We start from the raw sequence: 62171 nt of genomic DNA on the forward strand, positions 1-62171 counted from the left end.
AGCCCCCGCCCAGGGGGGTGACGCTGGGGAGACTCGTCCCCGCCTGCCATTGGCTGCTAAACCCCCCCCCCCCCCCCCCCCCACCGGATGTTTTCATCAGTGCACGGGGAGAAGAAGTAGCGGCGGGCGGGGACCAGGAGCGGCCTGTGGAGCTGGGTAAGTACTGTATATTCAGCAAGGGGGGCCCAAAATATGGGGGGATATTGTATAGGATTGGATAACCCCTTTAACACTAACCGCACCTACTTTCCCAACCATATTTTAAAACTGGAGTGAGTGGTGTAAGAATGCAAAAAGTTGCACCCCCCCCATAGTGTTTATCTGTCGACAGAGAAGGCAACACACCATGGACTCTAAACCACTGCCGATATAACCGATTATACTTGTAGTGGAAGGGAAAGAAACAGCACACCAACATATAATGCAATGAGTCACTAGAGAAATGCTTTATGCCAAAAGTTCATTTGCAAAGTACAAACTGGGACTACAAAACAGAAAGGTTTATATTTCGCTCCAGAGTTGAGCCGCTGATCTGCAATAATCCCTAATAATGAAGAAGATGGCTTCCAGCGGGATATTTTTGATGTAACAGTTGTCACCTTGTGGTCCAGAGTTCACTGGTCCTAATGATTAGAATTTTCTTATCTTAACTTATGTGACTGGTTTATTTGGGAATGCAGTCATCCATAAAGTACTGAATTTATGGAGAAGTCTTTAGCTCCATGTTATGGCTCATCCGTTTTACCATTTTTCCTGAAAGTTGGAAGACTGCCACCCAGTGACAATTTACTGGAACTTTATTCCTTGCGCCAACGGCAAATCTTTGCTGTAGTTGATTGTGCTGAAAGTAAGATGGATAAAATTTAGGGAATGCACTCATGTATGTACAATGATTTATAAAGTTTGGTAGAAATACCCTCTTTCTAATGCTCCTACCCCTACAAAAGGGTACACACACACCTCCTAGCATACCAAGTACAACTGTCCTTGTGCTTTCCATTCTCGCCTATGTGTTCTTGTTTTTTTACATTAAACTATGCTAACATCTATTAGAATATAATCCCCTTACCACGTAGATCTTCGCATATAATGTTTCCAGGAATCGCTACCAGACTCTCTACCGCCTCCAGTGTGTTTTTCACCACCTGAGAATGAAAATAAGAAGAGTGATAGATTACATAGGCTAACATGCAGAAATGTGCCTGAACCTATTTACCCTTTGTAGGAAGGCGCAAGGGACCGTTGTTGACGGAAGGTATGTGTCACCGAGGTTCCTGGCCTCGGTGGAGTAAGAGCCAGTTTTCATGTGTCAGCAGCAGTTGCTATTTGACACCTTGCTATTTAGTATAGCTGTAATAGCTGATCCGGGACGGCTCCAACTGGGAGTAGTCAAAGTGCTGGGTGGGTGACCTCTTCCCATGTTCCAGGCCGGGTCTTGACTAGCCTATATAAAAAAAACCCAGCCAGCAGTGTCAGCTGGTGGTAATTACCTCTCTCTCTGACAGGAGAGGCCTGAGTTTGGGAGGTCTGCTCTGTCCTGAGCAATGCCAATCGGGTGTGAACTAACACCTAGGATAACAGGTGACTCTTTTGCTGTATGAGCTGTATAGGTGTGAATGAACACCAAAACTGCAAATGGACTGTCGTACTGTTTTGTTGCCATAAGTGTGAATAAAACAGTGACTTTTTGAGTTACAAACTGGTCTTTGCCTCTATACTGTGTCCGCTTGTCCTGTCTACCAGAGCGAATCCCCACACCTTCCAGTACAGCAATAGGACTGTGCAGAATATGAGCGCTGTCTTCAGAGCAGTATGTGTTGTGTGTGTGTGTCTTTGCATACATGGGCACTTTGAAACATGTTGTCACAATACAAACAATGGGAAATTAAACTCAATTTTTAAGTAGCTGCAATAGAGCAGTGCCACCCAGTGGACAGATTCTATGTTCAAAATTCACGCTGTACATTTTTCATCACTGTAAGGGCTCATTCATACGACCATATGAATGAGTCCGCATCCGTTCCGCAATTTTGTGGCTTGGATGTGGATCCATTCATTTAAAAAAATATAGAGCAATTGAGGACAAGAAAAGGCATTTCTATAAAGGGGCCGTCCGCTCCGTTCCGCAAATTGTGTTTTTCGGATCCGTAATTTGCAGACCGCAAAACATGGCGCGGTCATGTATTCAGACCAGGTTTAAAAAAATAAATAAATGTATACTTGGCCACCCTCCCACTGAAAGCAATGGAAAGCAGATTCAGCACTGCTGCTGGCCACCCTTACGGCATGCAACCTGCCAGCAAAAAACGCTGTGTGAATAGGGCCCAACTTAGTATGTGTGTGTGTATTAAACTGCCCTGTCAAAAGATTGTAAATCGCTTTCCCCATAACAGTGATTTGGTGCTGGACAAAAGAGTATATAGGGGAATTTATCATCAGAGTAACTTAAGTCAGATTTACTTGAGTCTACATTGACATAATTTTCACCAAATTTAGCAAATGTCGTGTAATTTTGAAAATTTGTCTTCTATTTAAACCTAACACTTATCTAGAAAAGGTGCTAGTTTTCCTATTCTACCCTGCTACTGGAGTGACATTGGAACTTTTTTGGGCAACTTTTTTTTAATTATTTTTAAAAGCCTCAATGATAAATCTGGAATGAAAGTCATTAAAGGGGTTGGCCAATCCTAAGAAAACCCCCCCCCCCCCCACGATAGGGAGACTCGTCCCCGCCTGCCATTGGCTGCTACAGCCCCCCCCTCCCCCCCCCCACACCGGATGTTTTCATCAGTGCACGGGGAGAAGAAGCAGCGGTGGTGCGGGGACCAGGAGCGGCCCGTGGAGCCGGGTAAGTACTATATATTCAGCAAGGGGGGCCCAAAATATGGGGGGATATTGTATAGGATTGGATAACCCCTTTAACACTAACCGCACCTACTTTCCCAACCACATTTTTCATCACTGTAAGGGCTCATTCATACGACCGTTTGAATGAGTCCGCATCTGTTCCGCAATTTTGTGGCTTGGATGTGGATCCATTCATTTTAAAAAATATAGAGCAATTGCGGACAAGAATAGGCATTTCTATAAAGGGTCCATCCGCTCCGTTCCGCAAATTGTGGAATGCACACGGGCGGGATCCGTAATTTGCAGACCGCAAAACATGGCGCGGTCGTATTCAGACCAGGTTTAAAAAATGTAAAAAAATGTACACTTGGCCACAGTGGAAAAAATACATAGTATGCCAACAGTTGGACACTACAAAATATACTTTATCATTTATTATCATTAATTTATAATATTTAATGTCTTGTATTTCAATATAGTATGTAAATAATTATTGTATAAAGCACTGTAGTAATGTAAGAAAATAGCAAATTGTAAAATAAAATAGAATGCTTTGACATATATTTGTCCCATAGAAAAAAGGGGGATACTAAAGCATATAGATTACCTAGGATAAGGTTTTCAGATGCATATTGACTTTAAAAGGCTATGTACACCTTTGGGGACAATTTTTAAAAAAATTATTATTGCATTGCTTATTTTGAGCTAAAAATCCTTTTTTAAATTGGTCTTTATTACAAATATGGAGTCCTTTTCCGTACATGACTGAGATGCTCTAATAGAGTTATCTGAATTCAGCCAGCTAATCTGAGGGCTCCTTATCTCTGCTCTCTGACATTATAAACACTTATAGCTCAGTTCTTATCTTACTGATTAAGAATGTGGCTTAAATAAGTGTTTATGACCTCTTAGTAATTTAGAGATAAGGGTTATTAGAGGACTGGCACAAAGTAAAAGTAAAAAGTACAATTCACACAGCAAGACAATTAACCTTCTGTGACAGAACAGCTCAATATTTTTGAAAGACCAATTGAAAAAATGATTTTTATCCCAAAAGGAGTAAAATGCAATGAAAAAAAATTGCCTCCAAAAGGTGTACATGGCCTTTAAGTTTTTAGGACAATTTTAAGTTTGCAGAATTAAGATGTTATATACCAAAGGCTCCGCCAATCTCCGCTCCGCTAGTTGGAATATTGACATTCACCACACCACAGTCAGATCCTTTGGGACTTTAAGAAAAACATTGTATTAAATTAAATGTATACATAGGCAATATGTGATCAATGCTGTACATCACAAGGAAAACTTTTAAAAACAAGAAAAACTATCCTTCACAATTATTAGCAATTTAAAAAAAGACTGAACAGGGTCAATAATTTTCATGTGTTATTTATAGAAATAAAAAAGTACCCAAGCCAACGGAAAATTCTTCCCAGGTCTTTGGTAAAGATGCTACTTGAAAGTCCCTGCTTCACCTCATTATTCCATGCAAAGGCTTCCTCCTCAGTCTGCCAGAGATAAAATATGTTCCTTCATTACTGTTAGCCTTATGACACAACACATTAAAAAAATAGTATTTTTTAGATTTTACTGTTCTGTTTTTAGAAGATAAAATAAAAAATCACGTCCAAGTTTCTTCTTTTTGATGTATTTAAAGGGGTTTTCCCGAGACCAGAAACTTTTTTTCATATGGCCAGGGGAAAAAAAAATAAAAATTATCACCTGCTCTGGTTCTGAGCTCTAGTGAACTGGAAATGTTACAGGCCGTCCGTTACAGGCCACTGCTGCCAGCCAAACAATTGCCTCAGCAGTAACATGTGCAGGCACGTCACATCACACTCCCAATCCAGCGGGGACTCAGAGCACCAGTGATCAGGTGAGTTTTAGGGTTTTTTTGCACCCTGCTTGGCCATATGAATAAGAGGAACCTGGCTTCTGAGAACCCCTTTAGCTATTGAGCTAAACCCAAAGGTTTATAATCAGTTCAGAAAAAAAATGTTATGTGTAAGCTACTCTAAGCAATTATCAGACTCTAGGAATGATGCTTAAAGGGGTATTCCCACCTGAGACAATGGGGTCATATTTCTAGGATATGTCCCCATTGTCTAATAGGCGCAGGTCCCACGGACCGGGAAGGTGGTGGCTGGAGGATCCCGGGTTTCCCTGGGTCTAGCCACCACCAAGCTCTCTCCCCATAGAAGCCGGCGGCCCCAAAGAAATGAATGGAGGGCGGCTGCGCACGCGCAGTACACCCTCCACCACTTTTAGGGCTCCGTTCTAGGTGTTGGTCCCAGAGGTGGGTCTCACACCCATCAGATAATGGGGGCATATCCTAGCAATATGTTCCCATTGTCCGAGATGTGAAAACCCCTTTAAGTTAACCACACGCACCAGTATCTCCATCATCATGGGCGTCTGTGAATACAGTATCTATGTAGCCCATAAACTATAATAGAATTACTTCCAAACCATGTATCAGGAAATGACCCACACTTATTAATGGTTTATGATGGACTGAAGAATTCTGTGAGCACAGTTTCCTAAAATTTATTAAAAGGCACATATTGATAAATGGGGGCGTTCTGAATGGTGTCTTTTTACAGATCTCCATTTGCACCGCTATCTTGCTCAGTTTTTGACAAATTAATCTAAAACTATGTTTACTTGCGCAGTATACTTACCTTTTCAATTCAGGAGCGAGAAGACATAAGACAAATGCTGCACACTTTAAAAAAAAACACTACACTTTTTGACTTGTGCAATTTCTGCCAACATCAGGCACTAAAACTAAAAAATAAAATGTGGGCCAATGTGTCCCTTGATTATATAATTATTAAAATGTGAATTCCATAGAAAAGTACTTTAAGTAAAAAACTGTCTGAGCAATGAATATAACCCCATATCCCATCACTCTATGTAACAGACATGACTATTCTATAGTCTATTCCCAAATGCCAAATCTTATTAAAAAAAAATATAAAATGTACCTTAAATTTGAGGATGTAAAGTATTGGAGCAAATGTTTCTTTATGAACAATGGGGGAATCGTGAGCAAGGCCAGTCATGATTGTTGGTTCCACAAAATTCCCTGGACGATCAATAACCTTCAAAAGAGATATATCGTGACCCAAACTGATTTCATACTTTGATGCGCTCTCTGTCTGCTTACACTTACCTTACCACCACAAACAACTCTGCCGCCTTCACATTTGGCTTGTTCAACGGCGGACAGAAACATTTCCACTGCTTGCTTTGTGTGTAAAGGTCCACATAGGGTGTCGGCTGCAGAAAAAGAGGAAAGCAATGTTGTGAGTTCTATTTCTGCTGCTAGAGGGAGAGTGACTTGTGCAGATGGAGGTGGCCGAGAAGAGGCAGCAGCAAGACCGGTGTCGGGGCCCACAGCACAGCTGCCAGAAGAAATGAGCGCTTCCATCAATACAGATGGAAGCTCTCATTGCTGGAGCGCTGGGAGCTGTGGTCCTGTCACTCACTGCTCAGCTCCCCGCGCTCCTCACCTTCTTCAGGCCAGCCGCGCTATGAATGGTGAAGCAGGAAGACTTCTCCCTGCTCTACCATTAAGCCTGCAGGCACGGATCGCACTGCCGGCCGGTGTGGGCGAAGCCTGTAGTCTGGTAATCTGCATATGCTCAGCCCACACAGTGCTGCAGAGCGATCTGTGCCTGCAGGGAAGAGAGGACTGTGAGCTTCAGGAATGGGACAAGGTGAGTAGGTACTGTTTTTTTTTGTTTTTAATACAGAGGATTTTATTACTAAGGAGGGGGCATAGAGGACTTCATTACTATGGACGGGGCATTTCTACTATGAAAGGGGCAAAATGGGGATTATTACTGTGAAGGGGGCACAAGGGGGATAATTACTGTGAAGGGGCACAGATAGGGCATGACAACTGTGAAAGGGGCACAGAGAGAGCATAACTACTGTGAGAGGGCACAATGTGGGCATAACTACTGTGAGAGGGCACACATCTGTACAAAACTTCTGTAAAGGTTGTACAATGAGGGCAATACTACTGTGAGGGGGTACAATTTTTTTTTGGAGGGGGGTGCCAAACACTATAGGCACGTCACTAAAGCAGGGAACTATTTGCTCCCAGCTCCACCATTGAGCTGCCAGTGCTCCACAGCAGCAGCACGATGTCCTCACACATGGTCCGGCTGATCTGTGTAGGAGGAGGAGCGAGGCAGGCTGTGAATCAGCCTCTGCTCCTCCTACACAGCAGCGAGATGTGTCACAGTATCCTGCTGCTGCTGATGGGGAGCGCAGATCATGGGAGGAGCCAGGTGACTGAGGCAAGGAGTATTTATTGTTTTTTTTTCCCCCACTTCCTGTGAAGGGGGCACATATCTTGGCATATGTCCTGTGGAGGGGGCACATATCTTGGCATATGTCCTGTGGAGGGGGCACATATCTTGGCATATGTCCTGTGGAGGGGGCACATATCTTGGCATATGTCCTGTGGAGGGGGCACATATCTTGGCATATGTCCTGTGGAGGGGGCACATATCTTGGCATATGTCCTGTGGAGGGGGCACATATCTTGGCATATGTCCTGTGGAGGGGGCACATATCTTGGCATATGTCCTGTGGAGGGGGCACATATCTTGGCATATGTCCTGTGGAGGGGGCACATATCTTGGCATATGTCCTGTGGAGGGGGCACATATCTTGGCATATGTCCTGTGGAGGGGGCACATATCTTGGCATATGTCCTGTAGAGGGGGCACATATCTTGGCATATGTCCTGTAGAGGGGGCACATATCTTGGCATATGTCCTGTGGAGGGGGCACATATCTTGGCATATGTCCTGTAGAGGGGGCACATATCTTGGCATATGTCCTGTGGAGGGGGCACATATCTTGGCATATGTCCTGTGAAGGGGGCACATATCTTGGCATATGTCCTGTGAAGGGGGCACATATCTTGGCATATTTACTGTGAGGGGGCACATATCTTGGCATATCTACTATGAAGGAAGCATATCTACTGTGAAGGGGCATATATCTGTGAGTAGACCTGAGGGTCTGAAACACAGGGTAGAAAATAAAAGTAGGCACATAAGGACTGATTCACATATATCCGCTCTGTAGCATGCTCTGTGTAAGGTATTTAATCTACAATACATGCAGTTTCATTGCTGTAAGCGCCGTGCAAAATGCCACAAGGGGGCCCACTGAGACTTTATTGCCCAAGGGCCCACATGAACCTGGAGCCGGCCCTGGGCAGCAGCATAGTGCTGAAATTCACAGGAACAATCAGGGCTGGGGAGTATGAATAAAGGTACCGACTCGAGTGGGAAAAAAAATAAAATCTTATTAAGATTGTATAATTAATTCAACTTTCTTAGGAAGTTTAGAAATGCTCCAATAAAATATTTATGTTCTATCAATCTAAGGCTCTTATTTTACTGCCAGAGATGTTGCCCCAGTGGTCACTGCTTTGCCACCAACAGACAGTAGTAGAGAGGTTGATCGCATACACTTAACCCACTCAGATGCCATGATCAAATGTGACCCCAAGCATCTGGGAGGTTTAAGACCAGGAGAGCACGATCCTGACCATGTACCAGCTCCCCACGGCGAGGTTCAGGGGAGCCGGATGTAGTGTGCGGCAGCCTCTGTACTCAGGAGTGGTACAGAGTTGCTGCACATCAGTTCCTATGGAGAGCCTGCCAATCTAATGATTGCTTGTTAAAGACTGCCTGTCCAAAAAAGAAAGTTGCCACCTGGATTTAACTAAGCAAGTAGGTATGAGCCTCCTATTGGATAATTACTGCATGGGCGATTATCTTTCAGCTGGCAAGAAGTTATTTAACCCCAACTGGTGCAATGAGTTGCTGCTCATTTATTAAACAACCATGTCGACAACCATGTCAGCAGCAGGCACTCACCCATAATTTTTTCAATGGTTAGCTAAGCAGCAGGCCCTCGCCCACAATTTTTTCGATGCTCAGATCAGCAGCAGGCACTCGCCCATAATATTTCAGAGAGTCAGCTCAGCAGCAGGCCCTCGCCCGTAATTTTTTAGAGGGTCACCAGCAGGCCCTTGCCGGTCTCTCTGGTGGCTGGTAACATGGGAATGCACATACAGTAGGACAATGCTTTTTCCTATAGTGTGCAAGCACGTCCACCGCTGCAGGATTATAGGGTGGTCATAACCCCTGGATACAAGCGGTGTGTAATGTGATGGAAAAAGGAGTCCAGCCAGCAAAGGAGGCAATATGGATAATTACAATTTCTCTACATGATAAATGCCATTTAATTACTCATCACACTACTTGCATTCTAAATGGGTAACAGGTAAAAGACACAGCAAGTAAGTATCCAGCATATGAACTGCCACTGGAAAAAGGGTGTATTTTACTCACGTTCACATGGGTCTCCAATGCGTACTTGAGCATAAGCTTTGGAGAGTTTTTCCACAATGTCATCATGAATGCTCTCTTGTAAAAACTATAAAAAGAACAGCAACACAGTTAAGCCATAAAAAAACAAATAAGAGTGCAGCCCATGGGAGTCATAAAAGACAACTAATCATCTCACCAGCCGCCTGGCCGTGGTGCACCTTTGACCCGCAGTGCCCACAGCAGCAAACAGGACAGATGGGGTAACCAGATTAAGATCAGCATCTTCAAACACTGTAGGATGAAATCACATACATTAATGCTTAGTAAAGCCACATTTTATAAATCAATATTGCAGAGGACATCTGAGGAAAGGTCAGTGACCTGCACTTCAACATCTCAACTGTACAAGGAAGACTTCCAAAACAGTAACGTAATAATCTTCCCTCTTCAATCCATGTAGTATACATACATTCATACATTATATCACACAACAATTCCACATATAGACTTTACCGAGTACAGACATTTGTAGGCGGATGTACAAATGACATACTATGGATAGATTTTATAAAAAAAATATATCTATATAAAGAAAAAAATTTGGGGATTAATACAGTAATCTTTAACTTTGCTTTGAATTATAGTGTTATATGCGGCAAAAAAAAAAACTCTTTATGTACAATAAATAGGGAAGAGTGAGCACAGTGATAGGTTTACTGTCTACAAGCACTATAGGTTCTCACTGTATATAGCCAACACTGAGAAAAGATACTGGAGGTAGGCGGAAGCTTAAAGAGGTGTTCCTGGACTAGAATATTGATGACCTATCCTCAGGCCATCCACAACTGCCATCAATCAACTGTTTGAAGAGGCTGCAGCACTTTGGCGAGTGCTGTGACTTCCACACAGAATACCAAGCACAGCGCCAGCGCTTGTATAGCAGCTGCTTTTGGTATTGCATCCTAGGTCCATTCACTTGAATGGGATTGAGCTGCACATAGGATATGTGACTGGCCTAGGAAGAGGCCGCAGCACTCACCAGAGAGGTCAGGCCTCTTAGTGCTGGCAGTCAGACCCTCATCAATCAGGTATTGATCACCTAACCTGAGGCTAGGCCATCAATAGTCTAGTCTCCTTTACATATAATTTTTTATAGACCAAAGGAGCTGGAATTCAGTTGCCTACATGTGTCACTTTGCACACTCACCAACAATGGCATTGTTTCCTCCAAGTTCAAGTAACTTTCGTCCTTAAAAAAAAATAGAACATCCGTAAAATGCAATCATTTACGAGCAAACAGCTAGATATGGGTATCTTGTACTGTGTGTAAGTATCAGCTATGGGGCACCACTCAAAATATAGAATATGTATTTATTGTACAGAAATAGAAGGTAATTCAGATAACTCAGAATGGATCCTGCTTATTGGTTTCCTTAGCAGACCGGACTGCACTGGGGCCTCTTAAAGAGAAACTGTTGTGAAAATGCTATTCTTTCAATTGTATTATTTTCTTCTAATACACAATGACATACAAATACAGTGGCCTTTAATTTAAATGTGAATACTGTTATTAATATCTGACTTCTAGTATTATATATCCTATAATACTCTATATAACATACCTCAATTGATGCTGCATGCCCAAACCTTGAGTGATACAGATTTTTGTCTCGCAGTGTGGTCAGATACAGAGGCGCGGATCGGAAGTCCACTGAAGCACTACAAAGCACTTCCGTGGGATTTCGGTCCGTGCATCCACACCGCAAAAAAAATTGAACATATTTTGTGCGGTGCGGACTGTCTCTTGTATATTCAAGTCAATATGCAAACGACATGCACATGGACGGTGCCCGTGCATTGAGGACTGCTATTTGTGGTACGCAGCACGGGGATGGGACACACACCCTCATGTGCATGAGCCCTTAAACTACAGCCAATCTGTGTATTGATCCACTGGTCAATCTACTGCACAAATCCCAGTTTCAGATGCATAGTCCTGTTGTGCATTATCAACAAAATCCATACCAGACTTTCTCATGGCAAATCCTTACTGTGTGAACATAGCCTTACAAGGTCTCAAAATCCAAACACGTCTTTCTCGTTGACTTACCAAACCTTTCTTGAACCTTCAGAGCCACTTGTTTTCCCACATTTGTACTGCCGGTGAAAGACACTAGGTCAACACGCTCATCTTTGGCAATGGCATTTCTAAAATTCAGGAAATAAAAATTTATTTAATAAGATAGGGCATCAATTTAAAGAACCGGTAATCTCCTTAGATCCTATACATAGACGTTAACTAGATCAGTGTACCTTCTCCTAAGCAAAGTACCCATACTGAAAAAATGAGGGCCATGACCATACACTGTACTGCCTTTTTCTGGTTCTGAGATCCTCTGCCGGATCTCAATACTGGAAAACACAACTCAAGTGTGAAACAGGCCTAGGGCAAAATTTTCACCCGATTCATGTTTTTCTCCCAGGAGATAAGTCACCACTGGAAGTGTCTGGCATCGGCTTTCTTGGCCATTGAAAACACATACATATTCGGCCAAGCCGAACGTGTATGTGTATAGGGTAGGAAAAAAGAAAAACAACAACACTTACGCCAGCACCATCTGTATTGCTCTCCGTGCATGGACTCACTCCAGCTTGTGTGGTTGTAATCCAAGAAACAAAAAGGTAAATGTCCAGCACAGGAAAATAAAATATTGATGCTTTATTGGAAATGATTAAAAATCCATCTCCACAAATCCAGTGTACATTTAAGGTCGATGCGTTTCAAACACGTCGGCCTTAAATGTACACTGGATTTGTGGAGATGTTTTTTTTATCATTTTTTCAATAAAAGCATCATGGTGTATTGGGGAAGCCTGGAGAGAGACAGGAGAGACAGCTGGCAGCTAAATGGTCGTTTGGCCGACAGCAATTGAATGTGTCTGACTGGAGGAAAGTGAAAAAACACCAGGCGAACCAACAACGCAGGATCATTCAGATAAGAGGCGTGCTGCAAGGGCACACAGGGAGAGAGGTGCTAACCTTCTGGGGTTATGTTTACCAGCCACAACACTGGGAGTAGTACATCTAGCAAATTGTGGTAGTAGATATCAAGTACCTCTGAAGAAGTCAGGAGAGCAGATAAAATAAAAGGCTGGAGAGTATCACTTGCCAGATAGGTGGTAAGTATAGCAGCCCACAACAATGTGAGATTTTAAACCTGAAAATGAACATATGAGTAGAGGAAAGATAAGTGATTGTCAGGGGCATTGCTAGGCTAAAGCATTCGGGGCCTGGGCCCCTGACGTTTTGTCCCAGGCCCCGAATGTACTGCCTGCTAGATACAACTGTATTGCCATCCTCAGGACAGCAATACAATTAGATCTAATGCACTGCAAGATCTGAAGGACCTGTGATGACATCACAGGTCATATGATCAGTACAGAAGGCACGGGCTGAGAAGGACCTGCAATGATGTCACCATCATGTGACCAGTGTAGGAGAGGAGGGCCTTCAGCAGTGAGGAGGAAAAGTCCTGGAGAAGAAGCTGTAGCGAGGTCTGCTACATGAGGAGAGGTAAGTGAAGGGAGAGGCAGAGCAATGCTGGGAGCTGTGGTTATTTAACTGGGACTGTATGTTCGGGCTGAGGGGAGTGATATCATGGGACTAAATGTTCAAGGGTGATGTTATTTACAGGAGGCTGCATGTTGATGGTGGCTGGGGGAGGGAGTGATGTTATTTACATGGGACTGTCTGTTGAAGAAGGCTGTGGGAGGGGGTGATGTTATTTACATGGGACTGTATATTGATGGTGGCTAGGGGAGGGAGTGATGTTATTTACATGGGACTTTATGACGGAGGGAGAGAAATAGTGTTATTTACATGGGACTGTATGGTGGATGGTCTGAGGAATTATAGTTTGTGAGGAAACTAAAGGGAGGAATTTAACTACAGGGGGCACTGCAGGGGAGAGCATTATAACAGTAGGGGGCAATATAAATACTGGGGGCATTTTAAATCCAGGCGACATTAGGCGTTCATATTACTACTAAGGGCTCTATAGGAGGGACTTCTAGATCTGCCTTATTTCTACTAAGAGCACTATGAAGGGGGGGGGGGGGGTCTTATTACTACTAGGGTTCTTCTACTAATGGGAGCACTTTTGGGGACAGTATTACTAATGAGGGCATTCTAGAAGGGAATTGCTATTGGTGGTACTTGGAGGAGCACTATTACTATGGGGGGGGCTATCTGTATGGCACTTATTTTTCTTCAGGATAGTATTTGGGGGTATTAGGGAGCACAGCAAGCAGCAGGATAACACTGTGGGGACTCCAGTTTGGGGGATGATGATAGAAATGTGAGGAACCTAAGATGTCTGTGTGTCACACTCTGCAGAGACAAGGCACGGCTGAAAGAAGTTGTCTGGACAGTACAGCATGCTGCAGTGTTATTCCAGCCGCCTCTTGGCATGTTTTCTGTGCTGTGGCGGGACTTCCGGCCTGCCCCCATTATAGTGAATGGGCCTGGAGTGGACTTGCAGCGGCACAGTGCAATAGTGGTAACACGATTCTGACAGGCTGTTCCCCCGCCGGAACAGCCTGCCAGAGAAGGCTACTGCTAGTGTAAAAGTAGCCTTAGAGAACTGGACCATATTCATTGGGGCTTGGGCTCCAGATCTTTTTAAACCCTAGCAAAGCCCCTGGTGATAGTTTCTTTGGCTCAGTAAGACTTGAACAATCTTGGTTAGCTACCACCCCTTTGCTGAAACTCTGTAGACCAGTTCCGGCACGGCAGCACAGTTCTATGAGTCAGTTGTAACATAGTAGGTCCTGTATGTGCTCAGTCAGCATAGACGCTACTAACCCCAAACTACTGTGGCACTGTATTTGCCGGAACTGGTCCACTGAGTTTGAGCCAGGGATGGCAGCCGACCAAGTTTATGTGAAGTTAGTTTCTTCGGCTCTTCAGTAAGACTTGAACAATCAATATCGTGATTGCTTATCTTTTCTCTACTGATATGTTCCCATGTTTCTACAAGCGGATGTACTATCGACAAATAATTTTTAGTTTCAAAATCTCACATTGTTGTGTCTTCTGTATGTAACCTAATGAAATCAACAATGCAGTGACTAAATGCGTTGCCAAATGAACTTTTCAAGAATACCTTGATTTGCATGGGCGGTAAAACCTGCCAAAATTAAAATTAAATTGAAAAACCTAAAATTATAATTAAAATAACGTTTTAATATTTCAATTTCATCTAGTGTCTGCAAAATGCATGCCAAAATTAAAAAGAAAATTCAATTCCTCCATTTGAATTTTCTTTTCCAACTCCAGTGTGGGTCATAAGTGTAAAAAATAAATAGCCTTTTTCATTTTAAATTTCCACTTTACCAATTAATTCTCCTCTTTCTACAGTGGATTTTTCATGTCAAAATCATAAATCAAATGAAAACACCAAGTAGAAACTGAAAATGGTAGATTGAGATTTCAATTTCATCTCTTGCAGGCATTTCCCTGCCAAAAGTCAAATGAAAAAGTAAGCCTATTTGAAATTTCATTTTAACATTGTACTAACATTCAGATTCATTTAAATGAGCAGTATTCTTCGTATACCGACTTCTATAGAGAATATCAGACCGACTATTAGATCGAATACGGCGCTCCTCTGAGTGAAAGTTTAAACCCCGAGCTGATACAAATGCGTGATCTAAATTAGCTTCTGTTGTAAGATGCCTAACCTTAGTGACCCTGTATAAGATCTAAAAGGGACAGACAGAGCAGACAAGCACAAACTTTAAGGAATAAGAATTGTAAAATGTATAATATATATATATATATATATATATATATATATATATATATATATATATATTTTGCTGTTATTAATAAAATGTAAGCGATCGTGTTTTTAAAAATATACAGAAACTGTTAAAACTCAAATAGTGAATTAAGAACCAATCCCAGATTCCCCAGACGAAGCAGGTAGCAAAATCCGGATCGGGCAGGAATACAATTTTTTATGTGTGATGTTAAAAGAACAGACTTTGTAAGTATAATAAAACCCAGAGAATGTTTTTTTCCTTTTGAAGCGATAACTGTTTCTGCTGCCGGTTCGTTCAGAGATCGAGGGGGCTGAAACCAGAGACTGAGAATAAGTGCTCTGGAACAGGGATTGTGTGCGAACTGACCTCTACTTAAAGCACCTTCAGCATGGACCCAAACTTTATTTTTATGTGCTATTATTACAGGGAGAACGGACCTACTCCCCGATTCTGGGACTGCAGCTTTTCATTATTTTTAGAAACCGCACACAAAACGCTCTGTTTAGTAGTTATTTAATTCCTGACTGACCAGACAGTGATTCTGTATGTCCACTAGAGGGCGCTGTGCTTCTCCACATTTCCAACAGCTAAGGCTACTTTCACACCTGCGTTAGGTGCGGATCCGTCTGGTATCTGCACAGACAGATCCGCACCTATAATGCAAACACTTCTATCCGTTCAGAACGGATCCGTTTGCATTATTCTGTCAAAAAAAAGTCTAAGTTAAAACGGATCAGTCCTGACTTACATTGAAAGTCAATGGGGGACGGATCCGTTTTCAATTGCACCATATTGGGTCAGTGAAAACGGATCCGTCCCCCATTGACTTACATTGTAAGTATCACACAGGATCAAGTTTATCATTCCAATAGACGGCGCTGTGACACTGAAATTTTAGTATTGTGCCGAATGCATAGGATAAGATTATGAATCAAATAGATGGTGCCCTCTTTTTGAGGAGTGAATTATACTAGGTTTATGATTATATCATCAACTCTGCTGCCCTGTTAACCCCCTATATGCCGTAGAGCTTAATCACCTACAGCATCTATGGGTTTAATCCGCTCTGCCATACTTGAGCGAGGATGTGGTGGACGTTGCTCCAGAAAAGTGCCAAGAACATTAAAAAGTCACAAATTATGGTACACATATGTCATGCGCCATAATCGGTGACTTTTTTACATCACTATAGTGGCATAAAACGATTAGTAAATGTCCTCCATTGTGTCTGTGTGAGCAAAAATCAGGGTGCATGACTTGCAGAAACGCGGAGCATCCTTGGCATCACTGTGCTGATTGGGAGAGTTCAGACCCCATGATCAGTATTGATGGCCTACAATAGAGCTTAGCAACCTGCGGCCAGGAACGCAGCTATAGCGTAGCTATGTCCTATTCTTGTCCATGTTGCAGACAAGGAGAGGCAGTTACAATAGATCTGCATCCGTGTTTTGCGGACAGTAAAATACTGTACATACATTTGTGTCCATGAGCCCTTAGGGTACACACGACTGTATGTATTTTGTGGTCCGCAAAAACCGGAAGACTGCACCACACAGACCTGTATTGTGCACTGCCATATATCAATATCGTAGGCTGGGGATAAGCAACCTCCGGCACTCCAACTGTTCTGAAACTACAACTCCCAGAATCCTCCTTTCACATCTATGGGAGTTACAAGAACAGCTAAGTAAATGTGCATGTTGGGAGTTGTAGTTTCACAGTAGCTGGAGTGCCGAAGTCAGTGGTGTAGCTAAAGGCTCATGGGCCCTGGTGCAAGAGTTCAGCTTGGGCTCCCTGTCCCTCAGTGCTTTGTGGCCAGGGAAGTAGCCTAAAAGACATGCTGGTGCACAGCCACTACACCCCGGCCACTCAAGCAGCTACATGGTTGGATCGTAAGATCAATGGCTGTTACAGGTGTAGTGGCTGTGTGGCCTGCAAGATTTTACAAAGTAGCAAGACTTTCTTCAGCTCAAACCTACAGTAGTCCTTTAACATCAAGGATTTTATCAATTGTCGCACACGCGGTGTGATCTATAAGATCACGTGCGTGTGCGGACTTGAATACATTGGAAAGACCAAGAGAGCTGCGCAGGCGCCTCGGCGAGCATCTGGGTGATATCACAAATGAACGTGATACACCAGTGGCCCGACATGTAAATGACAATCATGGTGGAGACTCGAATTGTATTCGAGCTATAGGCATTGATAAAATCCCACCGCCGAAACGTGGTGGTGATTGGGACCGCCTTCTATTGCAGCGGAAAGCACGCTGGACCTTCAAATTAGATAAGGTATCCCCTAAAGGCCTGAATGAACATCTCCACTTTGGCTGCTTCCTATAATGTTCCAATTTGGGTTTTCGTTCTCCTTGAAAACCTAATAAAATAAACCTCTAATGTTACCTCAATCTGCCCTTTTCCATCTGGCAGAATGGGCTATATTTTATATAGTGCCCATTAATTGCCTGGCGTCAATTTTTTTAAGCCACAGGCGGGAAATTGAAATATCAAAACCGTAAAAAATACCACCAAATAACTAATATATCTCCACATCAGGGTTGTTATGTGCATCTGTTGGACATATGTCCCGTTGCCCACAGATGCACCATTATACGGTGCTTATACATCAATATGCCTGTATGTACGGACTAAACGTATATCTATGTCATGCCCGCATGTCTGCTCTATATAGACCGATGGTGTGCATCTGATACAATATGTATATATTTAGGAGATGTGCACTGCGGATCCTTTTTCCCCTTCCCCCCCCCCCCCCCCCTTTTTTGTATGCCATCTCTGGCAGCATAAAAGCAACGATGCATAGTAAGGTAACGGCACATCCTAGGATGCAGCACAAACAGTGGAGGCAAGGCGCTAGCGCAGTTAACAGAAATAAATATTGCCCAACGAAAGCTGCATTCTGGATCCTGGCAATTATCTACGCATGCGCGCCTTAGACGTCTTGCACCCGCTCACGTGATCATGGCACGTCATTACATCATGTGATGCGCTTATGCTAGTGCGCATGCGTCGCATTGTATGTGGTGCGTGGGCATGATGCGTAGCGTGAGGGCAGACGTCATCACTGGCCGCCGCCTCGTTGGGTGACGGCCGACGTCATTGGGACGCGCACTGTGTGGATGTACCGACGCGATCCTTTAAAAGAGAAGGCGCGCCGGTAGAGACCAGGTAACATCTATGCCTGCGGTCGCAACTTACGTACCGTGAGAAGGGAGGGGGGTCTTTTCATCTGCTCCCCTTTCCTTTTTTCCTGTCTGTTGTGCACTTACCTGTGCACTTCATTCCATCTGAGAGCCATTGCTCTCGGTGGCCTTTTTTCGTATTTGCTGTCGACCACCTTATCCCCAGCGAACGACTAATTTTTTGGCCCATTCTAGATATATTCCCCTGATGAGAGGAGGGTTTCTTTTTCCCGTTGCCTCAGAAACGTGCATGTAGGGATCCTTTCAGGGCCATACAGGGACCACAATTCCAGGGTTAGGTTCCGGACGGGGGCCCAACTAGTGGGACACCCCGTGGTTAGATCTAAGGGCTACTGTAGGGCTGTGAGGGCCAACTAGGGACATTAAGGAACATCTCCGTGTGATCCCTTTACAGTGCGCTGACCACCGACCTACCGAAGAGGACCACCCTGACCAGAAACACCGAAACAGGAGGTGTCCGGACTATCCATCATCTGTAGGGTAGGACACCTGGTTTCCCAAACGGTGCCGCCGTGCACCTTATGTTGTGGATGTAATTGTGCACACCGTGTTACACGGTCTGCCACTACATCCATACCATTTTGTGTTTTCTGTCGTTTCGTTGTGTATTGTAGTGCATTTTGTCTGTGTTGTGAAATACCTGCTTGTATATTGTTTGCCATCGGTATTTAAGGTGTTGGCATATATCAATGCGGTCACCTTAACCTTTGTGTGGCTTAGGTACTAGCACATATTTGTTCTTGATGCCTAGAGTGTCGCACTTTTCCGATTAAGTGTGGACACAGCTGATACCTTTTCTTATAGTCCCTCTTTTTGAGGAAATTGGAAAACGGTATTGATAAATCAGCCTTTATTGATGCCCACATGGTGTCGGCATATATCGATTGTTGCCGTCACACATTTTTGATTGGGTATCAGTGTATATCTACACCCGTTACCCTCTGTGTCCGACACTATTTGCATTAGTGAGGACACAGCACTACAGCTTTCAAATAAGTAATTTTCCCCCAGTTGTGGGACTTTGAAAGCGGTCTTGTATATTGAGTATTTCCATTTTGAGGGATATATCCCATTTATTTTATTAAAAAGAAGTAAAAGTTAAGTATTAAATAATCCAGATCACTTAAAATTCAGATTCTATGATTTATGTGAGTGATTACATATGATAATCTATTTCTTCCTGATTCAGGGAAGCACATAGCCTTTGCGGTGCCTGAGGCAAAAACTGAAACGGCAACACCTACCCCTCATGCCAAATTTTTGACCTAACCCCTTCTCTTCGGCCAGAGGAGTGACTTGACCAGCATGCACTTTCTATAATACTGGTGTCTTCTTAAGCAGCAAGGGGGTCGCAGGTTGCTGAGCACTATTGTAGGCCATCAATACTGATCATGGGGGTCTGAACTCTCCCAATCACCACAGTGATGCCAAGGATGCTCCGTGTTTCTGCAAGTCATGCACCCTGATTTTTGGTCACAGACACAATGGAGGACATTTACTAATCGTTTTATGCCACTATAGTGATGTAAAAAAGTCACGATTATGGCGCATGACATATGTGTACCATAATTTGCGACTTTTTAAGCTTCTTGGCACTTTTCTGGAAAAACGTCCACCACTCAAGTATGTCAGAGCATATTAACCCCATAGATGCTGCAAGTGATTAGGCACCACGGCATCTAGGGGGTTAACAGGGCAGAAGAGTTGATGATATAATCATAAACCTAGTAATAATTCACTCCTCAAAAAGAGGGCACCATCTATTCGATTCATAATCTTATCCTATGCATTCTGCACAATACTAAGATTTCACCGTCACAGCGCCGTCTATTGGAATGATAAAATTGATCCTGTGTTAGGCTACTTTCACACTTGCGGCAGAGGATCCCGGCAGGCAGTTCAGTCGGCAATACAGACGCAAACTGATGCATTTGTGAGACGGATCCGGTTGTCATCCGGAAAAAAGGATCTGATATTTCTTTTCCTCATTTTTAAAGGTCTGCGCATGCACAGATCGGGAAACTGGATTTGGTTTTCTGGAACACTTAGTACCGGATCCACTTAGTACCTGAATGTTAGAACAACCTTAAAATAAAAATTCTAATGGGTTTTCTTTTTCATTTGACTTTTGGCAGGGAAAATGCCTGCAAGAGATGAAATTGAAATCTCAATCTACCATTTTCAGTTTCTACTTGGTGTTTTCATTTGATTTATGATTTTGACATGAAAAATCCACTACAGAAAGAGGAGAATTAATTGGAAGTGGAATAAAGTGGAAATTTAAAAATGAAATAGGCTATTTATCTTTACCTTTCTTTTTGACACTTGTGACCCACACTGGAGTTGGAAAAGAAAATTCAAATGGAGTAATTGAATTTTCTTTTTAATTTTGGCATGCATTTTGCAGGCACTAGATGAAAGTAAAATGTTAAAACGTTATTTTAAATTATAATTTTAGGTTTTTCAATTTCATTTTAATTTTGGCAGGTTTTACCTCCCATAGATTTGGGCTTCTATACTTACTGACCATCTGGCAAGCGCCCTCTCCAGACTTATTTTACCTGCGCTTTAGTGAATGTGTATGGCTACCCTTTAGGCTACTTTCACACTAGCGTTTGGTGCGGATCAGTCATGGATCTGCAAAAACGCTTCCGTTACAATAATACAACCGCATGCATCCGTCATGAACTGATCCGGTTGCATTAGGTCTTTTATAGCCATGACAGATCCGTCTTGAACACCACTGAAAGTCAATGGAGGACGGATCAGTTTTCTGTTGTGCCAGATTGTGTCAGAGAAAACGGATCCGTCCCTATTGACTTACATTGTGTGCCAGGATGGATACGTTAGTCTCCGCTTCGTCAGGCAGAAATCAAAACACTGCAGGCAACGTTTTGGTGTCCGCCTCCAGAACGGAATGGAGACTGAACGGAGGCAAACTGATGTATTCTGAGCGGATCCTTTTCCATTCAGATTGCATTAGGGCAAAACTGATCCGTTTTGGACCGCTTGTGAGAGCCCTGAACGGATCTCACAAACAGAAAGCCAAAACACCAGTGTGAAAGTAGCCTTACTTCCAAAGGTGCCACAAAATTGTTAATCCAGAGAGAGAAAGAACCAAACCACAGTGTCCTTGCATTTAATATATGTGCTTTCAGTTACATCATTAGGGTTCCACAAGATAAACGACATTTAGGACATGGTCCCTTAGGTTTCCTCATTATAAATGTCACTTTATCCTATGAAACCATAAGGCCATGGTCAGACCATGACACATCCACATAAGTGCTCATTCAGATGGCCATATGTTCCTTGCTGTCCACAAAAATGTGGATCAATTTTTTTGCGGTCAGTTAACGAAAAAAAAGTATTGCATTCCGCATTTTTGCAGAGCCATAGACTTCAATGGGACCACGTCCCAATTTTTACTGACAAGTATGGACCTGTTTTAAATGTTTTGCGGTGCCATGGAGTGCTGTCCGCCTCTTTTGGGGCCCCACAAAAGTCAATAGTTCCGTATCTAATCTGCAAAATTACAGATAAGATGCAGAAAGCAACATACTGCCATCTGAATAAGCCCCAATACGGACTTACAATGCATCTGCGACACTTGTGAATCACTACTCCTCTATCTTGTGAAACCCCAATGACATATATGAAAGCACTCAAGGCAAGTCAGACTGTGGTGCGGTTCCTACTCTCTCTGCTCTGACTGCTCCATGGTTTCCACCCATTGTTGTATGGTAGACAGATGACACACCGTACAGGGTGCTTTTAAAGGGCAAGTGTGGGACATGATGTGCAGGTTATACTGAGGAATTAGAAATTTTCTGTGAACCCTTTAAGTAGTATATCACTATAGCCGCTTTGATTATCAGGGTCAGAAAGTGGCAAAGCAGCAGAGGAGGGGCTGGCCACAGAAAGGAGTGGAACTTGGGTGCAACAAGAGTAACAATCATGTCCTCATTGCACCAAAGGCTTAATTTGAATATTAAGAAAAAGTATCATAACTCCAGAATGGAGCCTTGGGGCAACAAAAGAAAAACTGCATTTTAAATCAGATGAACCACAGCTATGTATCAATGCAAACCGTTTGATAGGGAGGCCGCTGGTGATTCCCTTTAAACATCTTTTACTCACCCAATGTCAGCGCCACCGCAGGTTAAGGAGCAGATTGCACCTGGCAAGTTATTGTCTTCTAGCACCTGAGCAACAATTCTGAAATATGGAAATGTAATGTTAATGCAATACACTTATCAGAACCGGAAACACAGACTGTCAGGAACAATGGTGTGGCAGTGCTTGCACAGCAGGGAAATGAGCAGGTGAGCAAGGTTTATTCTTTCACTTTATAACATTCCTGGCCTTCACCACAATTTTTGGGAGGCCTCGAAAACTCTTCTGAAGGGGTTTCCAGGTTACATTAAAAAGGGGTTATCCAAGATTAATACATACCACCCAGAGTAGCCGATCCGCGGTGGTGATCATACTTACCTGGTCCCCGCCGCTGGCTTCAGTGTCTGTCACTCCCGAGCCGGCTCTTCCTCTCCCTGCAGCGCTGAAATCAGCATTCGCCGATGGGGGGGGGACAAATGACCACTACAGCCAATCATAAGCAGCAAGGGGAGCAGGTCACCGCCGCGGCCTGCGATTGGCTACAGCAGTCACATTTCCCCCCCATCAATGGATAATGATTTCAGAGCTGCATGGAAACGAAGTGCTGGCCTGTTATTAACAGAGACCGAATCCACTAGTGGGGACCAGGTAAGGCCCCTTTCAGTCGAGCGAGTTCCATGCATCAGACTCGCAGCATGAGTATGCAGCAGCTCCCGCCCTGACCTCCCAGCACTGATGGGGTCGCATAGCATTATACTGATTTATGATTCTATGTAACCCTTACAGTTCTGGAGTATATTATATAACAAGATCAATGTTCTACAATAAATTATAGAACTCTAAGGCCCCTTTAACACGGGCGAATTTTTCACGGGGGTGCAATGTGTGAGTTAAACGCATTGCACCTGCACTGAATCCGGACTCATTCATTTCTATGGGGCTGTGCACATGAGCGGTGATTTTCACGCATCACTTGTGCGTTGCGTTAAAATCGCAGCAAGCTCTATATTGTGCGTTTTTCAAGCAACGCAGGCCCCCATGGAAGTGAATGGGGCTGCGTGAAAAATCGCAATCATCCGCAAGCAAGTGCGGATGCGGTGCGATTTTCACGCATGGTTGCTAGGAGACGATCGGGATGGAGACCCGATCATTATTATTTTCCCTTACAACATGGTTATAAGGGAAAATAATAGCATTCTTAATACAGAATGCTAAGTAAATTAGGGATATAGGGGTTGAAAAAAAATATAAAAAAAAAATTAAACTCACCTTATCCACTTGTTCGTGCTGCCCGGCTTCTCTTCTTTCTTCTTCTTTAATAAGCTGGGAGAAAAGGACCTTTGGTGACGTCACTGTGCACATCACATGGTCCATCACTATGGTGATAGACCATGTGATGAGCGCAGTGACGTCACGACAGGTCCTTTTCTCCCAACTCATCAAAGAAGAAAGAAGAGAAGTCGGGCAGCACGAACAAGTGGATAAGGTGAGTTTAATATTTTTTTAATTATTTTTTTTTTTAACCCCTATATCCCTAATTTACTTAGCATTCTGTATTAAGAATGCTATTATTTTCCCTTATAACCACATTATAAAGGGAAAATAATAAAATCTACACAACACCTAACCCAAACCCGAACTTCTGTGAAGAAGTCCGGGAACACCTAACCCAAACTTCTGTGAAGAAGTCCGGGTTCGGGTACCAAACATGCCAATTTTTCTCACGCGCGTGCAAGACGCACTAAAATGCTTTGCACTTGCGCGGGAAAATGCACCCGCTTCCTATCCGGCCCTCACACGCAATGCCCGTGTCAAAGAGGCCTAAGGGTTACATAGCATTATAAATCAATATAATGCTATGGGATCTCCGTCAGTGCTGGGAGGTCAGTGCAGGAGCTGCTGCATATTCACGCTGCGAGTCCGATGCGTGAAACTCGCTCGTCTGAAAAGGGCCTAAGTGTTATTGCCACTGCAGGTCGGCCCACTCTAGGCAGTCTGTAGTAGTCTTGGCTAACCCCTTTAAGTCATTAGCTTTAAGCCTTATTTACACGTCTGAGTTCCATCAGTGACTGAGCCAAAATCAGGATTGGAGCCTCCACAGAGATAAGGTATAAGGGAAAGATCTGCACCTGTTCTGTGTTTAGAGCCGCACCTGGTTTTGGCTCACAGTCACTGGTGGAAATCACTGACCGAACAGACGTGTAAATGAGGCATTAATGTGTATAGAATTGTCAGTTTGTATTATACTTTACTCACTAAAGGCGTTGAGTAGGCAGTGCCAGAATCCTTCCCCCATTCCTGGTGCATATGTCCTTTACAGATGGTCCATAGCCATAACTGGGGTAAGGATTCTAGCACTGGTTAAAGAACGCCCATGGTGGTGGTGGTGCACTCTGGAAGACAGCACTGCTTAGTGGACAGGGTCATGTGACCAGACTGCCAATCTCAAGATACAGTCAACACAGGTAAGTAAAGAACTGTATTACAAACTGACAGCTCTAGACACATAAAAATTACCTAAACTTATCATAGCTCGGAAAACCCCTTTAAAGGGGTTGTCTCATTTCAGCAACTAGCATTTATCCTGCAGACAATGTTAATACAAGGCACTTACTAATGTACTGTGATTGTCCATGTTGACTCCTTTGCTGGAATGATTCATTTTGCCGTCACATTATACACTACTCAAATCCAGGGGTTACGACCACCCTGCAATCCAGCAGCGGTGGACGTGCTTGCACACTATAGGAAAAGGCGCTGATCTTTCTGGTGGCTGGGAATGTGGGAGCGGGCATAGGCATGCATGCACAGAAGCTCCACTCCCAGCAACCTCATATCTGCCCTGCAGCGGTGGCCATAACCCCTGCGAACGAGCAGTGTATAATAAGATGGAAAAACTAATCAAGCCAGCATATAAGGCAATATGGAGACTCTCAATACATTAGTAAGTGCCTTGTATGAACTTTCTCAGGATGGCAGAGAGCAGGAGACATGGCAGCAGGAAGGAAATCTACAGACCTCACTCAGTAAAGGGATGTCTACCCTGCCTGCCTGCGTAGCTTAGCCATTAGAGTCGAGATATGACTTTTATAAATACAGCAAAAATGTACATGTATATGTCTTAATTATGAATTATATCGTTTATTTTATGCCATGGATCACCAATTATGACCTTTGTTTCCCATGGAGAGCAAAAATGACTAACACAGAATTAAAAGCTAGTTTCTTTTTCTGGAGGAATGTCTTAAGGCAAAGCAGTGGGGAGCCCGATTACCGGAGCCTCACCTTCTTTCCCCCGATAGGACACTATATGTGGGGCGACACCGTTCTGTTCTATAGTATATAAAGCTTAACCAACAGAAGTCAAAAAGGATTTTCAATCCTCTTATGTGCAGTCTTATTTGCAATTGAAGTAGAAAACACACACCACCAAAACCTCTTACCCTTTTGATATGAATAAACCTAGCGAGTAGATTTGGGTGGAAAGGATTAAACGGCGTAAACAGCGGTACTGGAAAAAAAAAAAAAAAAGGCTTCACGAAATATGAATCAGTCAGCGTAATAATGATAACACTTACTTGGTCACTGCCACACTGGTCAGAGATGTGGTGGGAGCACCCTTCCTAAACGACACAAATACATAAGAATATTTTAATAAGGAGATCAGAGAGTCCAAACATCTAATAAATAAATATAACTAAATCTAACAAAAGGGATATAAAATGAGGCGATCTAGCATCGAGAAAAAATAAAAAATAAATAAAAAGGGCTAAAGGGAGACTTTTGCCTAAGAAGCTATTCACAGTTGGATGTAGGGCTTCAATACACAGCTTACAACATACTGTAGTTTGATATGCAGATCTGTGGCTGCTTTAAGCTGAAAACGTACTTTTTAAAATTATGTAAATTAGGTGTTCAGAGCAGAGAGGGCAAGCGGTAACCCCTCAGTGCGCCAACCTTCTGTCCCTCTTCTCACTACATGCCTCCGTCCTCTTGCTGATTGACCGAGCCAGGCGCATGCACAGTACAGCTTTTTGTTCCCGAGCAGGAATGAGATGCTGTACTGCACGTGCACCAGATTCTGTCCATAGGAGTCAAAGGTTCAGACCGTCCGTGGTTCCATTACGCGGCTCCGGAGGTTCCATGTCCGCGGCTGCGGACAAGACTAGGCATATTCTATTAGGGTTGCAGCCTTGTGCGATTCGCACACAGCCTGTATCCGTGTTTTGCAGATCCGCAAAACACTACGGTCATCTGAATGCACCCTCACTCTGACTGGAAGACTAGAAAGTATGGGGGAGATTTCTCAAGCCGATATAAAGAAAGACTGGCTTAGGTGCCCATAGCAACCAATCAGATTTCACCTTTCATTTTCCAAAGGAGCTCTGACAAATGAAAGGTGGAATCTGATTGGTTGCTATGGGAACTAAGCCAGTTTTCCTTTTTATCACTCTTGATAAAGCTCCCCCTATGTGCCCAGTTTTAGGTTTATGCACACCCGCACAGGTTCACTCTATGAACACAGATAATTTTCCATGGAACCAATGGAACATGCCACAATTTTCAAGGACTCCAACAGAGGAACCTCCATGAACCTATGAATTCATACAAAGCAGAGCTGTAAGGCTAAATGCACACGATCAGGATTGCGTGCAGATTTTCCGCACCGTAGGTCGTGTACATTGTACTCTATGGAGAATTTCAAATTCTCAATGCACACGATGCAGATTTTTCCCCCGCGGATTTTGACCTGTGGTGCAGATTTTAAAATCCGCAGCATGTCAATTTATTTTATTTTTCCTGACTGGATTTTCTTCATTCACTTAGGAAAATCCGCACCAATTGATGCAGATTGACCGCACGGATTTGTCTGCGAACACCTGCAGATTTCAGTGTGGATTCTCCGCACATGAATCCTGAACGTGTGCATGTACCCTAATATGGCTCTGGGAATATGCTGAAGCTTTCATAAACTCACAGGTTTAGGATGGGTCGACATGACCATACACGTCACATAGCGAGTGACGCCTACGTCGCAAGCAATCACAACTAATGCAATTCAAAGGGGTCAGGCTGCAACCTGCAAGATGCTGAACTTCTGAGAGAAAGGCGTCACATGTCCAGTTCACAGTCTGCAGTCGGTTGCTTTTTAGGCCAATAAAAAGTGTCAAAAGTAAAGTTTACATTTGGAGCCATTTCATGCGTTGTATCCAGAGGTCTTGTTTTTCACACAAGCTTCATTCACTTCTATGGAACAGAACATGATGCGATTTCTCCTGAACGCAGGAAATGAAATGATGCGTGAAAAAAGACGGTCATGTGCACACAGACCCATCGAAATTAATGGGTCAGGATGCTGTGCGTTTGCTTCACCCATCGCACTCGGACGGAAAACTTCAGTCATTTGGTCAGTTATTTCCATGGTTTATTGTGAGCAAAAACCAGTAGTGAGGCCTACTCCGAGATCGGGTGTAATGGAAGGATCTTGGCTTTGGCTCACAATAAGGGCTCGTTCACATGAACGTGTGCTGCCCGTTGCCGTATTGCGGACCGCATTTGCGGATCCGCAATACACGGGCACCGTTCCGTGGCCATTCCGCATCACGGATGCGGACCCATTCATTTCAACGGGTCCGCAAATACGGAGATGTAGAACGGTGCGGAATGGAAGAACGGAACACTACGGAATGCTTTCTGGGGTTCCGTTCCGTGCTTCCGCAACACAAAAAGATAGAACTTGCTCTATCTTTTTGCGGAACGGAAGGATCGTGGACCCATTCAAGTGAATGGGTCTGCGATCCCCACGGACAGTGTCCGTGCATTGTGGACCGCAATTTGCGGTCCACAGCACGGGCTTCACATGAGCCCTAACTGATAGAAATAATTGACCAAATAACCGAAGTGTGAACTTGAGCAAATTTTCTGTCCAGGTGCAATGGGTGAAGCAAACGCACAGCATCCGGACTGAATCCTGACCCATTCATTTCAATGGGTCTGTGCACATGAGCGTCTTTGTCACGCATCATTTCATTTCCTGTGTTCCGAAAAAAAAATTGCAGTCTATATTGAACATAACTGCCAAATAACTGACGTGTGAAGGCAGCAGGCTTGGGAGATGAGGCCGCAGCACGGCAAACATGCCTCTCGGTATGTTTGCCGTCCTGTGGCCGGACCTCCGTCCTGTCCCCATTATAGTGAATGGGGCCGGAGCGGATTTCCAGCGGCACACATGGGCAAGCATTAGTATGGATTCGGCAGGCTTGAAAACCCGTTCCGGTCATCTAAATGGGGTTGTGTCTGTAGCAAGCATATGAATTTCTTCAAGCCCCATTTACATGAAATTTCTGCAACAAATCTGCTACGTGTGAGTTCACCCTATATAGTTATTTCTTACCATAGACAGACATCGCCACAGACGAGAGCAAGAGCATTGTTCCAACCATACACAGCAACTGGAAAATTGAAGGCAGTGATAATTCCCACCAGTCCTACAGGATTCCACTGTTCTATCAGCGCATGCCCGGGTCCTAAATTACAATATAAGAGAGTCCATCAGTTCATCCAGATAACTTAACGGTAGAATACTACTTCAAATCTAGTCAAAACTTTTATTCCAGACACATTAATGGATGAAAACTTCCATTACTTTAGGACAGGGGTCAGCAACCTCTGGCACTCCAGCCGTTGTGAAACTACAACTCCCAACATGTATACTTGCTCTGCTTAGAACTCCCATAGGAATGAATGGAGCATGCCGGGAATTGTAGTTTCACAACATCTTGAGTGCCAAAGGTTGCTGACCCCTGTTTTAGGAGGTCACACACCCTGCTCTTCACATGAGCTCCAGCGCTGAAACATCCGATGCATAGTGGACAGAGCTGGAGATTTTTCATCTATGTACGGTAGTTGAATGAGTGCTTGTTCTTTGCGATGCAAGTCATAGTTGATTAACTTTCCTTAACTCTTTATTGGGGTTTGGGGGGGGGGGGGGAACAGCAATTCCGTCTTTTTACATTTTCAATTTTGCAGTGGTCACTGTGTGGCATAAATAACACGATAACTTGATTCTTTAGGCCCTTAAAGGGGTTGTGCGGTGCAAAGATATTGAAGACCTATCATCAGGATAAGTCATCGATATCAAATCGGAAGGGGTCCAACTCTAGGTCAGCTGTTTGAAGAGGTAGGAGCCCTTGTGCAAGTGCAGCTTCTGCTTTAAAATAACTTGTGCGCTGTCTCCTTTACAATTGTAATTACAATGAACGCCACTACCTCTTCAAACATCTGATCGGCTTTTGTATCCCAGGATCCATCAGTTTTTTATTTTTCTTTCTACAGTGCTGTGCAAGAGCTTGATTTTTGGGGGAAGAATTGTAGCTTTCATTGGAACCAATTTGGGGTACATGAGACTTTTTGATTCCTTTTTTCCTTCTCTTGTTTTCTCTTTTTTTACGCTGTTCACCACCATGTGTAAATAACAGTTGTGGGGACATCAATTATGTGGAGGGAGGTTTTATTTTTCCCATAAAAAAAAAATCTTTTGTAGGGAAAAATGTGTATCTTTTTAAACTTGTGGATCTTTTCATAAAACTTTATTGAATTCTCATTTACAACTTTTATTAGGAACTTTGACATGTGATTGATTGCATTATTTTGAAGGTTGAAAAAACAAAAGCCAGGCAAACTATTAGGCCGTGCCTCTGCCATGGCCTAATAGACCACACACAGGAGGCAGACCCGGGGACCTTCGTTAGACCCCCAGCTGCCATGTAAAGGCATCAGTACCCTGTGATGGTATTCGCAGGGGTGCTGATGGGTGACAGAGGAAGCCCTCTCCCTCTGAAATCACAGATGACACTATTGACCTCGGGGCTAAACAGCTGGAATTGGAGGTTAGAGGCAGGAGCGGCTGTCACTGACGAAGAAAACATTGAAGGGATTCCTGAAGAGATCTAGAGGACTATTGCTACAGGCGGGGGAAAAAGGCTGCTTTTGAAAGTCACATAGCAAAAGTCTGTGTGCAACCCCAGTCAAAGTGCACCGCAAGGTCTTATGAACAATGGCCACCTCCTCAGACAACATAAAGAATTTGTAAAGCTTGAGAGAAATATGCAGCTACGTGCAAACATTGGACAGACTACCCAGGGCTAACTGCTCAGCATTAACAAGCATTGTAAGTGCAGTAATTACATGGAATAAACTACATTTCAATTTCTTGTGGGTCTGATATTTTAGAACATAGGAGTAAACCACCAGTTTTATTTCAAACCCGGAGAACGTGTTCAAGCGACAAAACTCAGAAGTAACACTTATCAACAGGATCACAGGGCAGAACATCATGCAGGAGGCTGTATGCCAGAACAGGGAGTCCTGGTGGCTCAGATATGATCCCCTAAAAGAACTTACTTTCTGATGGCAATATGGGTCCACCAATGATACGGGAAAGGCCTACGGCATAGTCACATATATCAATGTATTCTTGGACTTCACCAACACCTTCCACCAGAATCTTTCCCATTTCCAAAGATTCCTGGAAAAATATATAAAATGTATTACATCCGAAACTTCAGAGATAAGAGATACCACTGAATTAAAGGGGTTTCTGGGACTAAAACATCAATGCCCTATCTGGAAGCACAACACTACACATGGTTTTGCTGCTCAGTCCTGGAATTGGGTGGAGTTGCAATACCGGGCATAGCTGCTACAAGATGTGCCTGGTAAACATGGGGACAGCGTCTGCTGCAACACCGCAGCCCCTTCGGCGAGATGATTAGCAGGGTTGGATTATTGCCGATCTGATATTAATAGCCTAGTTTAAAGGGGTTGTCCACGTTATTTCTAATTGATGACCTATCCTCAGGACAGGTCATCAATAGGGATGAGCGAATCGACTTCGGATGACACATCCAAAGTCGATTCGCATAATACTTCGTTTGAATACTGTACGGAGCGAGCGCTCCATACAGTATTAAAATGTATTGGCTCAGATGAGCCGAAGTTATAACTTCACGAAGTCTTGCAGGACTTCGCATAATACATTTCATAAATTAATTTCTACTGTAAAAAAACATTTCCAGAACTCTGGTTCAGTTCCAAGGTACCACTTAGAACCGAACCAGAGTTCAGGAAATGGTTTTTTGCAGTAGTAATTATTTTATGAAGTTATTATGCGAAGTCCTGCAAGACTTCGTGAAGTAATAACTTCGGCTCATCTGAGCCAATACATTCTAATACTGTACGGATTGCTCGCTCTGTACAATATTCAAACAAAGTATTATGCAAATCGACTTTGGATGTTTCATCCGAAGGCGATTCGCTCATCCCTAGTCATCCATATCAGATCGGCGGGGGTCTGACCCCCAGCATCCCCATCAATCAGCTGGTTGAAGATAAGGCCGCACGCCATGCCAGCACAGCCTTTTCTTCATTGTTTACCTGCTCGCTGTTGCAACAGCAGCGGTGAGCAGGAGTAAAACCAAAGCCGTCCCAATCATTTCAATGGGACTGCTCATTCCTATACACTTGAATAGAAACGAGCCGCCTCTTAATAAAGTAAGCGCATCTCACTCTAGCGCACAGGGGATCAAGACTCAAGTATGGGAACACCAGTCTTGATAAATCTCCCCCACGGACTGGTAGACTGGTATTAGGGGCCAGCCCTTCCGTTCCGCAAAATCTGGAATGCACACAGCCAGTGTCCGTGTTTTGCAGATCAGCGATTTGCGGACCGCAAAACATCCAACAGTCGTGTGCATGAGCCCTTAGGCCCTATTCACACAACCATATTTCTAGTCTGCATCTGATCTGCATTTTTCGCGGATTGGATGCAGACCCATTCATTTCAATGAATCCGCAAAAAATGCAGACAGCACACCGCGTGGTGTCCACATCCGCATATCCATTCCATAGTCCCGCAAAAAAGATAGAACATGTCCTATTCTTGTCCGTTTTGCAGACAAGAATATGCTTGATTACAAAGGATCCACAGAAAAACAAACAAACAAAAAAAAAAAATGATGCAACATGGACATCACCCGTTTTCTTTGCAGATAAGCATTTTGCGGACCGCAAGATACTTACGGTCGTGTGAGTGCACCCTTAACATAAGGGCTCATGCACATGACCGTATTTTTGCTCCGCATCTAATCCGCATATTTTGCAGAATGGATGCGGACCTATTTATTTCAATGGGTCCACAAAAAATGAGGACAGCACCCCTATGTGCATTCTCATAACCGTAGTTTTGGTCCACATTAGATCCGCATTCTTTGCGGATAGGATACAGACCCATTCATTTCAATGGAGCAGCAAAAAATGCGGACAGCACACCGTGTGCTGTCCACATTCGTATGTTCATTCCGTAGCCCCACAAAAAAAAGACAGAACATGTCCTATTCCTGTGTGTTTTGCAGACAAGGATAGGCATTGTTACCATGGATCGGCAAAAAATTTAAATAAAATGGATGTAACACAGACGTCATCCGTATTTTTTGCGGATCAGCATTTTGCGAACCGCAAAATACATACAGTTGTGTGAATGCACCCTAAGAAGAAGGATATAAAGCATGATCCCTTTATACAAATAACAGATTGTACCTGATGCAAGCAGCATTCTGATATTTTGCACTATTGGGGATGCATCAGATTTCTGCATGAATCAACTAGAATCTGTAAAACCCGTAACCCACTATTCTACTGATTGTCAAGTCATTGTTTATTTAGTTTAGATCCACTTTGTGTACCAGATGTCCTAAAATTTTGATCTTTTTTCGGAGAGCATCACCAATTTGGCGCACTATTTCTCCACGTTTAGGAGCGGGAATCTGTGAGAAAAATAAAATAGAATGAAAGAATGAGTAAAGAAGTATTATTTTATTAGTTACCAACACAACAGAATCAATATAAAAAAAATAAAAAAAAATATATTAGATATATATATATATATATATATATATATATATATATATATATATCTATCTATCTCTATATATATCTCTATCTATCTATATATATATATATATATATATATATATATATATATATATATATATATATATATATATACACACACACACATACACTGCTCAAAAAAATAAAGGGAACACTTAAACAACACAATGTAACTCCAAGTCAATCACACTTCTGTGAAATCAAACTGTCCACTTAGGAAGCAACACTGAGTGACAATCAATTTCACATGCTGTTGTGAAAATGGGATAGACAACAGGTGGAAATTATAGGCAATTAGCAAGACACCCCCAATAAAGAAGTGGTTCTGCAGGTGGTGATCACAGACCACTTCTCAGTTCCTATGCTTCCTGGCTGATGTTTTGGTCACTTTTGAATGCTGGCGGTGCTTTCACTCTAGTGGTACCATGAGACGGAGTCTACAACCCACACAAGTGGCTCAGGTAGTGCAGCTTATCCAGGATGGCACATCAATGCGAGCTGTGGCAAGAAGGTTTGCTGTGTCTGTCAGAGTAGTGTCCAGAGCATGGAGGCGCTACCAGGAGACAGGCCAGTACATCAGGAGACGTGGCGGAGGCCGTAGGAGGGCAACAACCCAGCAGGACCGCTACCTCCGCCCTTGTGCAAGGAGGAACAGGAGGAGCACTGCCAGAGCCCTGCAAAATGACCTCCAGCAGGCCACAAATGTGCATGTGTCTGCTCAAACGGTCAGAAACAGACTCCATGAGGGTGATATGAGGGCCCGACGTCCACAGGTGGGAGTTGTGCTTACAGCCCAACACCGTGCAGGACGTTTGGCATTTGCCAGAGAACACCAAGATTGGCAAATTCGCCACTGGCGCCCTGTGCTCTTCACAGATGAAAGCAGGTTCACACTGAGCACATGTGACAGACGTGACAGAGTCTGGAGACGCCGTGGAGAACGTTCTGCTGCCTGCAACATCCTCCAGCATGACCGGTTTGGCATTGGGTCAGTAATGGTGTGGGATGGCATTTCTTTGGAGGCCCGCACAGCCCTCCATGTGCTCGCCAGAGGTAGCCTGACTGCCATTAGGTACCGAGATGAGATCCTCAGACCCCTTGTGAGACCATATGCTGGTGCGGTTGGCCCTGGGTTCCTCCTAATGCAAGACAATGCTAGACCTTATGTGGCTGAAGTGTGTCAGCAGTTCCTGCAAGACGAAGGCATTGATGCTATGGACTGGCCCGCCCGTTCCCCAGACCTGAATCCAATTGAGCACATCTGGGACATCATGTCTCGCTCTATCCACCAACGTCACGTTGCACCGCAGACTGTCCAGGAGTTGGCAGATGCTTTAGTCCAGGTCTGGGAGGAGATCCCTCAGGAGACCATCTGCCACCTCATCAGGAGCATGCACAGGCGTTGTAGGGAGGTCATACAGGCAAGTGGAGGCCACACACACTACTGAGCCTCATTTTGACTTGTTTTAAGGACATTACATCAAAGTTGGATCAGCCTGTAGTGTGTTTTTCCACTTTAATTTTGAGTGTGACTTCAAATCCAGACCTCCATGGGTTGAAAAATTTTATTTCCATTTTAAATTTTTATGTGATTTTGTTGTCAGCACATTCAACTGTAAAGAACAAAGTATTTCAGAAGAATATTTAATTAATTCAGATCTATTGTGTTATTTTTGTGTTCCCTTTATTTTTTTGAGCAGTATATATATATATATATATATATTTTTTTTTTTTTTTACACTAAGAACAGAAGATTTTAAAGGGACATTAAACCTGTATATTTGCTGCACAGTTATTAAAAGTCGATATGGCTTTTCACAATTTCCTTGTAACAATAGTTGCTTAAAAGGGAATGTGTCACCTATAATTAGAACCTGATCGTCACACATATTCATTTTTCCTAACCTGTTTTTTACTTTCCGATTGCATATTTTTAAAGGGATTCTGTCATCAGAATATAGTCCTATAACCTAAACATATGGCGAGGTCCCTAGTAATACACAGAATCCTAAAGTGACCTTATCAAATGCGCCTGTGGCTCTATAATCATATAAAACAGGTTTATATAACCTGTCACTCAGGTCAAAATGTGTCCAAGGGGATGTCTCACGATGCAGGGTGCCGAACTGCAGCCATCTCCTTTCGGTGCCCAGCGCCGCCTTCTGAATTGAAATCTCCGCCCTCCCTTCCATTAGAGCCGCCTACCTCAGTTCATCGTTCACTCCTGGCAGCGGCCTCGTTATGCGAAGTGCGCATGCACCGGCCGGCGCACTTCGCTAGAACCTGCCTTGGCCGCCCGATTACAGTCTGTAATCGGGTGGCCAAGGCAGGTTCTAGCGAAGTGCAATTCAGAAGGCGGCGCTGGGCACCGAAAGGAGGTGGCTGCAGCCGGGCACCCTGCATCGTGAGACGTCCCCTTGGACACATTTTGACGTGAGTGACAGGTTATATAAACCTGTTTTATATGATTATAGAGCCACAGGGGCATTTGATAAGGTCACTTTAGGATTCTGTATATTAGTAGGGACCTCGCCATATGTTTAGGTTATAGGCCTAAATTCTGATGACAGAATCCCTTTAATTCTATTTCCTGAACATGATTATAGGACAGCCATCTTGCCTGGGCTGCTGTTAACAGCATTAAGGCCTCTTCCACACGGGCGTTGCGGGAAAATGTGCGGGTGCGTTGCGGGAACACGCGCGAGTGCAAAGCATTGTAATGTGTTTTGCACTCGCGTGAGAAAAATCGCGCATGTTTGGTACAGGGTGGTCGTAACCATGGAAACGAGCAGTGCATAATGTGATGGAAAAATGAATCCAGCCAGCAAAAAAGGCAATATGGACAATCACAATAAATTAGTAAGTGCCTTGTATTAACTTCCTCTACATGATAAATGCTATTTGCTGAAGTGAGACAACCCCTTTAAAAGTATAATTTACATATAGAATTATTTTACACAGAAACTTGATTTGGGATACTGTTACATTATTCACATTTGCTCAGTATTTTGAAAAAAAAAAAAAAAAAAAAGCAGAGAGGATCCCAAACACAGAAAAAGTATCATGAAAACCTATGTATATGCTTTTGGTTTTGGTTTAAAAAAAAAAAAAAAGGCTCAAATGGCCAAATGTTACACATTTGAAAGTTGCCTAACTTTCCATCAATAAAATATAATAAAAAAGTTATTCTGACTAACAAAATTATCCGCTCCATTCAATGTATGAGACAGACGCTTGCACTGCTGCTCTATTAATCACAGCGGAGCTGGCTGAGTATTTCCAGTAGGTCCCTCGGAAATATCCAGCAGATCTCACAGAGATGAATGAAGCGGCAATGTGCACCCCCCCCCCCCCCCCCAATTGAATGGACCTGTAAAAGGGAAACTTACTTACCTGCTTTCAGCGTCTGCTCCCCGATCCTTCTCCTCCCGGCCTGCAATGCTCCACTGTGCTCCCTCGCTGTAAGCATCCGAGTTGACGCTACTTGTAGCCAATCACTGGCAACAGCGATAACCAGATCTCCTTGCATCATGTGACCATTCGTCATGATGTAAGGGGAACCAGTCACTGCCGTGGCCAGTGATTGGCTGGTGGTGGCATCAAATCTGATGTTTAGAGCGACGCAGCACAGCGGGGCATCGCAGGCCGGGAGGAGAAGGAGCGGGGAGCCAGCGCCAGGTAAGCTTCCCTTTACAGGTCTAGCCAATAGCACTACCCCAACATTCTTACACAACCCCTTTAAAAGGCTGAAATATTCTTCTTCTTGTTTCGATGTCTGCACAGAGTTTGGTGACGTGTAGACATTAGACCTGCCAAGCAATTTACAATGTTACAGAAATCGGAGACTGACTGCCCCACTGCTTTGTAGGAGAGTTAGGAGTCTGTCAGAGAGCAGATTCCAAAAGCCATGAGTAGAAGTGCAAATACAGCTTAGGACCCTAATATTTTAGTCCTTTTTTATCTACTCACGTCTGCCCAAATCTTCCAGGCTTCTTTTGCCTTAGTGACGGTTTCATTATATTCTTCAAGTGTAGCCTGAAAAAGAGAAGTATACAATAATTATAAATTAGGTGGACATAGCGCTAACATACAGGTACATGTACATCTATCCAGGCATCGCAGGTAAAGCAGTCACATAGAAGTACCTGCTTTGTTGCCTTTCTAGGTTCAGACCGTCCCTATACTAGCCCCTTAAGGACCTCCGCCGTATATGTATGGCAGAAGTCCAGTCCCCAAACATGGCGCCCGCTCGCACGTGCATCAGGCACCATAGCCACCGGGTTTCTACTATTTTAAATAGCAGAGACCCGCTGCTATGGTGCCCGCTGCACGTCGTCAAATGTGACCACAGCATCTGATCAGTCCGGAAGCGAAAGTCGCTCGCTTCCACTCCGGTAACAGCGTTCCCCGACTGAGATCGGGGAACCCGTTACATCTCTGAAATAGCCCGAAGCCTCAAACAGGCTTCGGAGCTTATTTCAAGAATATACCAATACAGGCCACTAGGTGGCAGCATTGTATTGTTAGATTGTAAATGAAGTCTTCAATGATGGCTTTATAACCATCAATGAACACAATGGGCAATCTAATGATTGCCAGTTATTGCCACCCAAGGGGACTTAAAAAAAAAAAAAATATAACCCCTGGATACATTTTTCACAAAGTCCCCCTCATTCATGGAAGTTCAGCCCGGCGGCTTCCCTTGGAGCTAGGAGGCTGAGACTTGCAGGGATGGTAGAAGGGGACTTGGACTCCAATATATATATATATATATATATATATATATATATATATATATATATATATATATATATATATATATATATATATATATATATATATATATATATATATATATATATATATATATATATATATATATATATACACACACACACACACACACACACAGACCAAAAGTTTGGACACACCTTCTCATTCAAAGAGTTTTCTTTATTTTCATGACTATGAAGGCATCAAAACTATGAATTAACACATGTGGAATTATATACAAAACAAACAAGTGTGAAACAACTGAAAATATGTAATATTCTAGGTTCTTCAAAGTAGCCACCTTTTGCTTTGATTACTGCTTTGCACACTCTTGGCATTCTCTTGATGAGCTTCAAGAGGTAGTCCCCTGAAATGGTCTTACAACAGTCTTGAAGGAGTTCCCAGAGATGCTTAGCACTTGTTGGCCCTTTTGCCTTCACTCTGCGGTCCAGCTCACCCCAAACCATCTCAATTGGGTTCAGGTCCGGTGACTGTGGAGGCCAGGTCATCTGGCGCAGCACCCCATCACTCTCCTTCATGGTCAAATAGCCCTTACTTTCAAAGTTTTCCCAATTTTTCGGCTGACTGACTGACCTTCATTTCTTAAAGTAATGATGGCCACTCGTTTTTTTTTTTACTTAGAATTTGTATTATGGCAAGAAAAATGCAGCTAACAGTCTATTCAGTAGGACTATCAGCTGTGTATCCACCTGAATTCTCCTCAACGCAACTGATGGTCCCAACCCCATTTATAAGGCAAGAAATCCCACTTATTAAACCTGACAGGGCACACCTGTGAAGTGAAAACCATTTCAGGGGACTACCTCTTGAAGCTCATCAAGAGAATGCCAAGAGTGTGCAAAGCAGTGATCAAAGCAAAAGGTGGCTACTTTGAAGAACCGAGAATATGACATATTTTCAGTTGTTTCACACTTGTTTGTTTTGTATATAATTCCACATGTGTTAATTCATAGTTTTGATGCCTTCAGCGTGAATCTACAATTTTCGCTAATGTCTGCCAGCTTAATACCCATTTTCAGTTGACAGAAACCCTTTAAAAAGTAAGAACCCGAGAATTGACTTGTCCAGTATAAACTCTGCAAGCGGTAATTTCAGAAGTTAAAATTCAGCATTTAAAATTTTATATTCTTTCAAACTTTCACTTACCTGGAAACACCTCTGGTGCAGGACACCCATTACCAATATCATGGTGGAAAGGTATACATTTACAAAACAATAACCACTAGTAAGGACCCTTTCCTCTACATTACCTGTCTGACTCTGGCGATCGGTAAATTGCTAGCCGGACAATAGGACGTCACAACCTGGAAAAAATATATATACACATACTTATTCTAAGAAAATAATAAACACCTTCTATACATTGTCATATATAACGCCCCCCCCCCCCCCCCCTTCATTTATCATCACATACAGAGCAGCAATTCTTAGTACATGTGGGCTCATAGTCGCCCAGTTTCAGGTGGGATCTACCTGCAATAAAAAGGTGATCATTACTTACCGGTCATATCCCACGCAGACGCTCAGGATCTCCCGGCCGGGATCTGTTTACCCGGCTGCAGTGGTGACGTCAGGTCATCATATTTCATGATAACTAGATTTTCATACCATTTTTACTTATTTAGAGCTGCTTGCAGTTGGGGGACATTGCATATTACATGGTCGCTGCGGCTTAGTAAAGGGTCAAACCACAGAATTTACAGTTTTAGTCTAGAGTTGCACTATAACATTATTACTGAAATGGTGAGTATAAGAAATCAATTATTAACCTTTTATGTCAAATATTAGCAAGGTAACTACAGAAGGATAACCTTTTAGCTCCAAAGGGCAAGACATTACAACTAATGCAGTGATGTAGAAAACGAGAGAAACACCTCAATTTACGACAAAAGCATGCCAATCAGGGTTTTAACAAAATATAACACCTAGTCTGGGTTCATTTTGGCTATTTTGGTAGTATTTTTATTGCATTTTAAGGTGTCTAAGTCCTTGGAGCCTCCATTGCACTGGCCTATAGAAGGATCCTATGATGGGTCCAGTTTTAGACCGAAAAAGGCTCTGTTCACATTTGTGTTGGGGTTTATATTACTTTAAGAACAATAGAAACGAAATATACCCCCCTAAGGGCTCATGCACACGACCATATGTATTTTGTGGTCCGCAAAACACGGATCACGTCCGTGTGCATTCCGTATTTTGCGGAACGGAACAGCTGGCCCCTAATATAACATTATTATCCTTGTCCGCTGTTTTTTGGCTGAACGGACATACAGAAATGGAATGCACACCGAGTAACTTCCGTTTTTTGGGGGGGACCTTTTGAAATTAATGGTTCCGCATACGGTCTGAATAAAAAACAGGGAACGGACATAGAAAGAAAATACATTCGTGTGCATGAGCCCTAAGGCCTTATTCACAAGGCAGTGATTTCCATCAGTGATTTTCAGGCAAATACAGGTGCGGGTCTAAACACAGAACAGAAGCAGATCTTTCCCTTATACCTTATGTCTGTGGAGGCTCCACTCCTGGCTTTGGCTCACAATCACTGATGGAAATCACTGACCAAAACTCGGACGTGTGAATGAGGCATAAGGCCTTACACACAAGTCAGTGATTACCAGACAGCACACGCAGCCATTCACACATCCGTGTTTTAGCACAGTCTGTGGTTTTAGCTTGGAAGCATGTGAAAATGAAAAAAAGATGGGGCTTAGGCCTCATGCACACGACCGTATTTTGTTTCCTTGTCCGTTAGTTTTTTTTGCTGATAGGATGCGGACCCAATTATTTTAATGGGTCTGCAAAAAATTGCGGACAGCACACCAGTGTGCATGAGGCCTAAAGTAACATTTTGTTCTAAATCCTATAAAATGCTTGGTGGGTCAAAATGCTCATCACATTTCTCATTTCCTTGAGGGGTGTAGTTTCTAAAATAGGGTCACTTTTTGGGAGCTTCCTTTCTAGTGGTACCTCACGGTTGCCATGGCACCCAAAAACTATTCCAGCAAAATCTGTCCTCCAAAAACCACATGGCACGCCTTCCGTGCTGATGCACATGAAGATCTTTACGACCACATATGGGGTGTTTCTGTAAACCGCAAATTCGGAGTAAGGGTCCATTCAGACATCCGTAGTGTTTTGCGGTCTGCAAATTGCGGATGGCAAAACACTGACGCCGCACATCGCCGGCACTTAATAGAGGATTCCTATTCTTGTCCGCAGCTGTGGACAAGAATAGGACATGCTCTATTTTTTTTTGCAGAGCCGCGGACCGGAAATGCGGACAGTACAGTGTGCTGTCCGCATCCACATTTCCGGTCCGTAGTCCCGAACTTCCGGTCCGCGGCTCTGCAAAAAAAAAAAAAAAAGCATGTCCTATTCTTGTCCGCAGCTGTGGACAAGAATAGGAATCCTCTATTAAGTGCCGGCGATGTGCGGCGTCCGTGTTTTCCGGCATCTTTTCTACGGACGTCTGAATGGACCCTAATAGATACTGAGGTTTGTTTTGCTGTTAATCCTTAACCCCTTCACTACCGAGCCACTTTTCACGTTAAATTCCAGGCCGATTTTTGCAAATCTGACATGCATCTTTTTATGTACTAATAACTTTGGAACGCTTTTACTTATTCAAGCCGTTCTGAGATTGTTTTCTCGTGACACATTGTACTTCATGACAGTGGTAAATTTGAGTCGATATATTTCACCTTTATTTATAAAAGAATCCAAAATTTGGAAAAATTTTCAATTTTTTAAATTTGAATCTCTCTACTTTTAAGACAGATAGTAATACCTCATTAAATAGTTATCAGTGAACATTTCCCATATTTCTGCTTTATTTTGGCATAATTTTTTTAATGTAATTTTATTTCCTTATGACGTTAGAAAACTTAGAATTTTAGAAGCAATTGTTGAAATATTTAACAAAATTTCCAAAACCATTTTTTTAAGCACCAATTCAGTTATAAAGTGATTTTGAGGGGCTTTCATAATGGAAACCACCCATAAATGACCCCATTTTAGAAACTACACCCCTCAAATTATTCAAAACTGATGTTACAAACTTTGTTAACCCTTGAGGTGTTTCACAAGAGTTAAAGGAAAATGGAGGTGAAGTTTCAAAATTAAATTTTTTGGGTAGATTTATGGGAGTCAATTTTTTCTTGCAAGACAGCAAGGGTTAAAAGCAAAATAAACCTCAATATACATTACTCTGATTCTGCAGTTTACAGAAATACCCCATATGTGGTGGTAAACTGATCTATGTGCACGTGGCAGTGGTCAGAAGGAAAGGAGCGCTATATGGATTTTGAGAGGCAGATTTTGCTAGGGTACTGAGCACTTTGACTCCCTAAACATTTTACAGAATTTGGAAACACTTAGCTCTAAAAATAAAAGTTTCTTTTTTTCCAATAAAATGTTGTTTTAACCTAAAATTTTTCATTTTCACAAGAGCTAACAGGAGAAAAAGCATGCCATAATTTGTTACCCATTTTCTCCTGAATATGGCATCCCCCCATATGTGGTGGTTAACTGCTGGGGGGCACATGGCAGGATTCAGAAAGGAAGGAGCGCCATATGGCTTTTGAAGTAGATTTTGATGGGTTTTTATTTTTTGAGTCATTGTCTTATGTAGGGGCTCATTTTTTGAAGGATGAGGTGACGTTTCCATTGGTACTATTTTGGGGTACATAAGACTTTGATTGCTTGGTCACATGTCACATGTGAGGCAAGGTAACAAAAAATGTCTGTTTTGGCTTTTTTTGTGATATTCTTATAGAGCAGGTTGTTACGGACGTGGCGATAACAAAAATAAAAATACACACATTGTAACCCAACACAGTGAAAGCCTTTTTAAGCAGAGTGAAATTTTGTTTTTGTGTTAGTTTTCCGAGAACCATATTTTATTTTTATTTTTTTGGGCGGGTCTTAGGTAGGGGCTCAATTTTTGCGGCATGAGATGACAGTTTTGTTGGTACCACTTTGGGATACATATGCCTTTTTGATCGCTTGGTTTTACACTTTTTGTGAGGCAAGGTGACTAGAAAATGGCTGTTTTGGCACTGTTTTTTTTTTTTGTTTTTTTACGGCAGCCAGAGCACGCCAGAACCTATTATCACCGACCTCAATGTGGATGCTAAAATGGACTTGCCGTACCTCCATTTGACCTATGTGCACAGACCTGCCTGTACCCTATTTTATAGAAGCCTAATAAACTGGACGTTTTATCTTGGAATTGGTGAGTGCCGCTGTCTCCTTCTCATCTCTCTCCTGAATACACTATTGTGTTTATCTCAGCAGAGCACCACCGTATCCATTTGCTGAACCGCATTACCTGTGTCTCCCTTGCAATCCTGCATACTGGTCAGGTGTAGCAGTGCCGGCAGCGCTTTCTCCTCTTAATTATTTTTTTTACGGCATTCACCTGATGGGGTGTATCAGGTTATATTTTTATAGAGCCGGTCGATACGGACGCAGTGATACCTAATAATTCTACTTTTTTTTTTACCTATTTGTTAAAATTAATTTTGGGAAAAAGACGCTTTCTTTTTTTTTTTTTGCTTAAAACTTTATTTTTTGTCCCACTCTAGGACTTCAACTTTTGGGGGTCTCATCCCATTTACAATGCATTACAATACTTCTGTATTGTAATGCACTGGCTGTAAGTGTATTACCAGTGAAAAACACTTCAGCCTGCTTCCTGTGAGATTCAAGGCTCACACGGATGGCAGCCACGATGCCTAAGGAAGGCATTGGGCTGCAATCCAAGCCATCGGGTCCCCGTCACAGCAGCGTGGGGAACTGATGGCCGCTCTCTCCCTCCCTATAAATCGAACGTGCTGCGGTCAGCGCTGACTGTGGCACATCTAGGGTTAATGCGCTGGCATCAGTGTTTTCATCTATGCCGACACATACAGCAGGGGTCCGGCTATCAGTCACTGCCGGACCCCTGCAGCTGATCGGGCGGGCACAGCTCTTGCACCCGCCCGATCAGCGCGCTGTAGTACTACGGCGCTGGTATTTTAAAGACAGTAGCCAGCGACGTACAGCGCTTGTACTATACGGGTTAATGTGTTACAGCAATAAATGGATTAAAATGGAAAATCTGCAAAAAAAATTTAGGGGGACATTTATTAAGACCGGCGATTTAGATGACAGTCTTAGTCCCTCTGCGTTGCTGGTGAATGCGCCAAAGTTATGTGGACGTGCAGGCCTCTACATAGCTTTGGCGCTTCCTCCAGCAGGCCGTGCGACATACTAAAATCTATGCCAGTTCCCTTGCTGGCGCAGATTGAAGTCATTTTCCACGCCAAAAACCGGTGTGATGATAAATTAGAGGGGCCTGCCCTCTTCCCTGGCACTTGGGAAAAGTGGTGCGAGTGTCAAAAAGTCGCAGATTTTGCCACAAATAACCATTGTGACAAGTTCTGCGATAAGCCAAAAAGTGCTGTATAATTCATAATAACGGTCCCACATAATTTTTACATTTCACCTCCATTTTGCTCAAAGTTTCTAAAATCAGTTTTAAATAATCTGAGGGGTGTAGTTTCTAATATTGAGCTTCTTAAAGTCTCTTCAGAATTGAATTGGTCCTTAAAAAAACTCAGTTTTGAAATGTTTCTCTTTTTAAGCCTTCTAACAAAAAAAAAAACAAAAAAAAAACCACATTTACCAAAGGATGCTGTGAAGGAAGTCATACCTACTCCATTTTGTTCCTCTCACCTCACAGTGGGCTCTTTCCCTCCTTCCTTAAACTCAATTATTCTCATGCTGAAGTTTGCATCTTGACATTATCTTTAGACTAGAATGTTCTAAACTCAAGGCTGAGTATTTTGTCTTTACTTCTGAGAGAAAGTTCGTAATAGTTCCACTCCTTTTTGGCCTAAAGCCATTATGATATGCTGTTGGTACATAGGCACACATGTTGAAATTAAATTGAAGGTCATTTTATGGAGAGCACAACTCCCTGCGTCTCTGAGGATTTGTTTCCCGAGCGGCTCAACTGGCCTCATCGTCACATTGGTAGAGCCGATAACGCTCACAGCAAACGTGGTGGCCGACTGGACCACACACAGGATGGCTTTTATCCATAAGGCCTCCTCACCAGGACAGACAGACCCTCCTAAGCAGCTGCATGGTAAGAATCTTTTTCTTACAAATATTTTCCTCTGTATCTATAATGTCCAGTGATGATGGTAAAGACTAACTGACCCTGCAGTTGAGACAATCTGTGGACGCCGGGGTTCACTTTTAAGTGATCAGTTAAAGCAGGGATGCCCAACCTGCGGCCCTCCAGCTGCTGAAAAACTACAACTCCCAGTGTGCCCTGATAGCTGCAGGCAGTCCAGGCATAATGGAAGTTGTAGTTTTGCAACAGCTGGGGGGGGGCCGCAGGTTGAGCACGCCTGGGTTAAAGTGTTTCATGGCTGTGTCTTGGTAAGTGTCTCTCGGCGTTCCCAGAGTACAGCGAGCAATGTAGCCTCATCAGAGAACTAGCAGACTGTATGAATGTACATTATTGTCAGTCAGTAAAATAACTGTTAGGACTATATATAGTAATGTATTCTTTACCTTTTTGGTGGGTCGCAGTATGGTAGTGCCAAAGAAATTAATACGGTCTGGTATCCTAATTTATGACTCAAATCTCCACCAGAACAGATGTCCTGTGATCGATGTCAGTGTGCTGTTGAGGCAGCATTTGATGTGAGAAATGGTCAGTTCTATGTAATAAGTACCAGTAAAGATGTAGTTAGACTCTTATAGGGATTGTCTGAGTTCAGAGCTGAACCGAGACTAGGGCTGCAACGATTCATCGATGTAATTGATGCAAAAAAATAAATTAAATCGAGTATTCGTTTAAATCGCGTGACCACGGAGCGCGAGTGAAGTGAAGCCTTTCACTCACCGGCCCGTGGCCTCCCGCCGGCACCGCGCTGCAGGGCCTTGTGTGCACACATAGTCAGTGCGCTGGATGACGTTGCGAGAGACGTCAGGTCCGTCCCAGTGCATGCTGGGAAGAAGACGCGGTCCGTTTTTCTGCGGACTCCATGTCAGCGCACTGCCAGGAAAGGTTAGTATAAAGTTAGCACTAGCAGGGGCCCGAATCTGCCGGGGGGGAGAGTTCGTGATTTGAAGGGGGCACCTGTGATTTGAAGGGGCTGATGGCGCTGGGGGACATGGATGGCAATGGCATGGAGCCGCTGATGATAACTGATGGCACTGGGGGAGTGGGATACATGGCAATTGGCAATGGATGGCATGGAGGCACTGGGGGATTGGGGGACATGAAAATGGATGACATGGAGGGGCTGATGACACTAGGAGTGGGGGACATGGCATGGAGGGGCTGATCTAATAGCAGTGTGGGACATCACATGGCAATGGATGGCATGGAGGCACTGGGGGAGTGGGGGACATGGCAATGCATGGCATGGAAGGGCTGATGGCACTGGGGTGGGGGGAGAGCTGAAGGCACTAGGGGAAAGGAGCTGATGGCACGGGGGGGGGGGGAACTGATGCACTTTGGCTGATCACACAGGGTGGAACGAAGGGCTTTGGGGACTGATGGCAGGGGGTCTGATGAGTTTTTATAAAGGAAAACAGTCTATTAATTCATTTTTTCTTATTAGAGTACTCGATTATTCGTAAAAATAATTGGTAGAATACTCGATTGCTAAAATAATAGTTTGCTGCAGCCATAACCCAGATTTACCCCAATTTTCACCCAGGCAGCCCCCCTGATATGAGCAGCAGAGCATTTCATGCTCCGATGTTCTCCTTTGCCCTGCTCTGAATCCCGCAGGGCAAAGGCTTTTTATGGAGATCCAGCGATGTGCCAGTCTCTCCATAGGGTATGCTAGATGTCACCTACACTAATGGGCAGGCTTTAGCGTTGTCCTAGCCTGTAAAACAGCTAAAGCAGCATCAAGGTTAGTTGCGCTGCCAACTGCGATATTTCCCCGTGCACGCCAGGTCTAAAATGGCAGTTGTGGTGTGGGCTGGGAAGGGCCAGCAGGCCCGTCTCATTCATCATATTTTATGCCTGTTTTAGGCGTAGAAAATGGTCTAAATGTAAGATAGCTCGGAAGCGGTCTTACATTTAGAACTGCCGCTGGATGCGCCGAAATTATGTGTCTCTTTACAACTCCGGCGGATCCACCGCCAGCTATAGGACTTTAGTAAGACCGGCGTCTAAAACGCTGGTTTTAATAAATGTGACCCACAGATTCAAGGTTTGTGAGTTCAATTTACATTTGACCTAATTCTGTGTCAGTCACAGAGTGAATATTGATTCATATAGAGATTATATTTGTTCAGAGTGTGAATCCACCAATATAAATGGTATCAAATATTTGGACATTGAATGTTGACTAATGAGAATCCCTAAATGTTAAGGTGAAAGAGTGTGAGTGATCTATGAGGGACGAATAACAGGAAATTTCCATGGTGAAAAAGTACTTTGTAGACGTGGTGAAGTCTTTGGAAATTGATCAGAGAACCTTTCACGAAGAAGGGTACGAAAGGGCTTCATTCTGACCACACCATTGACTCATCACGTGGCGCATAAGTGAATGAAGCCAGGGGATCCCATCATAGCGGTCACTTTTAGACAACAGTCAGGGACGACCCGAGGCAACTGGAATAAGTGTGGCCTGAGCGTCTGTAGTGGAGCGGAAGGGATTCCAGATTCAGAGGACAAAACTATAAAACTCGACTCTGTAGACTGAAAAGCATCCCCAGGAAAGTGGGAAACAGATCCACAGGAGGATAAAAGTAAGTTTAAGATGGTGTCAGAGCAAATAGAAATAATCATTAAAGTACTATGTGCAGTAATAGTTGTAAGTCTATTTGTCTGGCTGTGTTTCAAAATTAGAAAAGAGCAACTAAAGGGTGTCACGAACCGGCAGGACAGGTAGTGAATCCTCTGGACCAGAGAGGCGATGGCGCGGGTAGTACAAGAGGACCGGTTCTAAGCAGTTACTGGTCTTCACCAGAGCCCGCCGCAAGGCGGGATGGATTTGCCGCGGCGGTAACTACCAGGTCGTGTCCCCTAGTAACAACTCGACCTCTATGGCAGCTGATAAGACGTGGTACACAGGGAGAAGGTAAGAGCGTAGTCGGACGTAGCAGCGGTCAGGGCAGGCGGCAAAGGTTCAAAGGCGAGTGGACGGTAGCAACGGGTACGGCAAACTAACATCGTAGGGAACGCTTTCTCTGAGGCACAAGGCACAAAGATCCGGCAGAAGGCTGTGGGAGGAGAAGGTATAAATGGGCAGTGCACAGGTGCAGCCTAATTAAGTCAGCACTGCCTCTCACAACCTTAACCCTTAATAACCCCTTTGGACCAGGCACCAATCACTGGTGCACAGGTCCTTTGAATCTGAGAGTCCCGGCGCGCGCGCGCGCCCTAGAGAGCGAGGATGCACACGCCGAGACGCTGGAGTGCTGCCTGGGGGCATACGCTTTGAGCGCTCCGAGGCCAGCAGGGGACCCGATGCGCTCAGCGTAACAAAGGGGCACCCAGTGTTGAGGTTGCAATAGACTTAAGTGGTCAAGGTAGTCTGCAGAAAAGTCCTGACTAGGTGTACCAGGAGGACTTAGAGAAAGCCTGGCCAGCCAGTTGTGTACATACGTAGGACTTGTGTAAAGTGCCTTGTTAGACAGACCCAATTCAAGTGGTTGGACTGAGGCAGACCATGGGGACCTCACAAGTCTGTGGATAAAAGAGAGGAAAACTGCCAGTTAAAGACAGCAGGAAAGGATGCTCTGAAAGGATGAATGTTTGGATCCTGAAAGGTCGAAAATTTTTAGGAGAGAATGTAGGTGACTGCTGGTAGATGGAGGCTTAGAAAAGTGGAAGCGTTTGTCATAGTAGGTTCTGCAATTGGTTTGACTTTGTTATTTGTCTGGCTTGAAGATCTGACGGAAGCAGCAAAAAGGCCATTGCTGATTCCCTTGACGAGCGGGGTTTTCTGTCCCAGGCCACCCAAACACTAGCTGTACCAGAAGGGTAGAGTATTAAAGTGCCCCATGAACTAGAACTACCTGAGGGAGGAAGAGCTAGAGAGCCTAACCAGAAGGATAGGGTGTTAAAGTGCCATATGAGTCATACCTATCTGAGGCAGGAGGAGCTTAAAAAGTGCTTGCAGGCAACGACATGTGTATTCAAGTTCTTAGGACAGGGGTCAGAAACCTCCAGGAGTCCAGCTGTTGTGAAACTACAACTCCCAGCATGCTCCATTCACTTCTATGGGAGTTCTGAGAACAGCCAAGCAAGTGTGTATGCTGAGAGTCGTAGTTTCACCACACCTGGAGTGCCAAAGGTTGCTGATCCCAGTGTTAGAATGTTGAAGTGCCCGAGAGCCAGACCTAGGGACAGTAGGATCACACAGAACAGATTATGGGGAATCTGCAGGGTGGACTGGGCACGAACCTGAAAGGGAAAGCTGCCAGACAGATTGTCATAGAAAAAAGGTAGAAAGGCAGGGAAAGGGTGTAGCAAAAGGCTGGAATGCCTAAAGATGGAAGTTTGGATGTTGAAGAAAATGGATGACACAGTTAAAGGCATACCCCGTATTGAGAGTGCCGTGTGCCTGGGGACACTTAGGTCTGTTTCAATAAGTGACACTCCAGTAGTTAAAGTGTAACTGTTATATTTTGTTTTTTATTTGCTAGTTTATTACAGCTAGGCATGTATACACGGGTTAGTCTGTCAATGATTGTCAAAATATCTGTAATTACCTTATAACAACAGCTTTCATTAGTGTCCCCTGTCCCTTTCCACTGGTCCCTAAAAGACCATTGCTAGGGCTTGTCTGTCTTCCCTTTAGTATAAACAGAAGACAGAGGGGCATTGCATGCCTGCATTAGGCTTCTGTGTGGAGGCGTGTCTCTCAGTAGTCCAATCTGATTGGCTGGAAGGCAGCTGCTGGCTACAGCAAGTGTGTATGAAGTGAGGGAAAGCAGTTTTGGCCTCATGAGGAGCCATCTTCAGAAGGTCCTTATATTGTAAAGGTTAAAACAACCATAACTAAGGGAAAAATGCTAAGAAAACAGTGGTATGTGAATAAACTAAAGATTGCTTTATGCTTAATGCTGCAGCAGCAGTAACATATGCTAAAATAGATTTTTTGGATGAAAACATGGCAGTTACACTTTAAAGAGTCGGGCAGACTTAGTGCATCAGTTTTTGCCCCAGCATTTAAGTTGGTCGAGCGCATGAAAGGTAAAAACAGCAGTGAAACAATGAAAGTGAGTGAATAAACTAAGGGTACTTTCACACTAGCGTTTTTGTTTTCCGGCACTGAGTTCCGTCACAGGAGCTCAATACCGGGAAAAAACTGATCAGTTTTATCCTAATGCATTCTGAATGGAGAGCAATCCGTTCAGGATGCATCAGTTCAGTCCCTCTTACGTTTTTTGGACGGAGAAAATACCGCAGCATGCTGCAGTTTTCTCTCCGGCCAAAAATACTGATCACTTGCCAGAATGCCGGACCCGGCATTAATTTACATTGAAGTGTATTAGTGCCGGCATTAAGTGTTCCGGCAAAACAGATCCGCAGACCTTTAAAAATGCAAGAGAGACGGATCTGTCTGCCAGAATCCTCTACCACAAATGTGAAAGTACCCGTAGGCTTGAAATATTGGTCATGAGTTGTCTTTATATTGTTTAAAGCCTCATACACACGGGTGTTGCCCGGCTGTGCCTGTATTGCGTACGCAACATACAGGCACTGGCCGTTTGTGCACCGCATCACGGATGCGGACCCATTCACTTGAATGGGTCCGCAATCCGGAAGTTGAGGTGAGTAACGGAGGCGCTATGGAGTGCTTCCGTGGGGTTTCTCTCCGTGCCTCCACACCGCAAAAAAAAGAAAATGTTCTATTTTTTTGTGGCGCAGACGGATCACGGACCCATCCAAGTTGAATGGGTAATGGGTCTGGTTCCATCTGCGGCAGCTACAAGGATGGTCCCCGTGCATTAGGGACCGCAAGTTATGGCTCAAGGCAGGGAGCCCAAAACGAAAATGCAAAAACAAAAAACCGCCGGGGTAGAATGGGTTAAGATTTCTTGCAGCAAAAAAAGAAGACTGTACTTTTATACGTGTGCTTAAATAATACGTGATTTTAATGATGATCGTTTGTATATAATATGGGATATCCTTAAAGGGGTTCTGCAGTTTGTTTAAACTGATGATCTATCCTCTGGATAGATCAGCAGCATCTGATCGGCGGGGGTCCGACACCCGGGACCCCCACCGTTCAGCTGTTTGAGAAGGCAGCGGCGCTCCAGCAGCGCCGCAGCCTTTTCACTGCTTACCGCAGTCCCAGTGATGTCACGACTAGTATCAACTGGCCTGGGCGGGGCTAAGCTCCATTCAAGTGAACGGAGCTTAGCCCCGCCCAGGCCAGTTGATACTAGTCGTGACATCATTGGATCAGCGGTAAACAGTGAGAAGGCTGCGGCGCTGCTGGAGCGCCTCTGCCTTCTCAAACAGCTGATCGGATCGGTGGGGGTCCCAGGTGTCGGACCCCCGCCGATCAGATGCTGATGATCTATCCAGAGGATAGATCATCAGTTTAAACAAGTTGCAGAACCCCTTTAATATAGTTATTAAGTCCACTGGCATTGTATAGATTTTCTTTATCCTGTTATATGCGTTTTTAATGTTCTGTATTGAATAATTGGATTTGTATCTGTTATAACTTTCTGTATGTAGGAGAGAAGATAAGAATGTGCATATTAGGGCTCATGCGCACGAACGTAAGGGCTCCGTGCCCGTCCTGCAGACCGCAATTTGCGGTCCACAATGCACGGGCACCGACCGTGGGGCAGCCACATGCGGATCGATTCACTTGAATGGGGTCCGCAATCCGCACAAAAAAAAAGGAGTGCATGCACTACTTTTTTGCGGTGCGGAGGAATGGCCAGAAACACCACGGAAGCACGTAGTGCTTCTGTGGGGTTCCGATCCGTGCTTCCGCACCACATCTCCGGGTTTGCGGACCCATTAAAGTGAATGGGTCCGCATTCGTGATGCGGGGTGCACACGGCCGGTGCCCCATGTATTACGGACCCGCGGTATGCGGGCCGCAATACTGCCACGGCAGGGCAACAGCCGTGTGCATGAGCCCTTAGCCAGAAATGGGCAATTTGGTTTATAATCCGTCTCTTTCTCTCATTAAATATCTGTGTGTGAATGTGTTGAGTTAGAGGAAAGCTGGGTACTTGTATGAAGAGAAACAACGGGGGCCATAGCTGTGAGTGGAGTGACACCTCGACAGTGGAATGTGTGCTAGCAAACACAATGTACTGAGTGTTTATGTGTATGGAGCTCTACAAAATAAAAAAATTTGAATGAGTTCAAATACTTGTGTGTGTTAATGTATTAGAAACGTTTCTTTATGTCTTTCTATGTCTGGTATACGTTGAATGTTATGTCTATGTGGATCAGAGATCTGACCTTGTGTATTGCCAAACAGAAAACGGACTAGTAGAGGAAGGTCACTTAGCCCAATCAAGAGTGGTGGACTTAGAAAAGACAGAGGAGCGGGAGCAGCTAACCTTCCCCTCCCTGTGTACTGGGGGAAGGAGGGGGCTGCTAGACACTTGAGCACCACGTGAATACACCGCAGTTGATTTGCTGTTGTGTTGTGCTGCAGTAGAAGTATCATAATTAACTCCTTCACGCATTTGGACATAACTGTAAGTCCAAATCGCAAATAATTTACTGCATTTGGACGTACTGTCACGTCTAGTTTACCGGGGCTGTGATAGTATAAAGTGTCACAGCCCCGGAGTCTCCGCTCTCCCGGAGAGCAGACACACCGGGGAAGCCGTCAAGGGACCAATCTGCAGACTAACCAATCGGAGCGCTTTAGTGTGAAAATGACGGTTTCAGGCTGTGATCTCCACACTGGAGATCACAGCTTGAAATCGGGTAAGACCCCCAATGTGCCCCTGATATTTATATTGCCCCCAGTAATTTAGTCGCCCCCATAATGCCCACCAGATGCCCCCCTGCAGCCTGATCCTCTGCCGGCAGTGATGGCAGTGGCTCAGGAACAGAGCCGCTGCCATCAGCAGAGTGTGTCTGCTGCAACTTACAGCTGACACTCTGCTACTACGGCCGTTTAACCCCATATATGCCGCGGTTAGTAACTGCCCGCGTCATCCATTGGGTTGAGAGGGCGGCCGGGCTGTTATGTACCTAAAGCTCTTGCACACGAACGTATTTTCATTCCGTTTTTGTTTTGCAGACCGTATACAGGACCATTCATTTCAATAATACTCAGTGTGCATTTACATAGAAACATAGAATGTGTCGGCAGATAGGAACCATTTGGCCCATCTAGTCTGCCCAATAAATTTGTTTCCGAATTTCCGTTCCGCCAAAAAGATAGAACATGTTCTATTTTTGTCTGTTCTATTAGGGGCCAGCTGTTCCGTTCTGCAAAATACGGAATGCACGCGGATGTCATACGTATTTTTTGCCGATCCGTTTTTTTACATACGGTCGTGTGCAAGAGGCCTCGGGCTGATCAGACCCTGAGGGTCTGATCAGCCTTAGGCCTTTTTCACACGGGCGAGATTTCCATGCGGGTGCAATGCGTGAGGTGAACGCATTGCACCCTCACTGAATCCGGAATCATTCATTTCTATGGGGCTGTGCACATGAGCGGTGATTTTCACACATCACTTGTGCGTTCCGTGAAAATCACAGCATGCTCTATTTTGTGGGTTTTTCACGCAAGCAAGTGCGGATGCGGTGTGATTTTCACGCACGGTTGCCATGAGACGATCGGGATGGGGACCCGATCATTATTATTTTCCCTTATAACAATGTTTATTAAAATAGGGCTGGAGGGGTTAAAAGATATAATAATAATTTAACTCACCTTAATCCACTTGTTCGCGCAGCCCGGCTTCTTTCTTTCTTCTTTGCTGTGCAGGAGGAAAAGGACCTGTGGTGACATCACTGCGCTCATCACATGATCCATCACCATGGTAATGGATCATGTGATGAGCGCAGTGATGTCATCAAAGGTCCTTTCCCCAGGTCCTTAAGAAAGAAGAGAAGCCGTGCTGCGCGAACAAGTGGATTAAGGAGAGTTCAATTTTATTTTATTTTATTTTTTTAACTCCCCTTAAGCCACTTGTTCGCGCAGAAGAAAGAAGAGAAGCCGGGCTGCGTGAACAAGTGGATTAAGTTAATTTTATTGAGAACACAACTCCCTGTGTCTCTGATGAGATCTTTCCCAAGCAATCACTTAATTTGGCCCCATCATCACATCAGTAGAGCTGATTATGCCCACAATGCCAACATACAGTAGACATATGGTGAATGTTAGTTAATAACTTTTTTGGAGGTATCACTGTCTTAAGAGCAGAAAAATTACAAATTTTTCTATAAACTTTGGATTTTTTTTAATAAATAATGATATAACATATCAACTTAAAATTACCACTAACATAAAGTACAATGTCATGAAAAAAAAAAAAAAACTCAGAATCTCATAATGGCTTGGATAAGTAAAACCTTTCCAAAGTTATTGCCACATAAAGTGACCAAAATGGGGCTTCAGCATTTGGCCCAAACTGGTCCATTTTTAAAAATATAAATCAATGGTGCTTAGCACACAGTTTTTATTTTATTTAATCTGTGTGCTACTCCAAAGTTTGCCACACATCCTATTTTATTTTTGCAGGTGAGAATCCACCTTCTACTGATGGGAGCAAGATAAATGGGGAATGGACATACAGTATAAGCTATCTGCGGTTTGAAATTCGCTGTGGCCATGTGTTCAAGCCCAAAAGGTGCCATCATATTTGTCGCTGCACTTTTGTTCAGCAGGTTTAGTATCTGTAGGGCTCATGCACACGACCATAACCTGTTTTGCAGTCTGCAAATTGCGGATCCACAAAACACGGATACCGGCCGTGTGCATTTCGAATTTTGCGGGACGGAATGCCCGGCCCATAATAGAACCGTCTTATCCTTGTCTGTAATGTGGACAAGAATAGGAAATGTTCTTTATTTTTCTGGATGCCATGGGTGTGCTGTCCGCATTTTTTGAGGCCCTATTATAAGCGAATGGATCCACAAAAAAAATGCAAATGCGGACAAAAAATACGTTTGTGGGCATGAGCCTTAAAGGGAACCTGTCACCTCCAAAAACCATCTGAAGCTGCCAGCAATACCTGAGAGTAACGAGGAGTGTGTTTGACGATTGTTTTGTTCCTGAATGCAGATGCGGCAAAAGCTCAGAAAACCTTCCTTTATCCCCCGCGGGGTCAGTCACAGCGAAGGGGCAGGGAAGGTTACCTTGACTTGAAGCAAAGAGGCCGCTGCCTCCGTGACTTCAAGCATGTCTAGAGAAGCGCGCCGCGGCAGGGGATAAAGGAACGTTTTCTGAGCTTTTGCCGCATCGGCCTTCAGGAAGAAAATTATCGTCGGAAACACACTCCTCGCTACTCTCAGGTACTGCTGGCAGCTTCAGATGGTTTTTGGAGGGGACAGGTTCCCTTTAAAGAGGACCTTTCACCAGAGTAAAACATCTAAACTAACCATACAGACATGGAGAGCGGCGCCCAGGGATCCCCCTGCACTTACTGTTATACCTGGGAGCCGCTCCGTTCTCCGGTCATAGCCTCCGGTATCTTCATAGTTCGGCTCCACCCAGGGGAACCTCCTGGCGTCTCATTCTCCCATGCTGTAGAGCTGGCCAATCGCAGCGCTCAGCTCATAGCCTGAGAGGGTTTTTTTTCTCTCAGGCTATGAGCTGAGCGCTGCGATTGGCCAGCTCTACAGCATGGGAGAATGAGACGCCGGCAGGTTCCCCTTGGTGGAGCCTAACTATGAAGATACCGGAGGCTATGACCGGAGAGGCGCCCAGGTATAACAGTAAGTGCAGGGAGATCCCTGGGCGCCGCTCTCCATGTCTGTATACTTAGTTTAGATGTTTTAGGCCGAGTTCACACGAATGTGTGTGACCCGTGCCTGTGCTGCGGCCCGCAAATAGCAGGCCGCAATGCACGATCGCCGGCCGTAGGTCAGCCGCATCGGATCGCGGACCCATTCACTTTAATAAGTCCGCGATCCGGCCGTTCCGCTAAAAGATAGGACTTGTTCTATCTTTTTGCGGAACGGAAGAACGGGACGTAACCCCAGGAGGCACTCCGTAGTGCTTCCGAGGGGTCCCGTCCCGTGCGGCCGTTCCGCGATTCCGGATTTGCGGACCCATTGAAGTGAATGGGTCCGCATCCGTGATGCAGAATTCACACGGAACTGTGGCCGTGTATTGCAATACGGCCACGGATCACACACGTTCGTGTGAACTCGGCCTTATTCTAGTGAAAGGTCCTCTATAAGGCTAATATCACACAAGTGAGTTTTCTGTCCGGATGCAATGAGTTTAGTGAAGGCACAGCATCCGGACCGAATCCTGACCTATTCCTTCCAATGGGTCTGTGCACGTGAGCGGCATTTCTCACTGGTCATCTCTGTGTTCAGGAAAAATCGCAGCACATTCTATATCATTTTTCACGCAGCCTTGGCCCCAAAGAAGTTAATGGGGTTTGCATGAAAAAACAAAGGAATCCAGATGCAAAGTGATTTTCACTGATGGTTCATTGATGGAAGCAATTGTGAATCGGCAGCTTCTGGACTGACTCCTGACCCATTCATCTCAATGGGTCGGTGTACATGAGCGTTGTTTATCACGGATCATCTCAGCGTTCAGGGTAGATAAATAAAAATAAAAAATATCACAGAGTGTTCTATACTGTGCATTTTTTAAGCAGCCCTGAATCCATAGAATGGGGCTTGCGTGAAAAACGGAAGGAATCCAGATGCAAAGCGATTTTCACTGATGGTTACAAGGAGATGTTCAGTTTTTCTTCACGTGTGTAAAAAACCATCAAAAACGAGTTGCATCTGTTCTGAAAAAACAAACACTGAACGCAATCGCAGAAAAACTGATTCAACTTGAGTTCAAAACCATCAGTTTTTCCCCGAACTGACCCTGACTGATTCTTTTTTGCTCATGTGAAAGAGGCCTTACATTCTCCATATGAGGTGCAAAGTACCGGAAGCTGTCACTGGGATTTTGGGTATAGAGCTGAGGACATGGGTTGCTAGATGGCCACTAGCACATCCGCAATACCCAGTCCCCATAGCTCTGTGTGCTTTTATTGTTTAAAAAAAAAAAGATTTTATACATATGCAAATGAACCTGAGAGGGGTCCTGTCCTTGAGATGGTTAATGGTTAATTTGCATATGTATCAATCGTTTGTTTTTTTTACACAATAAAAGCACACAGAGCTATGGGGACTGGGTATTGCGGATGTGCTAGCAGCCATCTAGCAACCCATGTCCTCAGCTCTATACACAAAATCCTGGTGAAAGGTTCCCTTTAAGGCAATGGATGCTTAGGCCTCATGCACACAACCGTTGTTTTATTCCGTGTCTGTTGTTCCGTTTTTCGTGATTTTCTGCGGACCCATTGACTTTCAATGGGTCCGTTGAAAACTCGGCTAATGCACCGTTTGTCATCCGCGTCCGTGATCCGTGGTTCCAGTCCGTCAAAAAAATATAACCTGTCCTATTTTTTTCGCGGAAAACGGTTCGCGGACCCATTCAAGTCAATGGGACTGCTAAAAAACACAGCGGCACACAAGATTGTCATCCGCTTCCGTTTTTTTCCTGTCATTTGCATGGCAAACCGGTCTTAGATTTTTTTTTACTTTCCTTCATGTCTGGTGATCCTCCAAAAAAAAAAAAAGGAAGACACACGGAAACGGATCACGGAACAAGGGAACCCCATTTTGCGGAACGGAACACAACAACGGTCGTGTGCATGAGGCCTTATGGATAAGGCTACACCACAACATTTGTCCCGGGGAGAAAAAAAAAAAAAGGGTAGAACTACACTGTGGCAATGTTGTGCATCATTTTTTGTAATGATAGTCAATGGTGTTGAACTGAATGAATTGTCGCATCGCAGTGCGATGCCAACGACTATTATTATTTAAAAAAAATGTCGTGGTCTGGCTGAGCCCTAACTCCTGAGTCACGGAGGCGCACCTCCATGACACAGTGGCGCACCTCCATGACACAGTGGCGCACCTCCATGACACAGTGGCGCACCTCCATGACACAGTGGCTATTATTCCCTGATGATGATCCGTGTGCAACAAAAACAGAAGTTCATAATCCATTTATACGTCAATATGTTCCGGTATTTCTTTTATATAGTACAGGGCTGAATCCGATGTAACCCCATATAAAACCCTTTGGGGGTTATTTATCAAACTGGTGTAAAGTAGAACTGGCTTAGCTACCAATGGCAACCAATTAGACTCCACCTTTAATTTTTCACTGCTCCTTTGGAAAACGAAAGGTGGAATCTGATTGGTTGCCAGGGGAAACTAAGCCAGTTCTACTTTACACGTGTTTGATATATTTCCCCCTTTATACCTGGTCGGGTTAAATAGGTTCAAAGCTCTAAGTAAGGCTACTTTCAAACTCGCGTTTTGGCTTTCCGTTTGGGCTCTCACAAGCGGTCCAAAACAGATCAGTTTTGCCCTAATGCCTTCTGAATGGAAAAGGATCCGCTCAGAATGCATCAGTTTGCCTCTGATCAGACACCATTCTGCTCTGGAGGCGGACACCAAAACGTTGCCTGCAGCATTTTGCTGTCCGCCTGACGAAGCGGAGCCAAAGGGATCCGTCCTGGCACACAATGTAAGTCAATGGGGACGGATCCATTTTCATGGCACAATAGAAAACTGATCCGTTCTGACACACAATGTAAGGCTACTTTCACACCTGCGTTCGGGTGTCCGCTCGTGAGCTCCGTTTGAAGGGGCTCACAAGCGGCCCCGAACGCAGCCGTTTGGCCCTAATGCATTCTCAGTGGAGGCGGCTCCACTGAGAATGCATCCGCCTGCCAGCGTTCAGCCTCCACTCCGCTCAGTGAGCGGACACCTGAACGCTGCTTGCAGTGTTCGGGTGTCCGCCTGGCCGTGCGGAGGCGAGCGGATCCGTCCAGACTTATAATGGAAGTCAATGGGGACGGATCCGCTTGAAGATGACACTATATGGCTCAATCTTCAAGCGGATCCGTCCCCCATTGACTTACAATGTAAAGTCTGAACGGATCCGCTCAGGCTACTTTCACACTTAGAAATTTTTCTAAGTTATAATGCAGACGGATCCGTTCTGAACGGATGCAAACGTCTGCATTATAGGAGCGGATCCGTCTGATGAAACATCAGACGGACCCGCTCCGAACGCTAGTGTGAAAGTAGCCTAAGTCAATGGGGCCGGATCCGTTTTCGGTGACACAATAGAAAACGGATCCGTCCCCCATTGACTTTCAATGTTGTTCAAGACGGATCCGTCATGGCTATAGAGGACATAATACAACCAGATCCGTTCATGACGGATGCATGCGGTTGTATTATTGTAAGGGAAGCGTTTTTTGCAGATCCATGACGGATCCGCAAAAACGCTAGTGTGAAAGTAGCCTAAGTGACCGGTATGTAGACATTTAGTGACACAATGCAGCCATGGGGGGAAAGCAGGGGACATCTCCGCAGTATATAATCATGCAATCCCAGCACTTAGACCATCACTTCCAGGCATCTACCCAAATTTTGCAGCAGGACACATACCTCTCCTTTTCCTCCCCACGCACCATTGTACACACCATCGTTCTCCTCCTTCAGGCCCAGCTCTTTCAGCCATGCATACTGGGGCTGGTTAATTAACAGAGTAGACATGGCGGAGATCTGTCTACAGCAGGAAGAGAAGATTTTCCTCTTGAGAACAAGATGTCTGGCTAGTGGGAAGGCTAAGAGCAGCATGGTGAAGTCAGGCAGTGGGCTGCAGCTGGGGAGTGAGTGCTGTAATAAGAGGAACCACCTCCAGCTATGAGGGCCTGCGATTGGTGAGCCGCAGACACAGCCCCCGCATGCTCAGCCCTACACTGCACACTCAGCTCTGCACTGCACACAGGCTGCCACCTGCCACAGCTCTGCTTCACATGCACAGCAATAACTAACAGCTTTTGCTCCCTAGTTTTTTTTGATGTTGTACAGGAGGTGGAAACGTGCTGGTAGAGAGTATTTCTTCGGTACTAGGGATCATCCAACCCCTATAATGTCCCCCTAATGCCCAGGCCCCTCATGCTGCTCATTAGTGTTGAGTGAACTTATGTTTCAAGTTCGGCGTATCTCCGTTATGGATTCCGCTACCACAGACAATAACTTATGGTCCGTGGTAGCGGAATCCATAACGGAATTCTTAGATAGGGCCACTTTAACACTAGCGTTAATATTTTCCGGTATTGAGATCTGTCATAGGGGCTCAATACCGTAAAAAGAAAACACTTCTGTTTTGTCCCCATTCATTGTCAATGGGGACAAAACGTAACTGAACAGAACGGAGTGCTCCAGAATACATTCCGTTCAGTGTGGTTGTGTTCTCATACCGGAGAGCATGCTGCGGTTTGCTTTCCATCCTGCAAGTCAATGGGGACGGATCCGTTTTCTCTGACACAATAGAAAATGCATCCGTCCCGCATTGACTTTCAATGAAGTTCATGGCGGATCCGTCTTGGCTTTGTTAAAGATAATACAAACGGATCCGTTCATAACGGATGCAGATGGTTGTATTATCAGCGTTTTTGCTGAACGCTGCCGGATCCAGCAAAAACGCTAGTGTGAAAGTAGCCTAACCTGAACTTGTACGCCAAACTTGAAACACAAGTTCGCTCATCCCTTCTGGTCATACTTACCCTGCTCCCTGGCACCGGCTGCATCTCCCCGTCACGTGGATCAAAAAATCCGGCGATGGAAGGGGCAGCCAATAGCGGGTCAAGACTGGCATCACCCTCCCTAGAATCGCAGGTGACGCTAGTGGGGGCACTCCAGGGAGATGCAGCGGCGGCCGTGCGGGCATCAGAAGTGATGCGGGTGCCGGGGAGTGGGGTAAGTATGACCAGTATGAGGGGCCCAGGCATTAGGGGGGGACATTATAGGGGTTGAATAACCCCTTTAAGGCTTGTAGTTTGGTCCACAACCCTCGGATCTGCAGAATACGGATGCCTTCCCTGTGCATTCTGCACTTTTTTCACTCCCATCGATAGAAACGGCTATTCTCGTCTGCATTGTGGAACAGAACAGGACGCGTTCTATAATTTGCAGAACAGACATACGGATGAGGAAGGCACACAGAAGACCAATAGAAATGAATGGGTCCATGTGCTGTCCGTAAAAAAGAGTGGATCAAACGCGGATGCAATATATGGTCTACGTTTTCAGGTAGTGGCTGTGAAGCAGTAGTGGTGGATTTCTTGTGACTTGTGCGGGAGTCTTATTCACTTCTATGGGATCACCGCTACTCCGCGATCCTGGCTGTGACAGCTGTTACGCGACTGTTAGGTGGTTTTGCCATTTAGCCGTACCCATATTCACACAGAGTTTGCTCAGTGATTGTGAATAGACTTGAGCAAATGAACTTTTGGATTATAGATCCGAAGTCAATGCGTTCAAATACTGATTTTGATGCTGGTTTTGGCTTCTAAAACTGCAGCAGGTAACCTGACTGTGTGGCTGTACCCATAGGCCCCTTTCACACGGGCGATTATTCCGCGCCGGTGCAATGTGTGAGGTAAACGCATTGCACCCGCACTGAATCCTGACCCATTAATTTCAATAGGGCTGTGCACATGAGCAATGTTTTTCACGCATCACTTGTGCGTTGCGTGAAAATTGCAGCAGGTTCTATATTCTGCGATTTTCACGCAACGCAGACCCCAAAGAAATAAATGGGGCTGTGTGAAAATCGCATCCGCAAGAAAGTGCGGATGCGGTGCGATTTTCACGCATGGTTGTTAAGGAGACGAGGGATGTATGACCCGGGACCCCATTTACTTTATTTTCCTTTATAACATGGTTATAATGGAATATAATAGCATTCGTTAATACAGAATGCTAAGTATAATGTCAATTGAGGGTTAAAAAATAATAAAAACATAACTCAC

General features: G+C 44.3%; 1 protein-coding gene across 1 annotated transcript; it reads right to left on the bottom strand.

The window, feature by feature from the left end:
* Positions 1 to 422: 422 nt before the first annotated feature.
* On the bottom strand, positions 423 to 60029 carry ALDH7A1 (aldehyde dehydrogenase 7 family member A1). Its single transcript, XM_040415973.1, has 18 exons — positions 59800 to 60029; positions 39371 to 39424; positions 37296 to 37361; positions 33119 to 33199; positions 30780 to 30903; positions 28771 to 28903; positions 25955 to 25999; positions 22401 to 22478; positions 11323 to 11420; positions 10420 to 10461; positions 9409 to 9503; positions 9234 to 9318; positions 6023 to 6129; positions 5835 to 5951; positions 4258 to 4355; positions 4003 to 4076; positions 1070 to 1145; positions 423 to 841 (listed from the first exon to the last, which is right to left on the bottom strand). The coding sequence occupies exons 1-18, from the start codon at positions 59989 to 59991 to the stop codon at positions 787 to 789; spliced, it is 1620 nt and encodes a 539-aa protein (XP_040271907.1). The 5' UTR covers positions 59992 to 60029; the 3' UTR covers positions 423 to 786.
* Between the last annotated feature and the right edge of the window lie 2142 nt (positions 60030 to 62171).

The sequence above is a fragment of the Bufo bufo genome, chromosome 2, assembly GCF_905171765.1.
Source record: "Bufo bufo chromosome 2, aBufBuf1.1, whole genome shotgun sequence".
In the NCBI taxonomy this organism is placed as follows: domain Eukaryota; kingdom Metazoa; phylum Chordata; class Amphibia; order Anura; family Bufonidae; genus Bufo; species Bufo bufo.

Coding starts and splice junctions, on each gene's coding strand:
- ALDH7A1 (XM_040415973.1), bottom strand. CDS start 59,991: ATGCTGCTCTTAGCCTTCCCACTAGCCAGACATCTTGTTCTCAAGAGG. Junction 39,425..59,799: donor CGTGGGGAGGAAAAGGAGAG/GTATGTGTCCTG, acceptor TATTTTTTCCAG/GTTGTGACGTCCTATTGTCC. Junction 842..1,069: donor TATATGCGAAGATCTACGTG/GTAAGGGGATTA, acceptor TCTTACTTTCAG/CACAATCAACTACAGCAAAG.